Source organism: Ambystoma mexicanum, chromosome 2q (genome assembly GCF_040938575.1).
Source record: "Ambystoma mexicanum isolate Mex_15411 chromosome 2q, UKY_AmexF1_1, whole genome shotgun sequence".
Lineage (NCBI taxonomy): Eukaryota > Metazoa > Chordata > Amphibia > Caudata > Ambystomatidae > Ambystoma > Ambystoma mexicanum.
Window position 1 is genome coordinate 527,634,609 of NC_090924.1, and position 72,089 is coordinate 527,706,697.

The following is a 72,089-nucleotide window of genomic DNA, read 5'->3' on the forward strand; positions in this document are numbered from 1 at the left end:
TTTGGTGTGGGCTGCACACCCTTATTACTACTCTGTTAGTTGCGTACATTTAAATCAAGCAATAACATTAGTAATCTGCTTTTCTTAGTCTAGTTTGTGGATGTGCCACAAGTAAACTTATTCAAGATATTTATGGATTCTTAATCAAATCATTTATTTGCGGATGCCAATAACTGCCAATGCATTTCGGACTATCAGTAGCCCTTCATCAGGGAATTTCTATCTAGTTTGATCAAATGCATGTAATCATGTCCATCAAATATAAGAACAAGATCAATCATATACAACATGTCACCAGATCAGCACCATATTTTCCCGCCAAGGTGCAGTATAATTACGAACATACTGGTATACAGTGTTCATTCCACAAAATAGCAAACAAATGATAAATGATATATTGTACATGCTTGGTAACAGTCAACTAGTCAGATTCAGTGGGTGATGGGGCGGGAATTTTGATTGCAAGAGTGTGACCCACCCACCGCACACCCAAATCACTGCCACAGCCGCCCACCCTGATTACTGTGTAAACGGCGGTGCACAGAGGCATCAGGTTGCTAGTTAACAAAGCCCTGAGGCTGCATGCAATCATTTGTAAGTGGGTGCCATGCTGCCTTTATGTGGGACAGGAACAGCAACAACGTACAGGCCTGGGGGACTCGAAAGTCTCTTTAACATCTCTAAACCTACATCAAAATCTGCTCAATCAGAATGACTCAGTAGGGAATAATGCATTAGTGACTACTAACTTCTGTTTGGGTGAAATAAGAAATCCTTTAATTTAAACAAGCAACAAGTGTTCACAGTTGACAACATTCAAATGTATAAATGCACAGCAAACACCACTTGAACTACTATTGTGAATGCTGGTAATTCAATTCATTCATTATTGGTTTTATTGGCCGATATTATTATAGAAGTGCATGGCCATCGGTGCCTGAAACTGAACAGTCTCATAACTCAGGTACACCTGGAAGTTATATTCAGAGTTCTGCTCTGGCCCTCCTTTTCCATAAGATAAAGATGAGCAAACTGAACTCTGTGACCTGGACTCAGCACATATTGATAAAGGAACATCTCTTTGGGAGATTGATTTATGCGTTGAGTAGCCCACTAACCCTGGCTTTCATGCAAATCAATGTGGTTTGAATACAGGGGGAGATACCACAGTTTAGCAGCCGCTGGTGGAACATGACATATACTCCATGTACACACATCATGCCCCTCCCCCACTGTATGCAGGCCACCAGTTCAATTAACATGTTTCACCCAGTCATATGTATGGTGGCAAATTACTGATGCCATTTCTCAGAAGACCTGGGCCATCCTGGGGGCACGTTTTATAACCCCTCATGGGAAAGGCAGTGCAGACAATGGGTAAGGTCAGTGAAGTGGTCCCACGTCCTGAATAGCTGGTGCCCACTCAATAGGCCCAGAGCTCTGGTCATACTGGGGGCACCAGTATTCACCCTTTGCATTCCTTTCTCAAAGACTAAACTATTGTAAGCAAATAGAGAGGCCAATTTCAAATCCAACGAAGGCCAAGATACAACTCCGGCAAGTCCTTCACTTTTTCCTATTTTTCTTGAGTGCAAATTGTTTCAATTTGTCATCTTTCTTAAGATACCAGAGAGAAACTCACTGGTGGAAAAAGCATGTGAACACTTGGAATGGCAGAACCATCTTTGGTTATAACAATGCTAGATTCCTAAATTGTGGAGCAAGGACAGGCCCCATGTCAATGAAGAAAAATGGTATATGTCTGAATCCATTCTCACATACATTATCTAGAACCACTTTCATGTTTATTTCCCCTAAAATGCTTTGGCAAGATCAAAGTCAACAAGTGCGTGCTGTTGTAGATGGACGACATAGAGTATCAGAAGTCAAGAACATAAGTCATCTCGGAAGGATGGAACCAAGGCAATTGGCAGATCTAACGACATTTCTTTGGCACTTTTTCTTTAACAGAAACATCTCTTTAAAGCTTGGATATCTCACAGTCCTATTTGACATGGTAGTGGATTAAAACTCTTGTCGCCTCACAGAAAGAAGCAACTAAAGGCCACACACCAATATCTTTGAGTCCTTCAAAGATGGGTCACTTAAATGTAGATCCGTTCGCCTCAAAATCACTGGTTCTTCAATTAGAGATCAAATCTGAGGCAGAGGCCTTTGCTGCTCACATTTCTCAACCGTTGCTGGCACTGTACTGTTTTTAAAGCAATGGTCCAACCTTCAATGTTATGTCTTCATTTGCCATGCTTTGGAGAGTTCTCCATACAGTTCACTTTCACATTGCATCCTTAGTCCTACTATACATCTTTCTGGACATCCTAAGTGTGGTTTTCAAACCTTCTTGAACTGTCAGAAAGTTCACTCACCATCCCTTTCTCCCGACAGACTCCACAGGCAACACCTGTGACCTAATATCTCTTGGGCTATTAAGTCCCATCTCTTACAGGACTCTAGATCATTGTGGGCCTTCCCATGACTATCAAATGCAGCTGGCTGCATCATCATAAAGGGCATGTTTAGAATGAGAGGATGCCCTTTAACCCAAGTAAAAGCTCTGGAACGTATTAATGCCTAAAGAACAATTTTAACATGGTATCAATCCATTGTAAAATCATCAATTACTTTATTAATGTATACATCACAAGCAGAAGTACAGTTTTGTATGGTGAAAAACAATTGCAATAAATACAAAGACATATGAATGACAACCCCATATATCGAATCCATATTTCAGTTATAAACATATGTGTGAAAATGTCATCTAATATACAATACATCCATCAAATCCACATTTCTTCAATCAAATAATTCTAATTGTATTCTGTCCATCTACCAGGTACCTCTATTTCAGCACGCACATCTCGTTAATGCATTGATTACTTTTTTTGATTTAATTATTTCTTTTGATATTCATCCCAGATTTCATCCAAACACAATTAGCTATTTGAATTTCACAAATTTGTGACTTATTTTCATCAGCTTTTTCTGCTGAGCCCCTTTCTTACAAGCATCAACCGGTTTCGACATGTGAGGCGGATTAATGCTACATCTTCATCGGGGTGATAAATATATAACAAGATGAGGAATTTCCTAAGTGGCAAATCTACAAAAACAATGTATTTATGTAATAACTTGATAACCACATTCTGCTTTAATAATTCAGCCTAATTATGATTTTAATGGTTTTCTTACTATTGACAGAATGATGACATTTCAGCTTTTTTGGGGAGAAGGGCAACAAACTATTAAGGTACCCTCACCTCGAGCAAGTGACTACTAACACACGTACCAGACACACACACTTTACAGTACTCACATTTCCAATGACAGAAAGGTTTTCAACCGTTCAAGGCTACAAGAAATACTTGAATTTGAATAATTCATGATGCTAGAATTCGTAATTACATATAACTGCCTTAATTTAGAGGATCGATTTTACCACTGGTGTATGCTATGCTTCCTCCAACTTTTATTTATTTAGTACATAATTGAGACAGTACTTTATCACCTTTCTTTGCCTGTACCTACTTCCATCCATTTAAGGAAGAGTTAAACGTAAGCTTTCTAGGCTCACTGCTGGAACATGCCAAGGTTTATCCATGCATCGGTACAACTAACAATACATTAGCAAGCCTTTCGGCAAACATTTGTGCTTTGATTTGTCCTCAATCATAAAGAACAAAACTGGAAAGAAACAAAGGTTGGGCCAAAAGGTGGCAAGATGTCATGTCTATATTGGTGGCCATGTTATAACAGTGTAGAATTGAGTTAGTTTGCTGTTAGAATATTATATTCTAGCAGATTAAAATTAATTGAAAGAATCCACATTTTAAATTACTGAACAATACTTATGTCAGTTACATAACAGCATTTTTGTAAAAAAGGAAAACAAGCTTCTCATATGACAAACATTTCTAAATTCGAAATGGGTGCATCCCACGGTTAATCCTCCCTATAATTTGAGATGATATACCTGTGTAATAATTTAGGAAATATGCTTATGAGCTAGGACTAAATTGTTCAAATGACTAAACTTGAGAGAACATAATTGTATAGTGTCATTTAGTAGGTCTCTAATTATTATAACACCATTTTTGGTTAAATCATCTTCATTGTCAAACTGCTAGGTGTGTTGCAGTGTGAGATTCATTAACACATTGGGCCTCATTACGACCCAGGCGGTAAGGGGTTAACGGCAGCGTTAACAGCGCCGACCCTTACCGCCTGAGTACGAGGTCCCTTAGCGCCATGGCGCTTTTAACACCTGCTTTTAGCAGGTGTTAAAATCCATGGCGCTAAGGGATCATGGAGTTAATTACGCCACCGTAATTTACGGTGGCGTAATTAACGCCTTCCCCACTCCCATTATACCCTATGGGGCAAAAATGGGAATGGGGAAGGGTAAATGGAGATTGGGGACTTACCGCCCCGCCAAGGTCGGAATGGGGCGGTAAGTCCGCCAACCACCATGGCGTAAATGTAGTTTACGCCATGGTGGTAAAGTCACGGCCCAGGCGGTAATTTACCGCCTGGGTCGTAATGAGGCCCATAGTTAATCGTTGCCTCCAGACTGAAACGTGCCTGCACAACATGTACACAATGGATTGCATCTGTTCTTCACACATGAACATCTTAGTTTAACTGTAGAATGGAGACTGAAGCACATGTAATTTCACTGAGAATGGGGTCTATCTTTCCATCCTTGATCATGCATCATTGTCCAATAGGAAATGGAATTGTTGGTTGTGATTGTTCATATTGCTTCCATCATGACCTGGTAGTTGACATTCTTCAATGTAGGTACTAAAGCCCTTCTTGGGGGTGGTAACTGTTCCTAGCTCGTCTGTTTCTTAAATAACATACTCCAGTGTTACTCTGTAAGCTTAGCTATACTGGTCCTGTACTGAAAGACTTAGCAAATTAATGCTTCCAATGTTTCTGGTACATGTTCAGCATTGTTTTGTTCTGTTCCTAGTGAACTATGCAGCAAAAGAGTGTCTTCAGTTGCTGTAGTGAATGCGTCCAGGATAAAAAAGCTCCATTTCCCTGGCAAAGTACCTGTGCAATCATATCCAGATGGGCTATGATAGGCAGGTAATGCAGAAGCCTTCAATGCACCTAGTGATGTGAATATCTCTACAATTGAAATAATGTCTTGTGGAGTGGGTGGACCCAAAGTAAGACTATGTGGGAGTTCAGGGTATCTTCCAATAGCAGGAAGAAAATCCTTTGTATCCTTTGTAAAAATATCAAGTTTTGTAGTGCCTCACTCTGTGGCATTCATGGCATGAAGACGTGCCTTCCCGGCTGCCTCTTCTTCTGTACTACTAAGACCGAACAAATAGCAATGTGTTAGTCATTTGTGCTTACTGAGGCATTTTCCAAGCTCAGTAAGCAGCCACTTAATCTTTAGTGTTAATGTTCTAACGTAGCTTCTTCATAGTAACAGAGATATGTTTGTGCTCGCCATTTTTGTGTCATGGGTTGGTTAAATTCACTGGAGACTCTCTAACCCTATCAGACTCATGGGTTTGCGCTGCATATGTCAAGCACTACGTCTATTTCGTTATACTCCCAGCACTTCTGTTGAATTGTTTTGGTTATTGCTTCAGCCAGATCTTTGGAGGTTTGAATGCATTTTAACTAATCCAAATGTTTTACCTCAGTCATTCATCAACAAGTGCAACAGATAAGATCTTATCATGTGAAGTAATGGTAATTGCTGCTGGTGGAGTTGTTTGTTGCTGTTTATGTTGCTGCGTTGCAATGGTGTTTGGATTGACGTCAAGATTTCAATCATTTAGCTTTTTGGCTGGTAAAGATGCAAAGGTTCACCATGATTTAACAATGATCGTGACAACGCAGAGAATTCATAGAGCCCTAATATTTCACATGAATTACTTGACTCTGTCATATGCTTAAAACAAATAGTTGTGAAAATGGTGATCTGTCTCTTCCAAACCCTGCAAAAGTACCAGCCACTTTCATTTTGATTTACTTCTTGGTGCATGGACACCTATTGAGTTTGTACTTTGTAATAGGATCTAATAAATTCATGGTGCTAGTTTCAGATATGAGTCTCTGCCGATCATTTTAATCGAGCTCGTAATTTGGTGGCAGGGAGCCAATACGTGTTAACATAAATAGAGGCGGCTCCCCAGTGCAAAATATTACTGATTTGAACAGCAGAGTACAAATGGGCAGGGCAAAGGTAACGTGCACGCTTGCAGGCCACATTTTGCCATGCACATTTCCACGTTCTAAACACTCATTTCTGCAAAATAATATGCCGTTGTCTCACAATAATTATGAAATTGTCATGCACAGAAATACCCAATGTTTTCTTTCACTGACACAATGTGTGAATTCCAGTCGCCATAACTCAAAATACCTTACTACTAGCAACAAAGATTCCACCATTGACATCTAAATCTGAATCATTTTAAATTTTGGGTCAGGCACCCCTTGAGAATTGACAAACTCATGTCATTGTTCCAGACATATTGCATTTCTCCAGATCTTGAATATCATATCTCTTGGTACATTTGTTTACAATTCTTCCAATTAATTAAGTATTTCTGCACACAGATGTTTCTTGAAGAACACTTTCACGTTTCTGGTAGAAGGCATGCAGTGCAACAAGTGTGCATATGTGTGGTTCTTGGCCACGTTGAATATGTTTGCCCATTGTGACTTGTTATATAGTGCTCTCAATGTTACAGACATTTCACAGACCATGAATAACGACGGTTACAACAATAAGAGAGCCAATAGCACATAGTAATGACATACATATGTTCAGTACGCACGACTGTACGACAAAGTGATCATGAAAACACTGTTGAGACATTATTAGTTGCTCCAAAGAATGGAAGAGACCCACATTTAATGCCACAACATTTTGAATCTATTACAATACTATGTTTTATTAAATGTTCAAACATAAGCACACAGTGTAGTTTTGAACTCATGTCTGCAAAGATACAAAAACACTGAAATTGGCAGAATTCATGTGTAGACAAGAGCAGAGAAACAGCAACAGTGTTAAGAAAAGCGTCACATGGGCGCTGTGTACCTGAGTTTTCTGGTGATGGACGCTGAGGGGTAGCCAGTCTGTCTTTAAATGCTGAGGCGAAGAAAAGGTAACACGAGGAACCAGCCCAACACCCACCTAATGAAACAATAGGTCAGGAGTGGACCGGATCCCAACTTCATGGAACAGCGCTTCCCTGATTAGCGTGACGTCAGGACAGTGAAAGCACTGGCAGGGAAGGCCAATTGATGTCCAGTAGATGTAGTGCACAGGACTTCGAAGGCAGGGTGCTGGTCTCAGGGGGCGTAGCGTAGAACTCAGTAAGCAGATGTCTATCTTCGGTGGCAAGGTACCCAGGCAGAGACTAGAGACTTGGCAATGACAAAGGCCAAGGTGAATCAAGGAACTGAGAGCCAGCGCAAGGGAACAAGGAACTGAGAACCAGGAAGGAAAGTCAAGAGAAGCCAAAAGAGAGAAACAAGGAGCAGGGAAAAGGGGAAAAGAGAAGCCTGACAGAGAAATTTCCCCAACCCAAGGGAACCCAAAAAAGGGGCCAAGGAGGGGTTCCTAACCCCAAGAACAAGGACCAGGCTGGAGGCAAGGGAACCAGGATCAGGCAAAGACAGGTACTACAACAGAAGGCAAGCAGCAGAGCGCAAGGCATGCAGCAGTCAGGAAACAAACCGCATTAAGATGCAGTTTGTTTCCTTGGGCGAAGCCCTGATTTGGGACCGGGACCCAAGCGAAGCTTGCAATGCAAGCTCAAATGCCAGGCAGACTGCACATGCATGGAAGGCAGAACACGGCAGACCCGCAAAACTGTATACACCCAGGGAGACGGAGGCCGCAAGTAAACATGGCCGCCACATGCCCCAATGAGAATAAACCCCCCACAACCCCGCCTCCTCAACCAGGTTAGCGGCGTTGGCATGACAAACAGAAACAGCACACCCAGCTGCATGCCAAGACCTTGTTTAGGCCTTTCAAGACGGTCGTGCCCCTTTGTGCAAACTTTTCAGGCATATGTTCCTTGCCATCAGACCACACTGCACACATCTGATCAATACCTATCACTACCCCTGTGGGCACCCAATCTCGCAAGAATGAGGTACCTTCCTCCCTAGCCCTATTCAGAACTCTTCTCCTGACACGCAAAGCAGCCAAACTTCCTTATCTCCCTCCCAAACTCAGGTCTTAGGTTGCAACTCCCTACCAAAACCTATTGCTACACCCCTAAAGGGAGCTCTGGTGAATGCAAGACCTATCACTGCCCAACCTGTGGACATCGGCAGCCTGATTACAATAAACAACCTTGATCTACTAGCTATATAGGAATTCTGGCTACACGCTGCCTCTGGCCCATCCTTATCCCTAGCAATACGACCTAAATATACTATCTATCGCAAAGATAGAGTAGATGCTAGAGGAGGAATGGTCACTTCACTACCTTTTCTTCCTTTTCCTTTGTTACCTTGGTTGTTCTTCCTCTTTGTTCACCCTCCTGCTGTAGATGCTTGCATGTACCATTACATTAGCGATTCCCAAACCAACACATGGTGCCCTGTGCAAATCTAGACAGATGATGGTTGATCCATCTGCATTACACTTCCATAACTTCAGTCAAATCATTGTACATGAAACAGATCATAACAATAAGTCATTGAAAAAAAGGAAGAAATGACTATATAACATATATATACTGTAATTTCATATGTAAACTATAGATATTGACATTTCTGAGACACATTGGGCCTCATTATGACTCTGGCAGCAGACATGCCAGTTAAACCGGCACGGCTGCCGCCAGAATCATTTATTTTCCGTCGCCCGGAATTGGGCAATTACCGGGGCATTACAGTGGTAATTGCCCATTCCCGGGCCCCAGAAAATATGACTCTCCATTTCCATTTGAGTCCCATTGGACTGAATGGGAATGGAGAGGTTGGATGCACCGGCACCATTCGTGAATGGTGGCGGTGCATCCGACATGGACTGCTCGCGGGTGCCGGTCCACCCGCCAGGTCAGACCTGGCAGGTGAAAAGGCACCCTCAAGCAGAACTTGTAGTTTGCCGGTCCGATAACGACGGTACCGGCAAGCTTACCGGTGCCATTGTTACTGGACTGGCAAGCTTATAATGAGGCCCATTAACTTTAGAATAAATGATACTATAATAATTTTTTAGGCCTGAACATATCTTACAAATGAGACATTAAACATTCAAATCTGTACATAAATTACAGAGATATTGAAGGTTTCATATACTTCAGTGGGGGCCATCTTGATGACATCATCAATTCTACATGCCACACACCCTAGTGCGAAACAATGGAATTATTTGTCTATAACTAGTCTCTAATGAAACATATCCTCTCACACATTTTACACACCAAAACTACCACATAGCATGTTTTATCTAAATATGTGAGAATCATGAGGTTTGGGGGGAAGCCGGTTTCTGTTATAGCTGAGCAGGCAATGCTATGTTTTCATAGGATGTAAGCATATGTTTGGCAGATCTGGTCTTGATGATACCTAGTTAAACATTCATTGGTTCAAGCTTGAAAGGGAGTTCCAAGAATATGTGGAGTCAGTGGTAAGATCTTTGCTTTTAGATTGGTAGAGACTTCATAGAAAACTGGCTTGGGAGGGTGATGTACTCTGCAACAGTGATTGGCCTGTTTGTGTTGCAGTGGTTGGGAAATGCTTGTTGTATGTTGCATCTAAATTTGTTGGGTTGGGCTTGTGCTGGTAGACTGTGAGCAGGGCCAACCTTGAAAGTTCAGGGTGCAGCAGGCTTTGACATGATAAAGCAGCGCTGCCGGTTTCATTGTCCTTGGTCATAATAATAAGCTATAGGCAAGGCATTGTGACAGTGAACTGACCATCAAATACGTTTAGGGCTGTTTTGTGTGCCCAGAGCATTATTAGGTAATTGCTGTATATGCTAATCATGTAGGAAGGGTTGTAATTAGGCCCCATGAATGCATTTATTGTGCCCCCAGTGATTGTTGTACATTTGGTGGTGATCAGCATTGATGTAGGAATGATGGACCAAGCCGTCATGCCTACTTGCAATCTAAACTACAATCTAGAAGCTTCCTTTAAGGAAACTACTTGAGGAGCCCTCTTAGGGGCTGATTGAAGCTCAGTGAGTAGTGTACATAGATTTTAATCTGTTTTTGGCCTGTTTCATGTGCTCCTGTGGAGGGGTTTGTGTGTTTTTTCAATTGTTTTTTTGACTAGTTTTTGCTATTCTGTATTCTGGTGGGTTTATCTTGTGCTTTATGTGCCTCACACCCCATCTTCTGAGCTGGCATACATCTAGAGGGTGCAGTCCCTGATGTGCAGTCTTTTGTTTGTTTCTAGCTTTATACCTGTCCCTGCACTCCCCCTTGCAATTGGTTTGAACAGTCAGCTGTCTCTCTGCATCTGTTACTGGCAGCCATTTCCACTTGCCTTCTGGAATGCAATCTAGAAGCTTCCTTTAAGAAAACCGCTTGAGGATCAGTCTTAGGGGCTGGTTGATGCTCAGTGAGTAGTTGTACATTGATGTTAATCTGTTTTGGCCTGTTTCATGTGCTGCTGTGGAGGGTTTGTGTGTTTTTTCAATCGTTTTGTGACTAGTTTGTGCTATTATGGGGGTTTATCTTGTGCTTTCTGTGGCCTTCCACCCTGTTTTCTGAGCTAGCCTAGATCTAGAGGGTGCAGTCCCTGGGGTGTAGTCCTTTCTTTGTTTCTGGCTTTCTTCATGTCCCTGCCCTCCCCCTTCCAACTGGTTTGAACAGACAGGTGTCTCTCTGCCTCTGTTCCTGCCAGCCATTTCCACTTGCCTTCTGTACTTTTTTCTATTTTTCTGCCTCACCTGTGTGACCTCTCCCCTGCCCCCTCCCAACCCCCACCCTGTGCCCGTGATAGGCTGTTGCCCTCCAAAAGGTACGCTCTTAACCACACTCGCTATGGCAGCCCACTGCTCGTGCAGCCCCTTTGGCTAAAGGCCCCAAGGCAAAGGGCAGCTCCCAAAGAAACAGCTCCAGACTGTGTTTGCTCATGTTCGCCTGAGAAACCAGTAGCCAGCTGTCAACCAGCAGTGACTGAAAAGATAAGTGTGGTCTGTGTAGGGAGTACAGCAAATCGCTGTACTCCAAAAAGCCCAGCCTTTCTTATAATCAACACAGCATAGCATACCAAAACTGCCAAATAGTAAAGAATACCCCTATCACTGCTGTGAATCAACAGTTCAATGGTATTAATCACTTTTGTGTCCCATACTTAGATGTTCTCCCTCTAGCCAGTTACCTTAAATGTAAGTGTTTTGCACTTACCAAATTCTAGGTGTTGTTGCTTTTGCTACTGTGCCCCATTTTTAGGAATTCAAAATCTATGTGGTGTTACATGTATTACTGTGCCCCATCTTAGGTGTTGCTGCATTTGCTACTCTGCCCACATCGTAGGTGTTTTCCCCACTTTCAAGGGATCACAAATCTAGGTGTTGTTGCATTTACTACTGTACCCACATCTTAGGTGTATTTTGCCACTGTCCAAGTATCTCAAATCTAGGTGTTTTTGTATTTGCTACTGTGTCCCATTTGTAGGAATCCCAAATCTGGGTGTTGTTGCATTTACTACTGTGCCCCCATTTTAGGTGGTTTTTCCCAGTGTTCATGTATCACAAATCTTGGCGTTGTTGCATTCCATTTTAGGTGTCTTTTTCCACTGACCAGGAATCCCAAATCTAGGTGCCGTTGCTTTTACTACTGTGCCCCCATCTTAGATGTTTTCCCACTGTCCAGGTATCACAAGTCTAGGTGTTGTTGCATTCCATTTAGGTGTTTCATCCCACTGTCCAGGTATCACAAATCTAGGTGTTGTTGCATTCCGTTTTAGGTGTCTTTTTCCAATGCACAGGTATTGCAAATCTAGGTGTTGTTGCATTTGCTACTGTGCCCCATTTTTAGGAATCCCAAATCTAGGTGTTGTTGCACTTACTACTGTGCTCCCATCTTAGGTGTTGTTGCATTTGCTACTGTGCCTCCATCTTAGATGTGTTGAGCCACTGTCCAGGTATCACAAATATAGGTGTTGTTGCATTTGCTATTGTGCCCCCAATTTAGGTGTTGTTGCATTTAATATAATAATGTGCCCCCATATCGGGTGTTTGGAGAGCCGACGCAAACAGAGATGGACATGACAGTTTGTAGGTGGGATTGAACCCATGAATGACCTTTTATTATCTAAAGACCACAGTCATTAAGAACTGTTGAACCTAGGATGTGATTGTATGACATCAATTGCCCAGATTTGAAAAAGGCACAGGACGTGCCGAAACACGTGTTATCACAAAGGGCTCTCCCACAGGAGTTGAATGGCCAAGGAATAAAACAATTAAGACAAACCTAAAATCACATGTGTGGCGCTGAGTCTGTGTGAAAGCCAATTCATACCCATCTTTTGTGGTGTTTCATTTATTACTTTGCCCCCATCTTAGGTGTTGTTTCATTTGCTAATATGCCCCCATTTTAGGTGTTTTTTCCCACTGTCCAGGTATCCCAAATCTAGGTGTTGTTGCATTCCATCTTAAGTGTTTTTCCCACTGTCCAGGTATCACACATCTAGTTGTTGTTGCATTCCGATTTTGGTGTTTTTCCCACTGCCCAGGTATCACAAATCTAGGTGTTGTTGCATTTGCTACTGTGCCGCATTTTTAGGAAACCCAAATCTAGGTGTAAGTGTTGTTGCATTTGCTACTGTGCCGCATTTTTAGGAAACCCAAATCTAGGTGTTGTTGCATTTACTATCGTGCTTTAGGTGTTTTTACCCACTGTCCAGGTATCACAAATCTAGCTGTTATCGCACTTACTAGTGTACCCCCATCGTAGGTGTTTTTGCATTTGCTACTGTGCCCCCATCTTAAGTGTTTTTTTGCCACGGTCCAGGTATCGCAAATCTAAGTGTTGTTGCATTCCTTTTTAGGTGTTATTTCCCACTGCCCAGGTATCACAAATCTAGGTGTTGTCGCATTTACTACTGTGCTCCCATCTTAGGTTTTTTTCCCACTGCCCAGGTATCACAAATCTAGGCATTGTTGCATTTACTACTGTGCTCCCATTTTAGGTATTTTTTCCACTGTCCAGGTATTACCAATCTAGGTGTTGCTGCATTTACTACTGAGCCCCATCTTAGGTGTTGTTGAAATTACTACAGTGTCCCCATCTTAGGTGTTTTTCCCACTGTCCTGGTGTCACAGGTCTGGGTGCTGTTGCATTTGCTGCTGTACCCCCGTTTTGGGTGTTTTTTTCTCATTGTCTAGGTGTCCCAAGTCAGGGTGTTGCTGCACCTACTACTGGTGTCCCCATTTTGGGAGTTTTCCCGCTGTCCATGTGTCACAACCTTCAGTGCTCTTTGAGTTTGCTGTTGTGCCCCAATTCTAGGCATCACAAATCCAGAGATTGTTCCATTCACTACTGTCCCCCAGCTTAAGTATTACAAGTCTAGGGGTTGCTGTACTCTCTACCGCACCTTCATCTTAAGTATTCCACTACTGTCCCCCAGCTTAAGTATCTCAAATCTAGGTGTTGTTGCACTCTCTACCGCACCCTCACCCACGCTCCACCAAAATACCCCTGACCATGCTGCTCCCTTCCTCCAGCAACTCACCAACACCTGAACCCCCCACCAACCACAATGCTCCCCATCAAGACCATGACTGACAATTCAAACCTGACAAAAACAGAGCAAGAACCAAGACCACATTTCTGCACCCTCAATTCTAACCCAGCAAGTATACAGTCACTCAGAACAGCAACCCCACACACAGCCTCTCCACCCACACTTCCCAACCAACAAACAAATTAAACACTCTGGCAAACAAACACTGTTCCTGACCTATTGCCGCCATGCTAGTACCTTCATTCTCAAACTCAAAACACCCACCGCCACTCCCCTCCACAAGAATCATCCCACACTCTGCCGCCCTACTTCCTTCACAATCTCACCTCACTGCTTCCATCCCTCAGGCCAGAAGAGCCATCGGCCCACCACTAACCATCCCCTCCCTACCCTTCCACCCACATTTCCCAAACAACAAATGAAAGAAACAAACTGGCATACCTATAAACATTGTACCTCGCAAACTATCCTAGCACCATCATTCTCTAACTCCAGTCACTCTCCACCACTCCTCTCTACCCCCTTCCCCAGAACCACACCACACTCTGATGTCCTCCATTCTACCGCCTGCCACAGAACCACCCCATACTTTAATGCCTACTTCCTTCATGCCCTCAACACACCGCCCCCGCCCCTCTGAGCTGAAGAGCCCCCCTCTGGCCCACCACTAACCAACACCACCCCACTGAGCCCCCTCTCACACCCTGCCCTCATATAACACCTCCACCTGGCCATATGCAGAAAAAGTCTGTTCAACCCACCCACCCACTCACCGCCCTACCTTGAACTCCCAAGCCAGAGAAGCACTCTGGCGCTCCATTCACAATCCCCAAACCACCATGACAACACCTGCAAGTCCCCCTATAAATCCCACGCCCAACACCTCAACCCTCTCAGATCTGCTGCCTCCGTCCCTGCCCACATCGGCAACAACCCCACACCACCCTACATCCAACTCCCAAGCCAGAAGAGAATGCTGGCACTTTATACAGCTCCCTTGTCACCACTGTGTCATCTGCTCCCCCACTCAGAATGTCACCCACAGATCATTACCAAAGCCCATATCCCACCACACCTCAACCAGAACCCTACAGAGCCCCCCTCCGCTCAAACAACACCAATCACTCTTACACCCTCTGACTCCAATCTACCTCGCTTCACCATTTCCACACCTCCCACCACTACCCATCATGTCCTCAGCACGCCCTCCCTGCTCACACCACCCAGCCCCTCAATCTCTCCTCAGCCAACTCATCTTCACTCTCCATCGGCCATGCCCATAGCCTCCACACACACACCCCCAGCATCCACTTGTCCCCCATCTCAAGACTTTCCCCTTCAACTACTTTCCCTTCTCTCAACATGGCACAGCTTGCTCTCTCCAGAACCATCACCTCTTGCCCTTTCCCCTTCCACCCCCCATCGTCTCTTAGACACCCCCTGCGCCAAAATGCTCTAAATTCATGAAAAGTTTACCGCCCCACATTGTCAACTCTTTTTGCTTTGCCTCGCCTACATCAGTTCTCCTTCCCAACCACTCATAGGTCGGTTACTAGGAACTCCCGCTAGAAACTCCCAGATTGTCCCTCTTTGCAGACAACCTCCCTCCTACAACCCCTACACCTATACTTTCATCTAGACCTGCAGCCCATCCACCAACCTGCCAGTACCCATACACCACACCAACACCACCCACCACCCAGCCCCCTCCATCCTTCCACCTACCTTCATCACATGCAAACCTGCTCACTGCACGCTTCCTCTTCTCGATGCAACCAACCCTCACTCCCTCTGCCCCCCACCAAACATCGTCCCTGACTATTCAAACTGTTCCAGCCTCTCCTACCACCCAGTCTGGCACTGCTCATGACCCCTCCCTGTTAAGACGGATGCCTGAACTCCGACCTGGTGGGCAGAGGTTTAGAAGGCCAGCCTAGTTTCTTGGAACAGGGTAACCTTCTCGACAAGCCAGACCAATCAAGGTAGCATTGGCAGAGGTCAATACTAGGTCTCAGGAGGGGTGAGGGTGACTGAAAGACCTCAATGAGCACACAGAGTAAAGGACACTTACAAATCACTGCCAGTCAGGTGTATACATATTAAAAATACAAATACATTTATTTCAAGGCTTTTCCGTTTCAACACACAAATAAAATCACAGTAATACTTCCAAGCCAACACAATCCTATCAATATACATATATACAAGACCAATGAGGTCTAAAGGGTTAATGAACAATGTGGGGCCACAACCTAAAAAGGGAAGGAAGTGGGTAGTGCAAATAGTCTTTAGGCCCTTCTGCATCAAACACAATCCTAACTGAAAGGCAGTCCAATCCCTAAAAAGAGTGGAGCCTATTGCTCGAATGTACTTGCAATGGAGGCGCGCGTGGTAATGCAGATGGGCAAAATGGGGTCTCTTGAAGGGTCTGTAGCAGCTCAGGAAGGTGGGTGCGGTGATGTAGAAGAAGTTCCCACTATTCGTGGAGGGTCTCCCAAACAGGGCAGAGCAGGTTCCAGAGTTTGAGAATAGTTTGATAGTTCGCACTAGCATTGGAAAGGAGAGGGGCCCTCAGGGGCCAATCAAGCGTAAAAATGGATGGATGCAATAGGGGTCATGGTTAAGGGTTGCAATTACTCACCAATTGCCGGCACACTCCGAACCAATCTTCGCCAGTCGAGTCCACTTCGGTTGCAGGTTCAAATGTAGCAGTCTCGCGGTTCTGTGGCTTTCAGCGACGAAGATACAGCGTTGATTCCCACATTAAATAGTGGCGATTTCTCCACTCCTGGTGGATGGCACAGAGGGGCACAGCTGCAATGAACTTGCAAAGTTCATCACCATGGCTGGGTGACATGGTAACCGCATATTCTCTGGTTCGGGCGCACTCACTTTACTCTAGACCTGGGAACGCCAAATGTACGAAATTCGGTGTGAGAGTGCCGTGAACACAGAACTTACGATGTACCAAGTTTCAAGGTCCTCCTCAAAACTGCGGCGGTATCAGGGCAAATGTCCTGTGCAGATTCGTCAGCCCACTGGTTGGTCACCGGTTGGCCCAGGAACACTTCCAAAAAGGCTTACTTGCAGGTGTTGATGAAGTTGCCGAGAATAGTTGGTCCCACTATTCTAATGGGTTGAAGCATATTCGCAGAACTTCTAGGATGACCAGATGCAGCGGGGTCCAGTGGGACGACAGCGGGCTCAGGGTGCCAAACCTCCCACCGGGTCACCAGCGGTTCCTCGACTCGGCTTCTTAGTTTCAGAATACTTGGATCCTATCCTTCGTTCAGTGAGAACTCCAGAGATCAACATGGTATGGGTGTTTGGAGCCTTCTCTTATCCAAAACGAAGAGGACCCAATGGGAGATCTGCTCAGATATGGGCATACCATATGTGGACCAATCATGGACCACGGTGGTCCCAGGCATTCACAGCACACCAGACTCTCTGGCACACAGGATGTGTATTGGATCCTGGGGGCGCAAACTCAAAGCCCGCGAAAGCTTGGCACTTTGTGGGAAAATGCATGACCAAATAAGGACTGACCTGCGTTGGCTCGACCTGGGGAAGATGAAAGGGCAAGATGGCCAAAGGTCAGGACAAAGAACCTTGTGGCATGGCCATTTTGGAGCCAGGCGACCTAACAGTGCCAAACGTGGCAACAGCAGTTTAGCTGGCAGGAAAGGGTTAAAAATACACAAAATGATAAGCTGCTACCAGCCCTGTCCAAGGCACATCTGCACTTCTCCTAAAAAATCCTTTGAGAGTAACTAGGGCCTTTGTAAAAGACAGGAAGACCCAAGTGCACTATACTGGAAGGTACATTGTGCACTTGTAACATGTTGCAGAAAGTTGCAACATTGACATGGACTAAGGGAAACAAAGTCTCCCAGTACTGACTGTCTTTAAGGGCATGTCAGATTCCCCATAACAAAGTGAGCGAAAAGCCCAGAGGAGTGCAGCAGAAGGCAGTGCTCCTCTGGCAAAGTCAGACTATGGTGTTTAAACAAAGCAAAAAGTTGAGGGCTACACAACTGGAGGGGAAAATAACACATGGAAAGGAAATCTTTCCTAACACTCCCCACCAGCCCCCCAGTTCCACCAGGTCATCCGGCCACCAGCCTTGTTGGAACCTCCTCCACTCACCAAGTCACCTGCCTCTTATTCAGTGCCGACTACGTGGCCAGAAACCAACATAGCATCTTTGACCTACTATCCTCCGATAGCCCCAATCTCATTTTTATCACTGAAGTCAAGGACAACTTTAAACCAGTCGCACACAAAGCCTTCCCTCCTGACTACCCCCTCATCACCCACAACAGAACCACCAGAGGTGGCGGAATAGCCAACCTCCACAGGCCCTACATATCCATCTCCCTCAGCGAAACCCAGTCATGCATAGCTAACTGCGAATTCCTACTGGTCAGACTCTCCCGGTTGCCCACTCTCTTGCACACATTCCTTCTCATGTGCAGGCCACCAGGATATGACAAAACATTTTCCAACTATCTCTGCGACTCACTAGTTACCATTCTGATCAACCATCCTTAACTCACCCTACTAGGAGACTTCAATATCTGGTTGGATATACCCAACAAACCCATGACCCAACCTTTGGTTGACAGACTAGAGGTGCTCAACCTGTCCAGGCATACCACAGGCCCCAGCCAATCCAGAGGCCACACCCTCGATGCAATCTTCAGCTCCTCTGACCTTGTCTCAGTGTCTATCTCTAAACCGTTCATCTGGACAGATCACTCAGCCCTACTGTTTTATATCCACACTCCCACCCCACCACCCACAGTCCTCCCGGCCTCCCCTCATGGCCACAAATGCTGGAACAGTGTCAAAGTACTACCTGACGTGGCTGAAGCCTTGCTACGATCACTCAGATCCTCAGACAGACCTCACCTATCAAATCCTTTGACTCCTAGCTCAACAACATACTCCTTGCCTTCACCCTCTCACGCCTCGCTTGTAGACACAAATGACCAATCCCAAATGGTTCACATCCCACCTGAAGACTCTGAAAACCCATAACCGCTCCCTCGAACGCATATGGTGAACCCCTGCTTGCCCAGCATCATTGTAACTACAAATGCGAGATCCGAAAAGCCACAAAACCCTACTATAATAATAGAATACTGAACTGCCTCAACAGTAGTAAAGAGCTCCACAGGATCATCTTGGAATTCCTGAACCCGAGTTGCACCACTGCCCCCACCACCCCAACGCAAGCGCTATGCAACGCCTTCTCCCATCAATTCTACAGAACACCACTAGACAGGAGGACTGCCCTTAATGCCAAACTCTCCATCCTCAGCCCACCCAACCCCCGGCACTCGAGATCACAGACCCCCCCAAAGCACAGACTTTCAATTCCTTCAAGCTGATCTCAAGCAACGAATTCCATAAACTACTGTCCAGCAGCAGAGCCTCCGGGTACCCCCTTAACCCTTGCCCTGCCTCCCTCCTCAAAGAAGTCTTCTCCTCCACATGCGCAGGAGAAAAGGATAGATCCATAATCAATCATTCCTTCACCTCTGGCTCCTTCCCAGAGCCCTTAAAAGTAGCACACCCTTTCTGAAAAAGGTAGCTCCCGACCCGCCTCTAACCTTCCAATTACAGGCCCATCTCGAACACCAGATTCAACCGATCCGTCTACTCTCAACTCAACCTTTTCGCTGAATCCAACAACTTACTAGACCCCACACATTCTGGCTTTCGGCCTCGCCATGGAACTGAAACCACACTGATCTCAATCTGGGACGGCCTCAAAGTCACGGCAGACTCGGAATGCTGCGCCGCTCTGGTTTTTCTTATTCTCACAGCTGCCTTTGACACCATCAACCACTTAATCCTCCTCGACCGGCTCCACTCACCTGGAATCTGGGACTTGGCACTCAACCGGATTGCCTCATTCCTTAACAACAGGAAATACATCAATATCCTCCCCCCTTTTACATAGTCAGCTCAACCAGTGAACACCGGATCACCCCAGGGCGATTGCCTCTCTTCGCTCCTCTTCAACCTCTACATGAGCCCGCTACCAGCGATCATCCACTCACAAAACCTCACCTGTGACAATTATGCTGACGACACCCAAATCATCCTGAAAATCCCCAAGACAAGCTCTGATCACCCCCCTGACCTAGCAGTTTACCTCAATGATATAGACCTATGGATGTCTAGAAACCACCTCCTTCTCAACCCAGGGAAAACTGAGATCATGGCATGTTGCAACACAGCTCTACTCTTCTTCCATGGCCTGCTCTCTGCACCCTCCACTGGCTACCTATTGTACGAATGGCTACCTTCAAAATCTTGCGCATTACCCACTGAGCGGTGCACAAGGGCGGCCCATCAGACCTCCAAGAGAAGACTATGCTCTACCGCCCAACACGCAGCCTAATGTCAAGCACAGCCTTCCTACTCATGATTCCCGCCTCCAATTCTGACAGAATTGAAGGGTCAGCCTACTCTAACCTTGCACCAACTCTATGGAAATCGCTGCCCCCTCATATTCGGCACAACCAGGAATTAAAGGCTTTTCCCAAATCCTTGAAATGGTCCGCCCATGGCCATATACCCATCCCCTTATGGCAATTGTCCTGTGAGAACAAAACATTGTTGTAGAATATCCCAATAAGCACCCAACAACCCAACCCAAAATCGCGACAGCAACCCTGAAAATGGGCTCTCCAAGTACAATAACAAAGCGTCTTGTAAAGGACCGCCTAAGGCCATATGTCCATCTCCTTATGACCATTGTCGTATTAGAATCAGCACTAACCTGAAACAAAACATGACTGCAGAATATCCCAAGAAGCACCCAAAAACCCAACTCAAAATCCCTACAAGGACCCTGAAAATGGGCTCTGCAAGTCCAACCACATAGCGTCTCAAAAACGACTGCCCATCCAAAATAAATGATCATACCCTCACCGGCCAGGAGCCACACACCGATAACCACAGACAGTCATTTATACCATTATGCTCACTCTCCTCTTTACATTAACAAACAATAGAACGCAGCTACAACCCTCGACAAATTCAGCTTAGCTGCACACATACCTATATCGCTCATAAAACACCTCAACAGCTTGGTAGAACTAAGCTTTACGCCATCATAAAAATGGCCTAACGGCACACATATTCTCCCACACATGCCTCACAGCATCTGTTGGAATTGAAATAATATTAAGCCTCCTATCGCAGTAAATTGAATGTGTATTGGCCTACACCAAGTCGTCTAAAATATCATGTGAATAGACTCCGTGGCAAGGTCTTCACCTTAACGAAAAGTAATGTAAGTCGCCATCTTGGATTTAGCCGCCATTTTAGGTCCTCTTGTAAATGTGGAAGTCACCCTGAACATCAAAATGGAGGCTGAATGATATTCTGAGCGAGATTCTGGCCGTTGTGACCTCCGCACACACAAATAATTAATATGCCTGCAGGCCACTTGTCGGGGTCGCAAACTGAGACCTTGTCCTATTGCTGACCTATGTGTAAATGAACAACTGTATCAGCGAAACTGATCAAAACGCATAAATTATAGGATTGACCTGGCAAAGAACTCTAGGCCTGATCCCAAGAATGGTTAACCCGCGAGAGGGTTGGCCAAAGGCTGGACAAAACATATAAAAGACTCAAATATTCCAATGTACGGTCTCTCTACTAATGCATCGAACCTTCGTTGAAGTTCGTTACGTTACTCTGAGAGCCGAATAGCTATCCGTTTGTCAATTGACTTTGGTAACTGTTGTAGCTTTTAAATAAAGCACTTGTATGTTCTTTGTAACCTGTGTTGGTGTGTTTCCTTTGGGCTTCCCGGCCTCATAGCAATTTTTATGTTTTCACAGTTGGCGCCCGAATAGGGACCCTCAAGATTGATGCCGCATCATTGAAGGTTGACGCAGACTATCGAACCGGGATCGGACGGTGTGATTCTGCGGGCCCGACCGAACGAGACGCGATACCTCGGCAGTGCTGCACGATCCGATTCTTGGACGATAGTCGTGTGGTCTGACACGGCATCTTGACGAGGGTCCATTTTTTGAGGCGGGCAGATTTGTCGAAACCACCAAACACAAGGGAAAATTCATTAGGTAAGTTCTTTGATAAACCGTACGGTCCTCCTTAGGTTTGGTCAGGTGCAGTCGTGACCCGGCTCTTAATTTAACCCTGACAATTTGAATTTGGCGTATTGTATCTGCAGACACAATTATTGACCAGGTAACACCAATTTTTTGTGAAATGCCTGGGAAATTGTCTAGCTGCTTTAGGGCTCTGTTCCGCAGCGATTGACAATCTTTGGAATTTAGCAGTCCGGCACCACAGGAGGGGTCGCCGGCATGTACTATGTACTGTAAGTATGGCATTGGTAGTATAGTATTTAATGATATTTGGCACAGACAGACCAGACATGCCTCCGAATTTCAGTGGCCAATCAATGGCAGTTTTGAGATCCCCCGTATTGAATACCTAGAATCGGTCTTGCTAAAAAAGAAGGCTAGACCTGCAGCCTTTGATGTTTTACAGAATTGGAAAAAAGAAGCATTACAGCAGCTTAAAAGTAGGGATAAACATGCACGCCGTCATAAAACAAATGCCGAAAAAGCGTTGTTATATGATAAAGAAAAACATTCAGAATCAGTTAAAAATATGGATAGGGCTTTTTCACTTGGAATCCAGAAGATTTACCCCTCTAAAGATTTTCATGTTTCTGAAGAATTTATTGAAAAATTGTTAAACGAACGCAGGCCTGGTGCCTCTGCGCCACCTCCGTATGATCCCTTTTTGGGCGCTCTGCCCATTCCTGCTGTTGTTCCTGCTGTTATTCCTGTTCCCCCTGCACAACCTATTGTTCGTATTCCTCTAGTTGTTGTTCCTCCACCTATCGCACCGCCCCTTCCTCCTGCGCCGATAGTTGCACCCTTATTAAATTTACCTGCACCTCCGCTCCCGAGTCGTCCCGTATTGACTGAAGTTGATCAAGGTGCAGGGTCAAAGATTGTCACTCGTAATACTGTTTCTGCAGATAAGAAACAGGAATTGTTTGCATGGGCTAAGCACTGTATGGAGAAAGGTGATCAAGTTGATGTTTTTTCCACATTATCTAATTTGAACAGTTTTCCCGAGAAAAATGTTTTTATCGAAGGTTTGGGGACTCATTTATGTGTGATGTGGGGTAGATTACAAAATTCGGATCTTCCACAAGGGGTAAGAGATCTAAATGCTTTGGCACTTTCGAGGGACACAGAGCAGAAAGTATATGGTCATGTTGAAAGATTGTTTGAGTATAGGAAGGACTTTGAAAAGTCACGAGATGAGGATGACGAAGACGATAGTATGTATGTACAGAAACGGTTCCTTCCGTGTCGTAGATCGGCACCTGAGGAAGTACGAATTTGTACCAAATATGCGATTCGATGGGTCTCGGATTCATCGATTCCGCCAGATGAAGTATATGACACGTATAGTCAGTATACAGTAGAAATCCAAAGAAAGGTAATTCAGGTAATGGTACTGTACCTGCAAGAAGAATGTGTAAGAAAAAAGGTTAGTTGCCCCATAGAGTTGTTGGGGATTTGTAAAAGGGCTTTTTCGCCCGACACTTCTTCGGCTGCCTTAGCGCTCGACCTGGCTCTGTTGCTTAGTAAGCGGCCGGAGGTACCTATATCTCAGTTGCCTACGAGAGAGGTTCCTCCGACCTTTGTCCCAAAGGTTGAAATTCCCGCTAACGCTGGGACTGGTATACCCGCTGTGGATATCCCTGCGCATTATGTATCACAATTCTTTCACGTCCCGTTTTCACGACAGGAAGTGAACACTATTAGACAATCAGTTCCCGATATCAGGAAAAACCCGACAGGGTTTTACAAAGAGATAGAGTCCGTCTTGCAGTCCTCTGTGTTCACCTTAAGTGATATTGACTTGCTATTCCCTGTACTCCTACCCGAAGATGTATGGAAGCAGGTTCGGACAATAGACGATGTGCCAGGGTTGGGAGATACGTGGGCTAATATGATTAGGGTTGATGGGGAAAGACCAGCAGGTGAGAAACCACCTCAGGTAATACATACTTTGCCTGATAGAATTGCCGCAAAATTAAAAACTATAATTCCAGAGAAAATAATTATTTGGGACAAGCTTACGGCCTGTGTTCAAGGGAAAACTGAAGGCGCCACCAAATTCTTTAACAGATTCAAGCAGGTATTCTCTGACTTCAGTGGGCAGGACTTGGGTACAGAGTCTGGGAAAAGGTTGTTTGTGGACAAATTTGTACGTGGATTGTTGCCCGACATCCAGTCACAGATTATGTCCTCTGAGAGCGCTTGGCAGGCAAAATCTCAATCTGAGGTTTTGCACATGGCTCAGTATTATGAGAACCGTGTTAATAATGAGAAGGAGAAAATAGAAAAGAGGAAAGGAGATTTGAATACCAAAGTATTATTACAACAAATTGTTAGAAACCCCAGAGGAGGCACGACACAGACCAGAGGTCAGTATCTCCAAAAAGGAAATGCTCCTTGGGGTTCTGTGAATATTAATCAATGTGCTTATTGCCGCCAGGAAGCTCATTGGCGAGCACAGTGCCCCGTCCTTCGACAAAGGTCAAACAGTGCGTTTGGGAGTATGGGTAGATGACCTAGGGGCCGCCCTGGAGCAGGGGGCCCTGATAGAGGTCAGTTTTTGCAAGATCCTCAGCAACCTTTTTCACGGGAAAATCAGACCTCGAGTGTGGACATATTTGATCACCCTTCTGCTGCCTATCTTTCTGAAGAGCTCCCTTCCGACGATACTCTATTTCATTAGGACTGCCCGAAGCAGGGTTTGGAACCTTCACCTATTCCCGTTAATCAGAGAGGCCCCTACGTTGAATTATTAGTAGGGAATAGGAAACACCAGTTTTTGATAGACACTGGAGCACAGAAGTGCTCCATTGATCATTCTCGGGTTCATTCTCGGGTTCCAAACATTCCACTGTCAGGGCAAACGAATGTTTCCATAGGGTTTTCTGGTATACCAATTGTCTGTCCGGTTTCTTCACCGGTGTCTGTTTCTTTGGGTCCCTTTACGGACCATTGCCCTTTTCTTTTGACTTCGAACTGTGGAGAGAATTTGCTGGGGTTGAATTTGTTAAAGAAATTGAATGCAGTAATTCATTGTTCCTCTGATGGAGTACGGCTGACGGTTTCACCACAGCAACTTCCTTATTCTCAGTTTCTGATTCGACCTTTGCCTCCTGAGTTTAGCATTGTCCGGGAATGTTTATGGCCGGTTGACGACAATGATGTCGGGGTACTACAGATTGAGCCCGTTAAAATAGTTTTGAAACATGGAGTTAAACTTCCACGCATTCCGCAGTATAAAATATCAGTTGAGGGCGAGCGTGCTTTGAAATGCATTGTCTCCGATTTTGTGCATCGTGGGGGGATCGAGGAGATTACAGGTAGTTTGTGTAACAGTCCGATCTTGCCTGTATATAAGAAAGGCGATAATACAATCCCATACCGGTTCATAATTGATCTTCGTGCTATTAACAGAGTTGTCGCCCCACAATTTCCAATCGTGCCTGATGTAATGACGATATTGACAATGATCCCTGCTACGGCTACGCACTTCAGCATTGTGGATTTAAAAAATGCTTTCTTTAGCATTCCGATACATAAGGAAAGTAGATATTTGTTTGCGTTTACCTTGGGGGGACGTTCATTTACATTTACTAGGGCACCTCAAGGGTATACTGAACGTCCAAGCATTTATAGTAGAGCTTTGAAAGAGCAGCTCAACACCCTTGAATTGCCACCTACTTGTACACTGCTTCAATATGTCGATGATTTGCTTTTAGCTGCAGACTCTGAAAGTGCTTGTAAAGAAGGCACTGTACTGTTGCTTGTTCATCTAGCTAAAAATGATCATAAAGCTTCGCTCAAAAAATGTCAATATTGTTGTCAGGAGGTCGCCTATTTAGACTACCTCCTGTCAAAGGAGGGGAGAAGATTGACACCTGAAAGAATAAAACACATTTCTGGCATGTCTGTTCCAAATACACAGAAGGAAGTCAGAGCCTTAATAGGTATGGCTTCTTACTGTAGGTTGTGGATCCCGAACTTTTCGCTAGTGATAAAACCGATGTTGGCTTTGATGAAGAAGGGCATTTCTCTGCCACTGCCATGGAAATCGGAACATCAATGATCATTTGAGCTTCTCAAAACCGCGTTATGCTCTGCACCGGTTCTGGGTACTCCAAATTATGACAAGGCCTTTGTGGTGTTTGTACATGAATGTGATGGATGTGCTTTGGCTGTGTTAACAAAGGAACACGGAGGGAAGAATTGGCCGGGCGGCTACTACTCCTCCTCCCTTGATCCTGTCGCATGCGCTTTGCCAAGATGTTTGCGAGCTGTCGCTGCTGCTGCCGCGTCTGTAAAACAGAGTGAGGGAATGGTCCTAGGCCATGATTTGATTTTGATGGTACCTCACTCTGTAGATATCCTATTGAACAAAACCCAAACGCAACACCTCACCTCTGCACGGCTAACAAGGTATGAATTAATTCTGTTTGCCCCTCACATTCAAATTAAGAGGTGTTGTGTTCTTAATCCGGCTGAACTCTTACCTTTCCCGCAAAACACTGTTTGCGGTGACGAAGAATTACATGACTGCCTGTATACCACTGAACAAGAAACGAAGGGCAGGATAGATCTTATAGATACTCCTTTGGACAATGCAGAAGGGGAGCTGTTTTGTGATGGCTCCTGCTTCAAACTTCCAGATGGTACATCTACAGCTGCTTACGCAGTTACTACGTTGAGTAAAGTTGTTGAAACTAAGAGAATTTCGTATAACTCCGCGCAGGCCGCATAGATTATAGCATTGACCCGAGCTTGTGAACTCTCCAAAGGGCTTATAGTAAATATATATACTGATAGCCAGTAAGCCTTTGGGGTGGCTCACAACTTTGGGAGGCTCTGGTCAGAAAGAGGGTTCCTGACCTCACATGGGACCAAGATTCAGCATGGCCCCTTGATAGTGCAATTGCTCTCGGCACTCTCGCTCCATAGGCAGTTAGCGATCATGAAATGTGCAGCACATCGTAAGGTCATAGATGATGTGGGAAAAGGGAACGCTTTTGCGGACCTGATAGCCAGTCAAACGGCCACAGACCTTAGCACGGACATGTATGCTCTGAGGGAAATGAAAGATGCTTATGTAATGGATGAAGGTATTGGGTCTGTGCGAGATATTCAAACTGATGCCACAACAGAAGAATCTAAAAGGTGGGCCGAAGGAATGGGGAAACTAGATGATGATGGGTGTTGGGTGGATACATCTGAAGGAAAATGGTTGCTCCCTGATTCATATGTACTGGCAATGGTTATGATGGCACACGGTCCTACACATGTGTGTGCTCAGCAGATCACGAAAATGTTAGAACAAGTCTGGGTGAATAACAAGATTCCGGAGACTGCAAGACGTCATGTCCGGAACTGTATGATCTGCTTGCAGCACAATGTGGCAAAGGGGACAGTAACTCCAAGGGGAAGCTTTGGGCCCCCTTCTGTTCCCTTCAAGGTCATTCACTTGGATTTTATTGAGATGGAACGGTGTAACAATCTAAAATATGTTCTTGTAATTATTTGTGCTTTTAGTAAATGGGTCGAGGCTTTCCCCGTTAAAGATGCTACTGCCATGACCACTGCAAAGACTATGGAAAAAGAATTCTTTCCTCGATTTGGGCTCCCAAGGGTAATTTGGTCGGACAACGGTCCTCATTTTGTTGCAGCAGTAATTTTGCAGATATGCACAGCGTTACATATTGAGAAACGATTTCACTCAGCCAGACATCCTCAAAGTGCTGGGTTGGTGGAAAGACATAATGGTATCTTAAAGAATAAGCTTGCAAAAGCATGTGCCGATACCAAGCTGAAATGGCCAGATGCCTTACCTATTGTATTATTAGCTATGCGTACCACACCTCAAACTAAGACTGGGCTTTCTCCATTTGAGGTAGTAATGGGGAGGCCTGCTAATATTTGGGGTCTCCCAAAGCCTAAAGCCCTGAGAGAGGTGGAAAATGTATTGCTTGTAGACTACTGTAACCAGTTAACTAAAAACCTGTACTTCATTTATCACCAGGTCTATTCAGCTTTACCTGTACGTTTTACGGGCCCAGGACACGATATTCAGCCTGGAAGTTGGGTCCTAGTGAAGGCCTACGAAAGGTCTTCCTGTCTCGCTCCTCGCTGGAAGGGACCCTACCAGGTGCTGTTGGACACCCGGACAGCAGTGCGGGTGGCTGGGAAGAAACACTGGATCCACGCGACGCATGTCAAGAAACTTCCTCACCCGACGCCACACGTTACAGAAGAAGCAGAACCCCTCGCTGATGCTACAGTCTCTGATCTTGGAGTAGCAAACAGCGCTGTGAGTGCGTCGGAGAATTTCTCTGAGCCCGTGGAGCTTGGGGAACAGTCCATTTCGTCTCCGCACTCTCTGAAAAAATTACTTCCGGAAAACACTGTTTCAAGTTCTGCGACTTCCATCGCCTCTGATACGTCGCTTCCCTCAGGAAGTGACCACACCTTATTTTCGGATCAAACAGTCTTGGGTACCACCAGATACAACCTTAAACGAAGGAAATAGAACTACGGCACAGGTCTTTCCGTGCATTTGGAAAGGAGAAGTGGTTGAAAGTTTTTCTTTTGTATAAGAAAGTTTCTGTTGAACAAAAGGAAAAAAGGGATTCTGCTGGCTAGGGTTGGGAAGGACTAAGAAATCGCAGAACTACAATGCCTGCCACCTCCACTGCTGCTCCCCGCACTGGACTTGTGAATAGGGGGGTGACCAACTTGGACAATGAACAATGCGCCTGGGCCCCGAAAATGTATTGCTGTGTTTTGATAATGATAATTGGTATTTTTGCAATCACTGCTGTAGCACTTTGGTACTTTGAAGAAATTTACCCTCTAAAACCTCTACTACCAATCGAAATTGTACCAACTGCTTTGACTTCCTCTGTACACCTTCACACTCTGTCCCCTAGATACTCCCAACATAGACAAAAGTATCATAATAACACCTTAATGATAGTAATGAATGCAACGCATGCCATTTTTAATAAGAGTAATTGTTGGATTTGCACTCATTTACCGCAACATGGGAACAAGGGGCTAGGGTGGTATATTCACCCTTTACCTTTAACGACTGCTTGCTATGCCTCTCTTAGAGCACTATTCTTTGGCCGTTGGAATGATAGCATCTCGGGGAACTTTGATGGAACTAATTTGAATGATTTTGAGAAACGTGAATTGACTCCCCTGGGATGCTCGCTTTTCGCGAATAGAAGTAAACCTCACGTCGCTTCTATTAGGCCGTCCGATAAACTATCTCTCCCCTTTCAAACTCTAATTTCCTTTAAAATGGCTCCGATAGGCAATAAGGACGCCGTGCCTCCTTCCTACTCTATAAATCATAGCCCTGATTCAGTCCCCTTTTGTGTACAAAGAAATGGCACTCGGCCAATGGGAGATTTTGAAGGTTGTGTGAACATTGTAAATTTGACTGGAGAAAACAGGCCTCTGTATGTAGGGGGGCCTGTTTATTTTGTTTGTGGTAGTTTAGCATTTCCCTGGTTGCCCAAGGATTGGCAGGGAACCTGTTATTTAGGAATCCTGTTACCCGGGGTATTTGTATCTAGTATATTGGAGGTTTCTAAGGCTCGCCCACGGCGGGACAAGAACGGAGATACCCCTGGGCAAGTATTGGGAGATATAGCAAAATCAACTGTGCCCTTTTGGGGACAGATAACAAACTCTGAGAACATTAGGGGATTAGCAAGGGTACTGGAGAGAACGATCAACCGGACCACGGATATACTCTACAATATGACACTAGAACAAAAAGCAATAAGATTGGTAGCACTTCAAAATCGGATGGCATTAGATGTCATTCTGGCAGAACGAGGTGGAGTATGCAAATTGGTGGGGTCCGCTTGCTGTGTTTTCGTACCAGATTCTTCGCCAACAATTTGTAAAGCAATACAGAACTTACATCTCCTTAGTTCTGAAGTACATATCCCTGTAGGAGATTGGAATTTTAGCACCTGGTTTTTGGACTCTTTACGATCTTGGGGCTGGAAGGTGCTTTCTGTCATTCTGGTTATATTGGGGATCCTGCTTTTGCTTTGTTGCTGTTTTCAAAGTCTTCCGCGTATATGTGGAATGCTAGGGGGATGTTGTGCCCAAGCAGTGAGCACAATAGGGCATAGAATTTATGCCCCAGATACAGCATCTAAAGATTTTGTGTTACAAGAGGTTCTGATGAACGACCTAATGGCTGTAGATATTACAGACAATGATTTGGGATGTATGGATGACAATGCATGGAGTTATTTGCAAAAGTATTAGAAATGATATTAGCACTTGGCATAGGCCAAAAGGAGGGTCTGTTGGAATTGAAATAATATTATGCCTCCTATCGCAGTAAATTGAATGTGTATTGGCCTACGCCAAGTCGTCTAAAATATCATGTGAATAGACTCCGCGGCAAGGTCTTGACCTTAACGAAAAGTAATGTAAGATGCCATCTTGGATTTAGCCGCCATTTTAGGTCCTCTTGTAAATGTGGAAGTCACCCTGAACATCAAAATGGAGGCTGAATGATATTCTGAGCGAGATTCTGGCCGTTGTGACCTCCGCACACACAAATAATTAATATGCCTGCAGGCCACTTGTCGGGGTCGCGAACTGACACCTTGTCCTATTGCTGACCTATGTGTAAATGAACAACTGTATCAGCTAAACTGATCAAAACGCATAAATTATAGGATTGACCTGGCAAAGAACTCTAGGCCTGATCCCAAGAATGGTTAACCCGCGAGAGGGTTGGCCAAAGGCTGGACAAAACATATAAAAGACCTAAATATTCCAATGTACGGTCTCTCTACTAATGCATCGAACCTTCGTTGAAGTTTGTTACGTTACTCTGAGAGCCAAATAGCTATCCGTTTGTCAATTGACTTTGGTAACTGTTGTAGCTTTTAAATAAAGCACTTGTATGTTCTTTGTAACCTGTGTTGGTGTGTTTCCTTTGGGCTTCCCGGCCTCATAGCAATTTTTATGTTTTCACACATCGAGAATGCAGACTCGGAAACCACCCTCCTTGCTGTGCACATTACACTGATCTCTCACATCCACCACACCCAGCATTAGAATGCAACCAACCCTCGAAAACCACCCTGGCTGCTCACATACCAAGTGCACCCACGCACTATATGCTACACTATATTTTCAACTGATATGGACCGCAGTCCCAAAGGGAGTTCAACCAACAGCGCTTTGAGATCACAGCAATGGAACATAAAGCGCTATACAAATGCACTATAAAATAATATGATGTGCCAAAGAGACGGTCCAATGTTGTGATGCCAATTTTTAAGTTGTCTTGGAAGTCTGGAAACAATACTTCCTGGTGGTTAGCAGTCGGGTTACTTTTCAATATGATTTTGCATTTTTGCTTGGGGAAGAGGTTGGTTATATGATTTCGAAGCAATGGGGATTAAGGTCTACTCGTTTCATGGTGTCTTGGAGTTGTTAGGAGAGGCAATGCACACAGGAAGGGTGTTGGTCGACGACTCTGTGGAAGGCCGGATCGCCAAACAAAGTCTGGGCTCTTAAATGTTGTTTTTCGAGTCTATGGAAGGGACACAGCAAATCTGTGTAGCATTGCAGAGGGGGTTTGTCAGGCATCGGGGTGATGGGACAACTTGGTGAGAAGATAGAGCTCCTACTGGAGGGCCAGTGATGACCGGGTAGAGCTGTCCACGCCAGGCAGGTTGCTTTCTGGTAAGCAATGCCTGAGGGGCAGCAAATAGAGCTGATAGGGGCAGGTAAATCTAAGTTACTTGCTGCTGCTGGTAAGTGCAGAGGTGGCTGTTGCCAGTGACCGACACCTCATGTGATAATGCTCCAACTCTTACACGACAGATGAAGATTGTAATTCGCAGTCAGTGAATAATAATCAATTCTATGTACTCACAAAGCATGAGGGTGGACATTTCAAATTACATGCACCAGGTATGAGTGGATGACTTTTCCTCTCCTGCTATTGGCCCAGCCAGAGTTCCCTCTACTAATAGTAGACCTGTTAGAGCCTGTGGGAGAGTGATGATTCTAGCTTTCACAACTTTATTTTGTGACAGTAAACTAAAGGACATAAGGGGAATCGACTTTCAGATCATGTGGCCAGAAACAGTCCCCATGCTGCCTTAATTGCACTTCATGTATGACGGTTTTGAACTAACATAATAGGAAGCCTCTGTGAATTCCACAGACTGCATAATCTATCCGACCAGCAGTGTGAGTGGAGGCTTAAATATTCTTGGTGACACAGAGGTGAGTGTTATCCCGACAAACCCTCCTTCAACACGTGTGTCTTCATTGCCATCTGCAGCACACTATGCGTATAATGTATCACTGCGTGAGGCTGTGGTTCTTCGGGATAAAACACTGGTTCCCTTCTTTTGTTCAAACGCTCCAGTTTCTTCAAGTGAGTACAAGGTTTGATAACCATCTACCTAAGAGGAGTGAGGTGGCAGACAGGCTTAGATATACAACATGCATTACCTGCATTTCATGTGGTCCTGACCCCTTCTTGTAAAGATGTTCCCTTTAATGTATTACAAATTAAAATGGATTATATTGTAATAAGGTTTGTTTTTGTTTGCTTCTAACAGAAAAGCAGTAGAACAGTTTAAATCACAATATCCCTGTCTGGCCTGTTAATAGAATCTCAACCTCCACTCACAATACTGGTGCGAGAGATTTAAGCATTCTTCGTTCTTTCCACGTTATGGCGTGATTGATGCTGTTTACATTGAGGTGTAACTTGCACACTATGAGTGCAGTTGGTGTATATTATTTTACATACATGATAACATGAACAACTGCAAGCCGTTCAACTTCCATTATGCTGTAGGCACCGATGCTCTTTACTTGAATACAAACATAAGTAAAACGATGGAAAGATTACACATTTAAATTTTTTGGCGGTCAAACACACGCTATTACCAACCCCGGCGTATAGATTCTTTCTTGGACTGACAAAGCGACAAACAATCTTTCTTGACACATTTTTCATGTGAACGAGCTGTAGGGAAACTGCCAGCGTTTACAATATTGAAATGTGCTTCGACTTCAACAAAGGCAAAGGTGTCAGAATTCCCGCTGCGCTAACTCCCTCCGTCTGCCATTGTATTGCTTTTCCAGCTCGCATAAGAGGATTTTCACTGCTGCGGGAAACGGGTTTACAGCTTGGTTCACATTTCCTTCCTTTTCGTGTAACTGTTTTGTTCTTGAAGCAAAACCGTTTTCTATTGTCACCTTGTTACCGTCCTACTCCAGCACACTTTTCATTGATGGCAAGCATAATGGAATTAATAGCATTGCTATATTTGCGGCCGTTCATCTGCTCTGAGAGGCCAGACGATTTTCTAAAATCGCCGCATTAAAACCACCAGTCACTGGGTTTAGCGTAGAGAGAAAAAAAGTGCCTAAATCGGAGCACAACCAGAAAGGAGTGAAGGCATGATTGTAACCCTCTCCACGAAAATATCAACGTATGGCCGCCATTTTGCAGATTAACTGTAATGTGTCCCTAGAAAAAGTCTCTCAGTGGCAATAAACTAGTGCTGTGCATTCCAACGGAATTCGTCTTACTTCAGTTGCTGGAGAGGGATGGACTTCCGGCCTCTCATGCATGTTTTACGTTACAAATTACAACATGAGCACACCTGTGTCACCTCGTGAAAGATACATATGAATGGCAAGCAAGGAAATATGTACAAAGTAGGGAAAACCCAGGCATTTCTATCATCTCCTTGGTAGTAGTCCTCTCTTTGCTTTTTATTGGCATTCAGAAGAACGAAAGAACAGGTTGAGTGACCTGGTAATAAATAGACACAGTTCCTTCTTGTTCTTTAGTATTTATTTGAAGAACAGGGATGTCATTTCCAATCAGAAATGACTTACAATAACACATTCACAGATGGTGGAAGCATTCCCACAAAGGATGCCTATAAAAAAGCATAAAGATGGGAACAAGTTGTGAGCCAGTTTATGAGGGTGTAAACAAGCTTGGTTTTATGCCAGGGACAAAACTAAATGAATATAAGAAAACAGGTGACTTACAAAGGTAACATTAACTTAAGGGGGCAAGTGCTTCAAACTGAAGAGGAGAATTAATTTACAGGGTAATTCATAGAATTTCGCAGAAAAGTGCCGCAAGCGGCTGGCGCAGAGTGTCCACGTGCGATTGTCTGCGCCAGGCGCGTGCGCCAAAACCGATTTCCGCGCACAGCGTATTCATGGATTTTAGGCTCCCAAACCAGCCGTGGCGCAGAGTATCACAGCAACCCTGCAGCAGCGCCAGTAACGCCCCCAAGAACGCCCTCGCGCAAGGAAAAGCCATCAAAATCGCTAAATCATCGCAAAGGGCTGCGGTAACCCTGGACTAGTTGATAGGGCTGCCAAACAAGGAACGCAAAGCGGGTAACGTGCATATCAGGGGTACGCGGGAAGTTTTACATGCGATTAGCCAGGGTACGTGTATGACAGGGGTACGCGTGAAGTTAAACATGCGATTAGCCAGGGTACGTGTATTACAGGGGTACGCGGGAATTTTCACACGCGATTTGGCTGGGTACGTGTATGACAGGGGTACGCGTGAAGTTTAACACGCGATTAGCCAGGGTACGTGTATTACAGAGGTGCGCAGGAATAATCACACGCGATTTGGCTGGGTATGTGTATTACAGGGGTGCGCGGGAATTATCACACGCGATTTGGCTGGGTACGTGTATTACAGGGGTGCGCGGGAATAATCACACGCGATTAGGCTGGGTGGGTCCTCACAGGTGTACCCTCTACACCCTCCACGGCCCCTGCAGGCAGCCCACAAAACAGGGGACTACCCTGCACACCTGCTCATGTCTCCCACCACCCCCACCCCCCCAGCAGTGTGGGGCACCCTCCACCAGGCCCCCACCCATGTCTCCCACCACCATGGGCAGCCTCCACCAGGCCCCCACTCATGTCTCCCACTACCCCCACCCCGCCAGCAGTGCAGGGGCAGCCTCCACCAGGCCCCCACCCAATGTCTACCACCACCCCCACCCCCCAGCCACCATGGGCATCCCCCACCAGGCCCCCATCCATGTCTCCCACCACCCCCAACCCCCAGCCACCATGGGAAGCCTCCACCAGGCCCCCATTCATGTCTCCCACCCCCCCACCCCTCCAGCAATGCAGGGGCAGCCTCCACCAGGCCCCCACCCATGTCTCCCACCACCCCCACCCCCCAGCCACCATGGGCAGCCTCCACCAGGCCCCCACTCATGTCTCCCACCACCCCCACCCCCCAGCAGTGCAGGGGCAGCACCACCAGGCAACCACTCATGTCCAACTCATGTCTCCCACCACACCCACCCCCCAGCCACCATGGGCATCCCCCACCATGCCCCCACTCATGTCTCCCACCACCCCCACCCCCAGCCACCATGGGCAGCCTCCACCAGGCCCCCACTCATGTCTCCCCCCACCCCCACCCGCCCAGCAGTGCAGGGGCATCCCCCACCAGGCCACCACCCATGTCTCCCACCACCCCCACCCCCCAGCCACCATGGGCAGCCTCCACCAGGCCCCCACTCATGTCTCCCACCACCCCCACACCCCCAGCCACCATGGGCAGCCCCCACCAGGCCCCCACCCATGTCTCCCACCACCCCCACCCTCCAGCCACCATGGGCAGCCTCCACCAGGCCCCCACTCATGTCTCCCACCCCCCACCCCCTCAGCAGTGCAGGGGCATCCTCCACCAGGCCCCCACCCATGTCTCCCACCACCACCACCCCCCAGCCACCATGGGCAGCCTCCACCAGGCCCCCGCTCATGTCTCCCACCACCCCCAAGCAGTGCAGGGGCAGCACCACCAGGCCCCCACTCATGTCCAAGTCATGTCTCCCACCACCCCCACCCCCCCAGCCACCATGGGCATCCCCCACCAGGCCCCCACTCATGTCTCCCACAACCCCCACACCCCAGCCACCATGGGCAGCCTCCACCAGGCCCCCACTCATGTCTCCCACCCCCCCACCCCCCCAGCAGTGCAGAGGCATCCCCCACCAGGCCCCCACCCATGTCTCCCACCACCCCCACCCCCCAGCCACCATGGGCAGACTCCACCAGGCCCCCACTCATGTCTCCCACCACCCCCAACCCCCCAGCAGTGCAGGGGCAGCCTCCACCAGGCCCCCACCCATGTCTCCCACCACCCCTACCCCCAGCCACCATGGGCAGCCTCCACCAGGCCCCCACTCATGTCTCCCACCACCCCCACCCCCCAGCCACCATGGGCATCCCCCACCAGGCCCCCACCCATGTCTCCCACCACCCCCACCCCAGCCACCATGGGCAGCCTCCACCAGGCCGCCAACTCATGTCTCCCACCACCCCCACCCCCCAGCAGTGCAGGGGCAGCACCACCAGGCCCCCACTCATGTCCAACTCATGTCTCCCACCACCCCCACCCCCCCAGCCACCATGGGCATCCCCCACCAGGCCCCCACTCATGTCTCCCACCACCCCCAACCCCCAGCCACCAGGGGCAGCCTCCACCAGGCCCCCACTCATGTCACCCACCACCCCCACCCCCCAGCAGTGCAGGGGCATCCCGCACCAGGCCACCACCCATGTCTCCCACTCCCCCCACCCCCCCAGCAGTGCAGGGGCATCCCCCACCAGGCCACCACCCATGTCTCCCACCACCCCCAACCCCCAGCCATCATGGGCAGCCTCCACCAGGCCCCCACTCATGTCTCCCACCACCCCCACCCCCCCAGCAGTGCAGGGGCATCCCCCACCAGGCCACCACCCATGTCTCCCACCACCCCCACCCCCCAGCCACCATGGGCAGCCCCCACCAGGCCCCCACCCATGTCTCCCACCACCCCCACCCCCCAGCCACCATGGGCATCCCCCACCAGGCCCCCACCCATGTCTCCCACCACCCCCACCCCCCAGCCACCATGGTCCGCCTCCACCAGGCCCCCACTCATGTCTCCCACCACCCCCAGCCCCCAGCAGTGCAGGGGCAGTCTCCACCAGGACCCCACCCATGTCTACCACCACCCCCACCCCCCAGCCACCATGGGCATCCCCCACCAGGCCCCCACCCATGTCTCCCACCACCCCACCCCCCAGCAGTGCAGGGGCAGCACCACCAGGCCCCCACTCATGTCCAACTCATGTCTCCCACCACCCCCACCCCCCAGCCACCATGGGCATCCCCCACCAGGCCCCCACTCATGTCTCCCACCACCCCCAACCCCCAGCCACCAGGGGCAGCCTCCACCAGGCCCCCACTCATGTCACCCACCACCCCCACCCCCCCAGCAGTGCAGGGGCATCCCCCACCAGGCCCCCACCCATGTCTCCCACCACCCCCACCCCCAGCCACCATGGGCAGCCCCCACCAGGCCCCTACTCATGTCTCCCACCACCCCCACCCCCCAGCAGTGCAGGGGCAGCACCACCAGGCCCCCACTCATGTCCAACTCATGTCTCCCACAACCCCCACCCCCCCAGCCACCATGGGCATCCCCCACCAGGCCCCCACCCATGTCACCCACCACCCCCAACCCCCAGCCACCAGGGGCAGCCTCCACCAGGCCCCCACTCATGTCACCCACCACCCCCACCCCCCCAGCAGTGCAGGGGCATCCCCCACCAGGCCACCACCCATGTCTCCCACTCCCCCCACACCCCCAGCAGTGCAGGGGCATCCCCCACCAGGCCACCACCCATGTCTCCCACCACCCCCAACCCCCAGCCACCATGGGCAGCCTCCACCAGGCCCCCACTCATGTCTCCCACCACCCCGACCCCCCCCAGCAGTGCAGGGGCATCCCCCACCAGGCCACCACCCATGTCTCCCACCACCCCCACCCCCCAGCCACCATGGGCAGCCCCCACCAGGCCCCCACCCATGTCTCCCACCACCCCAGCCACCATGGGCATCCCCCACCAGGCCCCCACCCATGTCTCCCACCACCCCCACACCCCAGCCACCATGGGCAGCCTCCACCAGGCCCCCACTCATGTCTCCCACCACCCCCACCACCCAGCAGTGCAGGGGCAGTCTCCACCAGGCCCCCACCCATGTCTACCACCACCCCCAACCCCCAGCCACCATGGGCATCCCCCACCAGGCCCCCACCCATATCTCCCACCACCCCCACCCCCCAGCCACCATGGGCAGCCTCCACCAGGCCCCCACTCATGTCTCCCACCACCCCCACACCCCCAGCCACCATGGGCAGCCCCCACCAGGCCCCCACCCATGTCTCCAACCACCCCCACCCTCCAGCCACCATGGACAGCCTCCACCAGGCCCCCACTCATGTCTCCCACCCGCCCCCACCCCCCCAGCAGTGCAGGGGCATCCTCCACCAGGCCCCCACCCATGTCTCCCACCACCCCCACCCCCCAGCCACCATGGGCAGCCTCCACCAGGCCCCCACTCATGTCTCCCACCACCCCCAAGCAGTGCAGGGGCAGCACCACGAGGCCCCCACTCATGTCCAACTCATGTCTCCCACCACCCCCACCCCCGCAGCCACCATGGGCATCCCCCACCAGGCCCCCACCCATGTCTCCCACCACCCCAACCCCCCAGCCACCATGGGCAGCCTCCACCAGGCCCCCACTCATGTCTCCCACCACCCCCACCCTCCCAGCAGTGCAGGGCATCCCCCACCAGGCCACCACCCATGTCTCCCACCACCCCCACCCCCCAGCCACCATGGGCAGCCTCCACCAGGCCCCCACTCATGTCTCCCACCACCCCCACCCCCCCAGCCACCATGGGCATCCCCCACCAGGCCCCCACCCATGTCTCCCACCACCCCCACCCCCCAGCCACCATGGGCATCCCCCACCAGGCCCCCACCCATGTCTCCCACCACCCCCACCCCCCAGCCACCATGGGCAGCCTCCACCAGGCCCCCACTCATGTCTCCCACCACCCCCAGACCCCAGCAGTGCAGGGGCAGTCTCCACCAGGCCCCCACCCATGTCTACCACCACCCCCACCCCCCAGCCACCATGGGCATCCCCCACCAGGCCCCCACCCATGTCTCCCACCACCCCACCCCCCAGCAGTGCAGGGGCAGCACCACCAGGCGCCCACTCATGTCCAAATCATGTCACCCACCACCCCCACCCCCCCAGCCACCATGGGCATCCCCCACCAGGCCCCCACTCATGTCTCCCACCACCCCCAACCCCCAGCCACCAGGGGCAGCCTCCACCAGGCCCCCACTCATGTCACCCACCACCCCCACCCCCCCAGCAGTGCAGGGGCATCCCCCACCAGGCCCCACCCATGTCTCCCACCACCCCCACCCCCAGCCACCATGGGCAGCCCCCACCAGGCCCCCACTCATGTCACCCACCAACCCCACCCCCCCAGCAGTGCAGGGGCATCCCCCACCAGGCCACCACCCATGTCTCCCACCACCCCCACCCCCCAGCCACCATGGGCATCCTCCACCAGGCCCCGACTCATGTCTCCCACCACCCCCACCCCCCAGCCACCAATTGCATCCCCCACCAAGCCCCCACCCATGTCTCCCACCACCCCCACCCCCCCAGCAGTGCAGGGGCATCCCCCACCAGGCCCCCACTCATGTCTCCCACCAACCCCAACCCCCCAGCAGTGCAGGGGCAGCCTCCACCAGGCCCCCACCCATGTCTCCCACCACCCCCACCCCCCAGCCACCATGGGCAGCCTCCACCAGGCCCCCACTCATGTCTCCCACCACCCCCACCCCCCAGCCACCATGGGCATCCCCCACCAGGCCCCCACCCATGTCACCCACCACCCCCACCCCCCCAGCAGTGCAGGGGCATCCCCCACCAGGCCCCCACTCATGTCTCCCACCACCCCCAACCCCCCAGCAGTGCAGGGGCAGCCTCCACCAGGCCCCCACCCATGTCTCCCACCACCCCCACCCCCCAGCCACCATGGGCAGCCTCCAACAGGCCCCCACTCATGTCTCCCACCACCCCCACCCCCCATCCACCATGGGCATCCCCCACCAGGCCCCCACCCATGTCTCCCACCACCCCCACCCCCAGCCACCATGGGCAGCCTCCACCAGGCCCCCACTCATGTCTCCCACCACCCCCACCCCCCAGCAGTGCAGGGGCAGCACCACCAGGCCCCCACACATGTCCAACTCATGTCTCCCACCACCCCCACCCCCCCAGCCACCATGGGCATCCCCCACCAGGCCCCCACTCATGTCTCCCACCACCCCCAACCCCCAGCCACCAGGGGCAGCCTCCACCAGGACCCCACTCATGTCACCCACCACCCCCACCCCCCCAGCATTGCAGGGGCATCCCGCACCAGGCCACCACCCATGTCTCCCACTCCCCCCACCCCCCCAGCAGTGCAGGGGCATCCCCCACCAGGCCACCACCCGTGTCTCCCCACCACCCCCAACCCCCAGCCACCATGGGCAGCCTCCACCAGGCCCCCACTCATGTCTCCCACCACCCCCACCCCACCAGCAGTGCAGGGGCATCCCCCACAAGGCCACCACCCATGTCTCCCACCACCCCCACCCCCCAGCCACCATGGGCAGCCCCCACCAGGCCCCCACCCATGTCTCCCACCACCCCCACCCCCCAGCCACCATGGGCATCCCCCACCAGGCCCCCACCCATGTCTCCCACCACCCCCACCCCCCAGCCACCATGGGCAGTCTCCACCAGGCCCCCACTCATGTCTCCCACCACCCCCAGCCCCCAGCAGTGCAGGGGCAGTCTCCACCAGGCCCCCACCCATGTCTACCACCACCCCCACCCCCCAGCCACCATGGGCATCCCCCACCAGGCCCCCACCCATGTCTCCCACCACCCCACCCCCCAGCAGTGCAGGGGCAGCACCACCAGGCCCCCACTCATGTCCAACTCATGTCTCCCACCACCCCCACCCCCCCAGCCACCATGGGCATCCCCCATCAGGCCCCCACTCATGTCTCCCACCACCCCCAACCCCCAGCCACCAGGGGCAGCCTCCACCAGGCCCCCACTCATGTCTCCCACCACCCCCAACCCCCAGCCACCAGGGGCAGCCTCCACCAGGCCCCCACTCATGTCACCCACCACCCCCACCCCCCCCAGCAGTGCAGGGGCATCCCCCACCAGGCCACCACCCATGTCTCCCACTCCCCCACCCCCCCAGCAGTGCACGGGCATCCCCCACCAGGCCCCCACTCATGTCTCCCACCACCCCCACCCCCCCCAGCAGTGCAGGGGCATCCCCCACCAGGCCACCACCCATGTCTCCCACCACCCCCACCCCCCAGCCACCATGGGCAGCCCCCACCAGGCCCCAACCCATGTCTCCCACCACCCCCACCCCCCAGCAACCATGGGCATCCCCCACCAGGCCCCCACCCATGTCTCCCACCACCCCCACCCCCCAGCCACCATGGGCAGCCTCCACCAGGCCCCCACTCATGTCTCCCACCACCCCCACCCCCCAGCCACCATGGGCAGCCTCCACCAGGCCCCCACTCATGTCTCCCACCACCCCCACACCCCCAGCCACCATGGGCAGCCCCCACCAGGCCCCCACCCATGTCTCCAACCACCCCCACCCTCCAGCCACCATGGACAGCCTCCACCAGGCCCCCACTCATGTCTCCCACCCGCCCCCACCCCCCCAGCAGTGCAGGGGCATCCTCCACCAGGCCCCCACCCATGTCTCCCACCACCCCCACCCCCCAGCCACCATGGGCAGCCTCCACCAGGCCCCCACTCATGTCTCCTACCACCCCCAAGCAGTGCAGGGACAGCACCACGAGGCCCCCACTCATGTCCAACTCATGTCTCCCACCACCCCACCCCCGCAGCCACCATGGGCATCCCCCACCAGGCCCCCACTCATGTCTCCCACCACCCCCACCCCCCAGCCACCATGGGCAGCCTCCACCAGGCCCCCACTCATGTCTCCCACCACCCCAACCCTCCCAGCAGTGCAGGGCATCCCCCACCAGGCCACCACCCATGTCTCCCACCACCCCCACCCCCCAGCCACTATGGGCAGCCTCCACCAGGCCCCCACTCATGTCTCCCACCACCCCCACCCCCCCAGCCACCATGGGCATCCCCCACCAGGCCCCCACTCATGTCTCTCACCCACCCCCACCCCCCACCCACCATGGGCAGCCCCCACCAGGCCCCCACTCATGTCTCCCACCACCCCCACCCCCCAGCCACCATGGGCATCCCCCACCAGGCCCCACTCATGTCTCCCACCACCCCCACCCCCCAGCCACCATGGGCAGCCCCCACCAGGCCCCCACCCATGTCTCCCACCACCCCCACCCCCCAGCCACCATGGGCAGCATCCACCAGGCCCCCACTCATGTCTCCCACCACCCCCACCCCCCAGCAGTGCAGGGGCATCCCCCACCTGGCCACCACCCATGTCTCCCACCACCCCCACCCCCCAGCCACCATGGGCAGCCTCCACCAGGCCCCCACCCATGTCTCCCACCACCCCCACCCCTCCAGCAGTGCAGGGGCAGCCTCCACCAGGCCCCCACCCATGTCTCCCACCACCCCCACCCCCAGCCACCATGGGCAGCCTCCACCAGGCCCCCACTCATGTCTCCCACCACCCCCACCCCCCAGCCACCATGGGCAGCCCTCACCAGGCCCCCACCCATGTCTCCCACCACCCCCACCCCCCAGCCACCATGGGCAGCCTCCACCAGGCCCCCACTCATGTCTCCCACCCCCCACCCCCCCAGCAGTGCAGGGGCAGTCTCCACCAGGCCCCCACCCATGTCTCCCACCAACCCCACCCCCCAGCCACCATGGGCAGCCTCCACCAGGCCCCCACTCATGTCTCCCACCACCCCCAAGCAGTGCAAGGGCAGCACCACCAGGCCCCCACTCATGTCCAACTCATGTCTCCCACCACCCCCACCCCCGCAGCCACCATGGGCATCCCCCACCATGCCCCAACTCATGTCTCCCACCACCCCCACCCCCCAGCCACCATGGGCAGCCTCCACCAGGCCCCCACTCATGTCTCCCACCACCCCACCCCCCCAGCAGTGCAGGGGCATCCCCCACCAGGCCACCACCCATGTCTCCCACCACCCCCACCCCCCAGCCACCATGGGCAGCCTCCACCAGGCCCCCACTCATGTCTCCCACCACCCCCACCCCCCAGCCACCATAGGCATCCCCCACCAGGCCCCCACTCATGTCTCCCACCCACCCCCACCCCCCAGCCACCATGGGCAGCCCCCACCAGGCCCCCACTCATGTCTCCCCCACCCCCCAGCCACCATGGGCATCCCCCACCAGGCCCCCAATCATGTCTCCCACCACCCCCACCCCCCAGCCACCATGGGCAGCCCCCACCAGGCCCCCACCCATGTCTCCCACCACCCCCACCCCCCAGCCACCATGGGCAGCCTCCACCAGGCCCCCACCCATGTCTCCCACCACCCCCACCCCCCCAGCAGTGCAGGGGCAGCCTCCACCAGGCCCCCACCCATGTCTCCCACCACCCCCACCCCCCAGCCACCATGGGCAGCCTCCACCAGGCCCCCACTCATGTCTCCCACAACCCCCACCCCCCAGCCACCATGGGCAGCCCCCACCAGGCCCCCACCCATGTCTCCCACCACCCCCACCCCCCAGCCACCATTGGCAGCCTCCACCAGGCCCCCACTCATGTCTCCCACACCCCCCGACCCCCCCAGCAGTGCAGGGGCAGCCTCCACCAGGCCCCCACCCATGTCTCCCACCACCCCCACCCCCCAGCCACCATGGGCAGCCTCCACCAGGCCCCCACTCATGTCTCCCACCACCATGCCCACCCCCCCAGCCACCATGGGCATCCCCCACCAGGCCCCCACTCATGTCTCCCACCCACCCCCACCCCCCAGCCATCATGGGCAGCCCCCACCAGGCCCCCACTCATGTCTCCCACCACCCCCACCCCCCAGCCACCATGGGAAGCCCCCACCAGGCCCCCACCCATGTCTCCCACCCACCCCCCAGCCACCATGGGCATCCCCCACCAGGCCCCAACTCATGTCTCGCACCACCCCCACCCCCCAGCCACCATGGGCAGCCCCCACCAGGCCCCCACCCATGTCTCCCACCACCCCCACCCCCCAGCCACCATGGGCAGCCTCCACCAGGCCCCCACTCATGTCTCCCACCACCCCCACCCCCCCCAGCAGTGCAGGGGCATCCCCCACCAGGCCACCACCCATGTCTCCCACCACCCCCACCCCCCAGCCACCATGGGCAGCCTCCACCAGGACCCCACTCATGTCTCCCACCACCCCTACCCCCCCAGCAGTGCAGGGGCAGCCTCCACCAGGCCCCCACCCATGTCTCCCACCACCCCCACCCCCCAGCCACCATGGGCAGCCTCCACCAGGCCCCCACTCATGTCTCCCACCACCCACAAGCAGTGCAGGGGCAGCACCACCAGGCCCCCACTCATGTCCAACTCATGTCTCCCACCACCCCCACCCCCCAGCCACCATGGGCATCCCCCACCAGGCCCCCAATCATGTCTCCCACCACCCCCACCCCCCAGCCACCATGGGCAGCCTCCAACAGGCCCCCACTCATGTCTCCCACCACACCAGCAGTGCAGGGGCATCCCCCACCAGGCCACCACCCATGTCTCCCACCACCCCCACCCCCCAGCCACCATTGGCAGCCTCCACCAGGCCCCCACTCATGTCTGCCACCACCCCCACCCCCCCCAGCACCGCAGGGGCAGTCTCCACCAGGCCCCCACCCATGTCTCCCACCACCCCCACCCCCCAGCCACCATGGGCAGCCTCCACCAGGCCCCCACTCATGTCTCCCACCACCCCCACCCCCCAGCCACCCTGGGCATCCCCCACCAGGCCCCCACCCATGTCCCCCACCACCCCACCCCCCAGCCACCATGGGCAGCCTCCACCAGGCCCCCACTCATGTCTCCCACCACCCCACCCCCCAGCAGTGCAGGGGCATCCCCCACCAGGCCCCCACCTATGTCTCCCACCCCCCACCCCCCCAGCAGGTCAGGGGCAGCCTCCACCAGGCCCCCACCCATGTCTCCCACCACCCCCTCCCCCCAGCCACCATGGGCAGCCTCCACCAGGCCCCCACTCATGTCTCCCACCACCCCCATCCCCCAGCCACCATGGGCATCCCCCACCAGGCCCCCACTCATGTCTCCTACCACCCCCACCCCCCCAGCAGTGCAGGGGCAACCTCCACCAGTCCCCCACCCATGTCTCCCACCACCCACACCCCCCAGCCACCATGGGCATCCCCCACCAGGCCCCCACTCATGTCTCCCACCACCCCCACCCCCCAGCCACCATGGGCATCCCCCACCAGGCCCCCACTCATGTCTCCCACCACCCCCACCCCCCCAGCCACCATGGGCAGCCCCCACCAGGCCCCCACTCATGTCTCCCACCACCCCCACCCCCCAGCCACCATGGGCAGCCTCCACCAGGCCCCCACTCATGTCTCCCACCACCCCAACCCCCAGCCACCATGGGCATCCCCCACCAGGCCCCCACCCGTATCTCCCACCACCCCACTTCCCAGCCACCATGGGAAGCCTCCACCAGGCCTCCACTCATGTCTCCCACAACCCCCACCCCCCCAGCAGTGCAGGGGCATCCCCCACCAGGCCACCACCCATGTCTTCCACCACCCCCACCCCCCAGCCACCACGGGCGCCCCCACCAGGCCCCCACCCATGTCTCCCACCACCCCCACCCCCCAGCCACCATGGGCATCCCCCACCAGGCCCCCACCCATGTCTCCCACCACCCCCACCCCCCAGCCACCATGGGCAGCCTCCACCAGGCCCCCACTCATGTCTCCCACCATCACCACCCCCCCAGCAGTGCAGGGGCAGCCTCCACCAGGCCCACACTCATGTCTCCCACCACCCCCACCCCCCAGCCACCATGGGCATCCCCCACCAGGCACCCACTCATGTCTCCCACCATCCCCACCCCCCCAGAAGTGCAGGGGCATCCCCCACCAGGCCCCCACCCATGTCTCCCACCCCCCACACCCCCAGCAGTGCAGGGGCAGCCTCCACTAGGCCCCCACCCATGTCTCCCACCACCCCCACCCCCCAGCCACCATGGGCAGCCTCCACCAGGCCCCCACTCATGTCTCCCACCACCCCCACCCACCATGGGCATCCCCCACCAGGCCCCCACCCATGTCTCCCACCACCCCCACCCCCCAGCCACCATGGGCAGCCTCCACCAGGCCCCCACTCATGTCTCCCACCACCCCCGCAGCAGTGCAAGGGCAGCCTCCACCAGGCCCCCACCCATGTCTCCCACCACCCCCACCCCCCAGCCACCATGGGCACCCCCCACCAGGCCCCCACTCATGTCTCCCACCACCCCCACCCCCCAGCCACCATGGGCATCCCCCACCAGGCCCCCACTCATGTCTCCCACCACCCCCACCCCCCCAGCCACCATGGGCAGCCCCCACCAGGCCCCCACTCATGTCTCCCACCACCCCCACCCCCAGCAGTGCAGGGGCAGTCTCCACCAGGCCCCCACCCATGTCTCCCACCACCCCACCCCCCAGCCACCATAGGCAGCCTCCACCAGGCCCCCACTCATGTCTCCCACCACCCCCACCCCCCAGCCACCATGGGCAGCATCCACCAGGCCCCCACTCATGTCTCCCACCACCCCCACCCCCCCAGCAGTGCAGGGGCATCCCCCACCAGGCCACCACCCATGTCTCCCACCACCCCCACCCCCCAGCCACCATGGGCAGCCCCCACCAGGCCCCCACCCATGTCTCTCGCCACCCCCACCCCCCAGCCACCATGGGCATCCCCCACCGGGCCCCCACACATGTCTCCCACCACCCCCATCCCCCAGCCACCATGGGCAGCCTCCACCAGGCCCCCACTCATGTCTCCCACCACCCCCACCCCCCCAGCAATAGAGGGGCAGCCTCCACCAGGCCCCCACCCATGTCTACCACCACCCCCACCCCCCAGCCACCATGGGCATCCCCCACCAGGCCCCCACCCATGTCTCCCACCACCCCCACCCCCCAGCCACCATGGTCAGCCTCCACCAGGCCCCCACTCGTGTCTCCCACCACCCCCAACCCCCCAGCAGTGCAGGGGCATCCCCCACCAGGCCCCCACCCATGTCTCCCACCACCCCCACCCCCCAGCCACCATGGGCAGCCTCCACCAGGCCCCAACTCATGTCTCCCACCCACCCACCCCCCAGCAGTGCAGGGGCAGCCTCCACCAGGCCCCCACCCATGTCTCCCACCACCCCACCCCCCAGCCACCATGGGCAGCCTCCACCAGGCCCCCACTCATGTCTCCCACCATCCCCACCCCCCAGCAGTGCAGGGGCAGCACCACCAGGCCCCCACTCATGTCCAACTCATGTCTCCCACCACCCCCACCCCCCAGCCACCATGGGCATCCCCCACCAGGCCCCCACTCATGTCTCCCACCACCCCCACCCCCCAGCCACCATGGGCAGCCTCCACCAGGCCCCCACTCATGTCTCCCATAGCAGTGCAGGGGCATCCCCCACCAGGCCACCACCCATGTCTCCCACACCCCCACCCCCCAGCAGTGCAGGGGCATCCCCCACCAGGCCACCACACATGTCTCCCACCACCCCCACCCCCATCCACCATGGGCAGCCTCCACCAGGCCCCCACTCATGTCTCCCACCCCCCCCACCCCCCCAGCAGTGCAGGGGCATCCCCCACCAGGCCCCCACCCATGTCTCCCACCACCCCCACCCCCCAGCCACCATGGGCAGCCCCCACCAGGCCCCCACCCATGTCTCCCACCACCCCCACCCCCCCAGCAGTGCAGGGACAGCCTCCACCAGGCCCCCACCCATGTCTCCCACCACCCCCACCCCCCAGCCACCATGGGCATCCCCCACCAGGCCCCCACTCATGTCTCCCACCACCCCCACCCCCCCAGCCACCATGGGCATCCCCCACCAGCCCCCACTCATGTCTCCCACCACCCCCACCCCCCCAGCCACCATGGGCAGCCCCCACCAGGCCGCCACTCATGTCTCCCACCACCCCCACCCCCCAGCAGTGCAGGGGCAGCCTCCACCAGGCCCCCACCCATGTCTCCCACCACCCCCACCCCCCAGCCACCATGGGCAGCCTCCACCAGGCCCCCACTCATGTCTCCCACCACCCCCACCCCCCAGCCACCATGGGCATCTCCCACCAGGCCCCCACCCATGTCTCCCACCACCCCCAGCCACCATGGGCAGCATCCACCAGGCCCCCACTCATGTCTCCCACCACCCCCACCCCCCCAGCAGTGCAGGGGCATCCCCCACCAGGCCACAACCATGTCTCCCACCACCCCCACCCCCCAGCCACCATGGGCAGCCCCCACCAGGCCCCCACCCATGTCTCCCGCCACCCCCACCCCCCAGCCACCATGGGCATCCCCCACCGGGCCCCCACCCATGTCTCCCACCACCCCCACCCCCCAGCCACCATGGGCAGCCTCCACCAGGCCCCCACTCATGTCTCCCACCACCCCCACCCCCCCAGCAGTACAGGGGCAGCCTCCACCAGGCCCCCACCCATGTCTACCACCACCCCCACCCCCCAGCCACCATGGGCATCCCCCACCAGGCCCCCACCCATGTCTCCCACCACCCCCACCCCCCAGCCACCATGGTCAGCCTCCACCAGGCCCCCACTCATGTCTCCCACCACCCCCACCCCCCCAGCAGTGCAGGGGCATCCCCCACCAGGCCCCCACCCATGTCTCCCACCACCCCCACCCCCCAGCCACCATGGGCAGCCTCCACCAGGCCCCCACTCATGTCTCCCACCCCCCCAACCCCCAGCAGTGCAGGGGCAGCCTCCACCAGGCCCCCACCCATGTCTCCCACCACCCCCACCCCCCAGCCACCATGGGCAGCCTCCACCAGGCCCCCACTCATGTCTCCTACCACCCCCACCCCCCAGCAGTGCAGGGGCAGCACCACCAGGCCCCCACTCATGTCCAACTCATGTCTGCCACCACCCCCACCCCCCAGCCACCATGGGCATCCCCCACCAGGCCCCCACTCATGTCTCCCACCACCCCCACCCCCCAGCCACCATGGGCAGCCTCCACCAGGCCCCCACTCATGTCTCCCACCACCCCCACCCCCCCAGCAGTGCAGGGGCATCCCCCACCAGGCCACCACCCATGTCTCACACGCCCCCCACCCCCCCAGCAGTGCAGGGGCATCCCCCACCAGGCCACCACCCATGTCTCCCGCCACCCCCACCCCCCAGCCACCATGGGCATCCCCCACCGGGCCCCCACCCATGTCTCCCGCCACCCCCACCCCCCAGCCACCATGGGCATCCCCCACCGGGCCCCCACCCATGTCTCCCACCACCCCCACCCCCCAGCCACCATGGGCAGCTTCCACCAGGCCCCCACTCATGTCTCCCACCACCCCCACCCCCCCAGCAGTACAGGGGCAGCCTCCACCAGGCCCCCACCCATGTCTACCACCACCCCCACCCCCCAGCCACCATGGGCATCCCCCACCAGGCCCCCACCCATGTCTCCCACCACCCCCACCCCCCAGCCACCATGGTCAGCCTCCACCAGGCCCCCACTCATGTCTCCCACCACCCCCACCCCCCCAGCAGTGCAGGGGCATCCCCCACCAGGCCCCCACCCATGTCTCCCACCACCCCCACCCCCCAGCCACCATGGGCAGCCTCCACCAGGCCCCCACTCATGTCTCCCACCCCCCCAACCCCCAGCAGTGCAGGGGCACCCTCCACCAGGCCCCCACCCATGTCTCCCACCACCCCCACCCCCCAGCCACCATGGGCAGCCTCCACCAGGCCCCCACTCATGTCTCCTACCACCCCCACCCCCCAGCAGTGCAGGGGCAGCACCACCAGGCCCCCACTCATGTCCAACTCATGTCTGCCACCACCCCCACCCCCCAGCCACCATGGGCATCCCCCACCAGGCCCCCACTCATGTCTCCCACCACCCCCACCCCCCAGCCACCATGGGCAGCCTCCACCAGGCCCCCACTCATGTCTCCCACCACCCCCACCCCCCCAGCAGTGCAGGGGCATCCCCCACCAGGCCACCACCCATGTCTCACACGCCCCCCACCCCCCCAGCAGTGCAGGGGCATCCCCCACCAGGCCACCACCCATGTCTCCCACCACCCCCACCCCCCAGCCACCATGGGCAGCCTCCACCAGGCCCCCACTCATGTCTCCCACCACCCCCACCCCCCCAGCAGTGCAGGGGCATCCCCCACCAGGCCACCACCCATGTCTCCCACCACCCCCACCCCCCAGCCACCATGGGCAGCCCCCACCAGGCCCCCACCCATGTCTCCCACCACCCCCACCCCCAGCCACCATGGGCATCCCCCACCAGGCCCCCACCCACGTCTCCCACCACCCCCACCCCCCAGCCACCATGGGCAGACTCCACCAGGCCCCCACTCATGTCTCCCACCACCCCCACCCCCCCAGCAGTGCAGGGGCAGCCTCCACCAGGCCCCCACCCATGTCTACCACCACCCCCACCCCCCAGACACCATGGGCATCCCCCACCAGGCCCCCACTCATGTCCCCCACCACCCCCACCCCCCAGCCACCATGGGCAGCCTCCACCAGGCCCCCACTCATGTCTCTCACCACCCCCACCCCCCCAGCCACCATGGGCAGCCCCCACCCATGTCTCCCACCACCCCCACCCCCCAACCACCATGGGCAGCCTCCACCAGGCCCCCACTCATGTCTCCCACCACCCCCACCCCCCAGCCAACATGGGCATCCCCCACCAGGCCCCCACCCATGTCTCCCACCACCCCCACCCCCCAGCCACCATGGGCAACCTCCACCAGGCCCCCACTCATGTCTCCCACCACCCCCACCCCCCCAGCAGTGCAGGGGCAACCCCCACCAGGCCCCCACCCATGTCTCCCACCCCCCACCCCCCCAGCAGTGCAGGGGCAGCCTCCACCAGGCCCCCACCCATGTCTCCCACCACCCCCACCCCCCAGCCACCATGGGCAGCCTCCACCAGGCCCCCACTCATGTCTCCCACCACCCCCACCCCCCCAGCAGTGCAGCGGCATCCCCCACCAGGCCACCACACATGTCTCCCACCACCCCCACCCCCCAGCCACTATGGGCAGCCCCCACCAGGCCCCCACCCATGTCTCCCACCACCCCCACCCCCCAGCCACCATGGGCATCCCCCACCAGGCCCCCACTCATGTCTCCCACCACCCCCACCCCCCAGCCACCAAGGGCAACCCCCACCAGGCCCCCACCCATGTCTCCCACCACCCCCACCCCCCAGCCACCATGGGCAGCCTCCACCAGGCCCCCACTCATGTCTCCCACCCCCCCACCCCCCCGGCAGTGCAGGGGCAGCCTCCACCAGGCCCCCACCCATGTGTCCCACCACCCCCACCCCCCAGCCACCATGGGCAGCCTCCACCAGGCCCCCACTCATGTCTCCCACCACCCCCACCCCCCCAGCCACCATGGGCAGCCTCCACCAGGCCCCCACTCATGTCTCCCACCACCCCCACCCCCCCAGCCACCATGGGAAGCCCCCACCAGGTTCCCACCCATGTCCCCCTGCCCACAGGCCCTGACAATCCTCAAGCATGGGCCTCATGGCCAGCCACCACAGCCCAAAGACACAACCAAGTATTACATGCACCCATGATACTACTCCAATGGAAACAATGTAAATCAACACATGTGTCTCACACACACACAATGGTTGCAAGTGAACCTGAAAACCCATATCATGACATGCATGAAAACAATGAGATGAAACCACACATTGAAGAATTAAAAAATCCAAATAATGTATTAATAACAACAGTAATGGCAATCAAAATGAAACAAAATACACAAGTAAAAAAAAGAAAATTAAGCTGGCTGTCCCTTTTCAAATTAAAATCAATAAATGATAATCCTAAAAAATTAGTCCATAAAAAGGAAATGAAGGGAAAAAAGAAAATGAAAACCATTGCTCCATGGAAAAAAATATCCATAGTAAAAAAAATATCCAAATCCAAAGTCCAACTATGTACAAAGTATTCAGGGTCCATCATCCCAACAGAAGAAATGAAACCTACCAAAAAACCTATCTAAAATGGAAATATATACAAAAGGTGGAGCAGTGTCCGTCGACTCCAAATAAAAATAAAGTATAAAGGAAACCTATCACTAAATAACTATATACAATGGCGGCGGGCCAGTCCAGCGGCTCACTTAGTGGTGTTCCGGGCCAGGGCATCATCGAACTCCTCGTCTTTGTCCCGGAGGCGGTCCTGTTCCATGGCCCCAAGGGTCCGCAGGGACGCCGACATGTTCACCTCCAACTCCCTGCGGATTGCCTCGAGGCACTCGGCCCGCCTCAGGACCCTCCGCATGGAGTTCTCCGCCCTGACCATCGTGAGCCGCGCCTCTTCCGCCCGCTGCCGCTCCGCATCTATGGCGTGGCCCAACCGCTGCCACACGGAAGACACTTCCCTTCCAGGGTCCTCCTGCCCTCCGGCCGATGCCTGCCCCTCCGATGTTGAAGGCCCCGAGCTATCGTGGCTCCCACCTACAGCCTCCTGCTGCTGCAGCTGCTGCTGTCCATGTGCCCTGTCCGATGGTGCCTGCACATCCTCCTCCAGCTGGGGTGCAGTTGTTGATGTGGCCACCCCTGCTGGACGTCCGACTCCCGACTGTGGCAGGGAGCTGTTGTCCACCAGCCTGGCCGCATGGTCGGAGGCAGCTCCACAGGGCACCCAGGTGACACATGGGTGGGAAGATGGCATGGAGGACGACTGGGGCATAGGGGGTTCCGTGGAGGAGGGGGTCGGAACAAGGTCCAGGAAACGGAGGAATCCAGCCCTGGTGAGCTGTCCCAGTGGGTCAACGCAGCCAACGAGCCATGCAAGAAGACGTGCAGACTCATCATGAAAAGACTGCAGGTCAGCTCGCATGGCCCGTTGACGCAACGCCACCCCACCCTGGACAGGCTCAACCTGGTGCAGGATAGCCACATCCGCACGGAGAGGAAGGCCAGGTGTTGTAAGCCAATCCCCTCCCTGAGAACGGGTCTGGAGGTAGGCATCCCCGCTGGTGCAAGATGATGCAGTGACAGGAGCAGGGACAGGATTGCACACAGGCACCTCCGCGGCGGCCTGTGCTGCCTCCTGTCCCAGATCCTGCACTGCACCACTAGCCCCAGTGGAATCCCCACCTCCAGACCCCACCTCTGTCGCTTGCACGGCCTCCTCCTCCTCCAAACCCCCCACCAACCTGGTTGACTCCGTGCCATCTTCCTCCGTTGGGCCCTGTGGGGTCCCAGCTGCCCCTTCTGCTGCCGAGGAGTCCAACTCCAACCTCCACCTCTTGGACCTCCCCTCGGCAGCTGCGGCCTGGGACACGGCACCGGACTCCTCACTCCCCGACGAGATCAGAACCTGGGAGGGGATCCGGGCCTTGCGTCTCCGGCTGGTGGCTCCACAGCACCTTCTCCGCCCTCTTCATCAGTTGACGCTGCAGACAGGGAGAAAGAAAACACAGGCATCAGGGCACTGTCCAATGGACTCATACACACATGACAGTCATACATGAGTGGCATCGGTAAACCTCAGACATGGCATCACAATCCCCAACACACATGTCATTTCAACTTGCACACATGAGCCATACCACAGCCATATTGCAACAGCCAGCACCATCCATTCACATACAACAGCATGAGCAGCCAAAGGTCATCCACACATCACATGCAACATAGGGAGTACACTACACATGCACACACACCACCAAACTTGCATGCATGTGTACACCTCCGCCAACTGTCACAGTGTTCCGATCGACATCCATGTCACACCTGACAATCATTCCTCCACATCCTGTGCCATGCAAGCCCACACACACAAGCACCATCCATGTGTCACACATGAGACCCCTCGCATGTGTCACCCTCACGGCCCTGTACACCCCCCCCTACTTGCCCACATAAAAATACATGTTCAACCTGCACACTCCTGGCACACCACACGCACAGCTTACAATCAGTATGCATGTACACTTACCGCTCGACTCCAGACGGGTCTGCCTCTCAAGGACCTGGACGTGGAGCGCTGGGGATATGCATTCCAGGACCCTCATCTGATCTTCCGCTGCCTTCAGGAGGCGCCGGGCCTTGTTGAGGGTCCTGGACCTGAAGTCCTCCCAGCGCTTCCTGACACGTTCGTAGTCGCGGACTGCCACCTCCTCCGCGTTGATGGCAGTCAAGATGTCCATCCAGATCCGAGTCCGTCCTTCCTTGTCGGCGCGCAACCTTCCAAAGAGGGCAACATACTGCCCCAGGACATGCTCCACCAGGACACCAACTTCGGTGGCAGTGAAGCTGGTGCCCCTCTGCCTCCCTGGCCGGGGGTTGCCACTGGTGCCAGATGTTGCAGTGCCTGACATGGCAACCCCAGATGCAGGAGTGGGTGGGCAACTGGGTCCTGGCGCTGGGCTGTGGGGCGATGGAAAAGCAGTCGGGAGTCTTCGGTTCCAGCAGGGGTGGTCACACCAACAGCACCCCTGGCTGATGTGCAGGCAGCAAATGGCAGAGCACGTGGGCAGCAGGCAATCAGGCAGCAGCAGATGGCAGGTGGGAGCGTGCTCAGGGCTCTGGGGGGCAGTAATTCGGCCTTCTGGGCAGGAGCGTGGTCTTCCGTGTGTGAACGCGTGGCCAGCTTGATACGGAGTGATTTTGCACGTGAAAATCCAGCACGTCTGCGTGTAATTCGAGGAAAGGCCCTTAGCGCGTAAGCGGGTCAGCACACGTCTGTACATTCATTGGCCCAAAGGCCACCAGCGCATGCGGGTCTATGAAGTCACGTGCATGTTGAATATGGCACAAGTTTGAAGTGTTGCGTGTTAAAAAAATGAAAGACACGTCCGAGTGTCAAAGCGTGTAATTGGTGGAAATAGCGCGTACACGCGGAAGTGATAAAGCGTGTAACTGGTGGAAAGAGCGCGTACACGTGGAAGTGACAAAGCGTGTAAATGGTGGAAATAGCGTGTTCACGCGGAAGTGACAAAGCGTGTAATTGGTGGAAATAGCGCGTACACGCGGAAGTGACAAAGCGTGTAATTGGTGGAAAGAGCGCGTACACGCGGAAGTGACAAAGCGTGTAAATGGTGGAAATAGCGCATACACGCAGAAGTGACAAAGCGTGTAATTGGTGGAAATAGCACGTACACGCGGAAGTGACAAAGCGTGTAATTGGTGGAAATGGCCCTAGCGCGTACACGCGGAAGTGATGCTGGACATGTGGGCCTGCATAAAAGGTACGTGTAGAACACCATTTCCTTGTACATGCTTTTCGTGGAGAGCGAGTGGGTGAAATCTGTACTTCTTGTCGGTTCACACGCGATTTACTTCACTGCGTTTCAAGTTCGTACTCCCTGTTACCTCTGACAGCTTTTTCTCTTTTTTCTCTTTTTCTGGTTTTCCTGGGCCTGTTCCCTCAAACAGTGTTCCCTTCTACTGTTGTCCTGTCTCCTCAGACAGCGTACAATTCTTCTTTTGGCGGGGGTGTTGTCAACCAAACGCGCTTCTTTTTCACGCTCTTTTTCCTGGCAGACGGTGAGTCACGCACATATCTAACATCTGTGCTTGCCCCGTGTGTAGCCTACCCCTTCAGAGGTCATTCTAGGCTGCGTGTGACATGCATACGTTCATTCTTGTGTTACTGGGTGCCACAGCGTAGTGCAGTTTTTTTTTTCCGCACACGTGGTCTAGGAGGGGTTGCGTGCACGTCATGTCCCTTTTTTGGGCTTCCTGTGCGTTGCGTGACCCGCCATCTTTCCCCAGGGGTCACATTCAGCCTTGCTAGAGCACTAGGGTACAATTACCATCTCTCACCCAACCCCTTTGACCCCCAATTGCCCAGGACAATAGTTTACAGCCACTCCCATACGCACATTAACATCAGTGCCATTGTTGGGAGGCGAGGAATCCGTAAGGGTGGCAAAGGTGGACGAGCCACAAGTGGTGGCCGTGGTGGATCCGGTAGGGGACGTGGTTGTTACTTGCAGGGTGACCCTGTCCCCCATGTGTGGAGGACCAGTCAAGGGCACCCATAATCCCCCCCCCCCGGTTGAGGCTGCTGTGGCTGACACCATCCATGCTCAGCCCTTGTTGGACCAGCCCATTGTGGCACCAGACCTGGCTGACTCCATGGCTGACTTCCAGGTCAGCAGGCCTATGACACATGCGCTGGTGCACGTTGATGTCATCAGGCCACGTGGATCAGGGGCAGCAAGGTCATCTGCTGCCCCAAGTAGGCAGGGTGGAGAGGCTGCATGGGCAGCTGCGGCTCCATCAACCCCAACTCTCACACACCCAGCCAGGACAGTGTCGGTCCTAGTCCATCCTGCTGACATTCCCCCTGACACCATTACACTTGAGAAAATGCCTGCACCAACTCCCATGCTGAGTGTGCAATCCCACACTCCTGATACAAAGTCCACCAGGGCTCCTGCACCTAGTGTCCAGAACGGCCACCGTTCCAAGCGGAAGAGGAAGAGTCACCACCACCTTCCAAGTGGAAGAGGAAGAGTGCTCGTCCGGCACAGGCTGATGCCCCAGACACGGCTACACAGTCCGGCCCGTCGAGGAAGCCCAGCTTCACGGATGCCGAACTGAATGCATTTGTCGAGTATGTGTCCGCACATGATAACGAGATGGTCATTGTTGCAGGATCCAAGACCACACCTGCACAACGCCAGGCACACTGGCAGACCGTTGCGGACATCGTAAGTGCCCTTGGAATCGTGAGGCACACAGCCAATGATTGCTATAAGCGCTGGAATGACCTAAAGCGCAGGGCAAAGAATAAGCTGGCCTCAAGTCATGCCGCAACTCTAGTGACTGGAGGTGGGTCTCCAGTAGAAGACATGGAACTCACTCCACATGAGTCAGTCGCTGGGACCTACGTCACGGAGGAACAGATCCAAGGCGTGGGAGATCTGCCTGATTATGAGGCATTGTCCGTTGAGTGCACATGCATGTGTGTGTCATCCATGTGCATGGTGTGTGTCTGAGGGCTTCTGTTTGTGTGCCAGGTGAGGGTGTGTGCGCCTGAGTCGTTTGGGTCACCCATGTGCTTCATGCAATACATTCTGCGCAGCAGCATTTGGCCATAGCAGTATCCCTTCTGCCAACAGTAGACATCTAGCCCAACAGCACGCCAGTTGCCCTTGAAGTGTCACCTTGCCACAACATTGTTGCTTATTTTTCTCTGTTCATTCAGGCAGATTGTTTGTATTCCACCACTTTTACTAGGCATTTCTCAGTCCTCTAGTCACATGTCTGACATGGCTATGGTAAAGTGGAGTGACTTTGTTACCTGGATATCATTTGTTCACACATGTCCCTGTGCAATCGGACCATTTTGGACTGGCAGCTCCAGGTGAAAAATCAGACCTGTTTGAATTAGAAAAGCTATTACATGAGGGAACTGGACTGAATGAATAAGTGCTGCCCTCCTCTCCATCTTCACTCAATAGCAATGGTACATGCCATCTGTGTGATGGCATGTGTATTTCACCTGTCAATCACAGGCCAATGTGTGATGCCACTGTCAGGCAGCATGCAGAAAATGTGTTCATCTTCCATCTTGGTGTCATCAGTGCGTGCCATTTGCCTGCCCTTCATACGCAGTGAGGGTGCATGCATGGGAGGGTTTTAGTCATGTGGGACATGTGTCAATCAAGTACTGGTTCTGTTGCTTCTCAGCCCTCATTGTGTGCCATGGTGCTAATGCCTGTTTCCATTTGTTTGCTTTTATGTCTTTGCAGGGGAAGACGCACCTGATACTTCTGGGGTTGTGGAGATGGTGCAGACCCAGGAGGGGTCCGAGGGCTGACCGACCACCAGTGAGGGACGTGGTGTGGTGGTGGGTGAGAACCCACAACTGCTGCAGGTCATGCTCTCAAGGGGTGTCTCTGGCTGCACCTCCCCCGAGATGTACTCAGGTGTTGATTTGGATGATGAGACCTACTTGCCGTCGCAGGTGAGTGTTCCTGGGAGGGATTCTGTTCTGTCCCACCCACCTGCACCAGGGTCAGAACCCTCAAAGGGGATGTCAGTGTTGGCAGCTACGCCTTTGGTGGTTACGGATGCAGGGTCACACTCCGCGACATCTGATCCTGTTCCTGGGCCAGCAGATCAGAGGGGGAATGCAGTCCTGCAGCCTCAGGCAGTGCCGGCACAGCAAGGCGCAGTTCGCCTTGCCCCAGACAGGTGTGGTGCCCGCCAACGTGGTGGCCGTACGCCACCTGGCAATACCGCATGGGAGCAATCCATTTACGGTATGGCAACCCAACAGGCAGCATCATCAGAGATGATGGCTCAGGCCATGGATAGGGTGGCCACTTCCATTGTCCCCCCCGAAAGGCTGATGGAGCGACTACAGCAGGAAACCGACTCCATCTGCCAGTCACACAGGGAGGACATGTTGGCGTCCAACAGGGACAGGCGGGCGGCACTGGCGACTCTGCAGGAAGCCATCTCCATAGAGTCCCAGGGCCACAGGGAAGCCCTGTGGCTGGAGCTCCTTCACCTCAGGACGACTCTTGTTGAGCTTGAGGCTTCAACAAACCGAAGGACAGAACAGCAGCTGGAGCGTCTCACCCGTACGCTCTCAGCTGAGATGCAGGCAACTAGGGCGGAGGTCCGGGCATCCCGTGAGTTGTTGCATGGGGACCTCCGCACACTTATCCTCCAGAACGAGACCTACCACACCTGCATGCTTGCAGCCATGGAGGAACAGACTAGGGCCTTGCGTGGGCTGCCTCCCATAGTGCAACCACCTCCTGCAGCTGCACAGGGTGATAATAGCGACAGCAGTGATACTCCCACAATAGGGTAGCCGTGTGGGCCATGAGCCCATGGAGGTGTTTTTTTTTCGCAAGATCCACACAGGTGGGTTTTGGTGTGCACCCTGTCCTCGGACCTCCTGGGTGGCCTCCCCAACCCCCCCGGGCCCATTAATGGCCATTTTTTTTTTTTTTTTTTATCTTTATTTTTTTTTTTTTGGGACAATGTGTTGCCTTCTGTGGCTCCTGTGGGCATACGCTGCATTGTGGCTGGGCACATGCAGGTTTGTCATGTATTTGGTTCAGATTCTTGGGTTTTTGTCACACACACCCCTCCTGCTTCCCGTTTCCATGGGCTTGCAAAGGGTGTGCCCAAGTGACATTGACATACATGGTGACATTGGACTCCCACTACATGTGTGGGTAGTCTAGTCAATACTGTGTAGACATTCCTAGTGCATATTGCTGTTGTGTTGTACACTGCATGTTGCATTGATGTGTAACTCATCATCCGTGTCTACCTTCTAATTTGCAGGCCCTTTCCTCATGTCTACACAAGGCCCTCTACTTTGGAGATGGGGTCCATGTTGGCAGCAGCGCACCTACAACTCTACATGGCGGCAACACTGTACAGTTGGAAGTGGTGGGAGTGCAGGCATTTCCAGGTGGTGAGACTACTAATTCCTTACATTCGTAATGTCATGTTAATGGTAGTTTTGAGGGTCAGTAGCTGATAAGTGTTATTGCTAAATACCTGCTCAAGTGTGTTGTTGGTCCTGCATTACTGTGAGCATTTCAGGTGTTGCAAGTTTCAATTAGGGACACTGTACATTGTGACACTTGTGTCATGTTGTGGGGATTACTTTGTTTACCTGCACATAGCATGACATGGCACAGTGTGTCGTGTGGTGGTGCTGGGGATGGGTTGGGTGACATGGCACTGTCCTCATGTTGCATTTTGCAAGTGGGTATTCATTTTAGCTGCATGAATGTGTTTTTTCACGAAACTGCATTGGTGGTGTCTGTGTAGGTAGGGATGCACACATTGTAACACTTCCAGGTGAACAATCTCAGGCTGATATGGTTTTGACGGTTGATTCTCCAGACATTCAGGATCAGTGTCAGGTTGAGTCATCATTGATTGTCAGATGGTATGTGCCAGGGCAGTGTGCACTCCACAGGGGTGTGATTTCTATGTGAAGTAATTAGCCACTAGCTGTGTACGGGCTGCCTCCCCCGTGCCCTTTCCCCTCCCATGCGCAGCGGCCGTGCATGTGGTTGGGGATGTGGGGCCACCACCATGTCCACTTCCAGGCCCCGGCTGTTGCAACGTTGTGCAGGACACATGCTGCCACTATGATCCTGCACACTACTGGGGGAGCGTATAACAGCTGCCCGCCAGAACGGTCAAGGGAGCGAAAGCGTGACTTAAGCACTCCGAATGTGCGCTCCACTATGCCCCGGGTTGCAATGTGGGCTGTGTTATATCTTACCTCGGGTGGCGTGGTGGGGTTCCGAATTGGCGTCATCATGTGGGGGCTGAGAGGGTAGGCACTGTCTCCTGTGGAGGTGGTGATTGGTATCATTGGTGGGGTTGTGACCTTGCTCAGTATCTGACATGCATGCATGTGCAGTGGCATTCATACTCACCAAGCAGCCATGTATCGCCATGCCGCCCAGCTTCTAGGTCCCGGCTTAGGGTGGACATTCGGTAAATGAAGCTGTCGTGGGTGGACCCGGGATAGTTGGCATATACTGAGGTTATGATTCCCTTGGCATTACATACTACCTGCACGTTGATGGAATGCCAGTGCTTGCGGTTCCTATAGATGTGCTCAGATGCCCTGGGGGGACGTAGAGCCACATGGGTGCAGTCGATGGCACCTAGCACTTTGGGGAATCGTGCCACACCGTAAAAATCCAGGGCGGCAGCATGCCTTTATGCAGGTGTTCTGGGCAGGTATATGTGCCTGCGGACTGATGGGCGTGCAGTGATGATGTTCAAGACCTGGTGTAGGCAGCGTGACTGCGTGGCCTGTGACACCCCACCCACTATGGCACTTGTCCGCTGAAATGATCCAGTGGCTAAGAAGTGCAGTACATTGAGGGCCTTCTCCAGGGGGCTGAGTGCTTGGGAGCACAGGGTGGGTGATGTGAGGTCATCCTCCCACTCACTCACCAGGTCCAGTATTATGTGTGGTGGAAACCTGTACCTCCCATACACCTGGTCATCAGGCATCCCGAAAAGGCTGGTTCTGGGTGTGAATATTCTGGCCCTGACTATCCTCCTCCTCCTCCTTTGGTAGCCCACGGCCACTGCTGCTAGGAACGGTATATTCATCCTGGCGTCTGAGCTTTTTATTTTTTTTGTGCGCAAATTTATGCGTCGCAGGTCGACGTATGCCTGCTTCCTACTGGCGTACGTGTTTCTTTGCGCGTGTTGTAGGCGAGCGTGTGAAACTTCACGCGCACCCCTGAAATCCAGTACCCAGGCCAATAGCGTGTGGAAATTCCCGCGCACCCCGGTATACACGTGCGCTGATGTACTCGCGTGTGAAACTTCCCGCGCACCCCTGAAAACCAGTACCAGGCCAATAGCGCGTGGAAATTCCCGCGCACCCCGGTATACACGTGTGCTGATGTACTCGCGTGTGAAACTTCCCGCGCACCCCTGAAATCCAGTACCTAGGCCAATAGCGTGTGGAAATTCCCGCGCACCCCGGTATACACGTGCGCTGATGTACTCACGTGTGTAAGTGCCTGCGCACCCCTGAAATACACGGAAATACACGTACATAGGCCAATCGCGTGTACGCGCACTTTTGTCCAATTACACGCGATGACACTCTGACGTGCAGTCTTTCCACGTGTGCTTCGTCATCACGTGCTATGAGGGAAACACCCGTGCGGGTCACGTCACAGACGCGCTTATGCACTGAGGGCCTTTGGTCCAATAGAATCGCGTATGCGTGCTGACGCACTTACGCGCTAAGGGCCTTTCCTCGAATTTCACGTGCAGGATTTTCACGTGCCAAATCACTCCGTATCAAGCTGGCCACGCGAAAACACACGGAAGACCACGCTCCTGCCCAGAAGGCCGAATTACTGCCCCCCAGTTCCCCGAGCAGCCTCCCACGTGCCATCTGCTGCAGCTGCCTGCCTGCCTGCCTGCCTGCCTGCTGCCACCGTGCCCTGCCATTTGGTGCCTGCACATCAGCCATCTGCAGGGGTCCAGTTGCTGTGTCCACCCCTGCTGGAACAGAAGACTCCCGACTGGGATAACATCGCTCCACAGCCCAGCCCCAGGACCCAGTTGCCCACCCACTCCTGCCTCTGGGGTTGCCATGTCGGGCACTTCCACATCTGGCACCAGTGGCAATCCCAGGCCAGAGGGGCAGAGGGGCACCAGCTTCACTGCCACCGAAATTGGTGTCCTGGTGGAGCATGTCCTGGGGCAGTATGATGCCCTCTTTGGATCATCCCGCGCCAGCAAGGAAGGACGGGAGAGGATCTGGGCCGACTGTGTGGTTGCCATCAACGCGGAGGGGGTGGCAACCCGCGACGTCCAGAAGATCAAGAAGCGCTGGGAGGACTTGAGGTCCAGGACTCTCGTGAAGGCCCGGTGCCTCGTGGAGGGGGGCCGGGGCTGCATGAGTTCCATCCAGATGAGGGTCCTGGAACACGTACGCCCAGCGCTCCACGCCCAGATCCTTAAGAGGGAGACCCGTCTGAAGTTGAGCGGTAAGTGTCCAAGCATTGCTGTGTGAGACAGGGCATGTTGCGGTGTGCTGGTTGTCTGATACTTGCCTGTATGTGTGACATAGGCCATGTATGCATGTATGTGTGCAGGGACATTATGGTAATGCATGTGCGACCAGTGATGTGTGAACCACATGGTTGTTGCATGTGTTTAAATGCGAAATGGGGAGCCCTATGCAGATTTTACACATGAGAGCATGCCAGTCTCTGTTCCTGGACATGGGTGGGGGTGAGGGATGGGTGCTGATGCCAGGTACATATATGGTAACCATGTCTGTGTGCCTGACCTGCGTGTCTGTGACTTGTGAATGCCATGGATGCATGACACATGTGTGTGACAATGCACAGATTCACTGATGTAGCCTAGTTACCCTTGTATCCGCTGTGTTTGGGGTGTATGAGGCCAGATGGATGTGACTGAGGTGAAGTGTGTGCATGTGATAGGCATGACCCATGATGCATGTGAGTCCCATTACATTGTATGTTTCAAGAGTCCATTGGACATGTATGGAAATGTCCATGGCATGCACCATGCCTGTTACTGTGTGTGTTTTGCCTGGACTGACCCATGTGTTGTGGAGGGACATGATGGAAGTGTACTTTGACAGTGGTACTCATCTGCTATTGCTTCCTGTCTAGGGGACCATTGAACAGTACCCTGATGCTTGTGTTCTATGTCTCCCTCTACTCAGCGGCTAGTGAAGAAGAGGGCGGAGACGGCGCTGTGGAGCAAGGCAGCGGGGATGCGCCCAGGGCTGCAGCAGAAGGGGTGGGTGAGCCCCCACAGGGGCCTGCTACGGCGGAAGACGGTGAGGAGCCATCCAGGTTGGTGGTTTCCACAGAGGAGGAGGAGGCCGCCAATGAGGCACACATGGGGCCTGGTGGGGGCATCCCTGATGGTGCAAGTGGTGCAGTCCAGGGGCAGGGGCAGGAGGCAGCACAGGTCACCGTGGAGGGGCCAGTGCATGTTGCTGTCCATGACCCTGTGAGTGCACCACCATGCACCAGCAGGGATGCCCCATCCCAGGCCCGTCGGCAGGTAGAGGGGATGTCCATGTCACCTGACTCCCCTCCACCTGCGGACGAGGGGACCCGTGTCCGTATGGAGAAGGTCCTGATTGGGGTCACGATGCGCGCAGGTGCAATTCGTGATGACGTGCGTGATTCCCGGGGGGAGCACGCACATCATCACGAAGAGCACCGTGCCGACGTGGCCCAATTGGGATCTTCCATGTTCGGGGGTTTCCTGCATGTGTCGGCCAATCTGGCGGCCCTCTCCTCCTCTGTGGAGGCTATACGCCGGTCGTTCTCCTTGCCGTATTCCGGCCCAGATGCCACCAGGGCCCCCTGTGGACCTGCCCTGACCAATGCAGCCAGCTCGGTGGGGATCCCATCCCTGCCACAGTCGGGAGTCGGAGGTCCAGCAGGGGTGGACACCACAGCAACTGTACCCCAGCAGATGGAGGATGTGCCGGCATCATCAGGCAGGGCACGTGCACGACGGCGTCGGTGGATTCCATCAGCCTGGATGCCGTCGTGCTGGCAGAGGCAGTTGCGTCGGAGGCAGCAGCAGAGTCAACGTGGGAGGCATCATGGCTCGGGGCCATCAACATCGGAGGGGCAGGCATCGGCCGGAGGGCAGAAGGACCCAGGACAGGAAGTGTCTTCCGTGTTGCTGCGGTTGGGCCAGCAGATAGGTGCGGAGCGGCGGCGGGCGGAAGAGACGCGGCTCACGATGGTCAGGGCAGAGAACTCCATGCGGAGGGCCCTGAGGCGGGCCGAGTGCCTCGAGGCAATCCGCAGGGGGTTGAAGGAGCAGATGGCGTCGTCCCTGCGGACCCTCGGGGCCATGGAACAGGACCGCCTCCGGGACATAGACGGGGAGTTTGATGATGCCCTGGCCCGGAACACCACGGAGTGAGCCGCTGGACTTGCCCGCCGCCTTTGTATATAGTTCTTTAGTTTTAGGTTTCCTTTGTTTCTTCTTATGATTTGGAGTCGACGGACACTGCTCCACTTTTTGAATATAGTTGGATTTTAGTTAGGGTATTTTGTAGGTTTCCATTGTTCAGTTGTGCTCATGGACCCTTGGATGTTTTGTACATAGTTCTTCATTGGATTATTTTATTTTTGATTTATTCTCCATGGAGCAATGGTCTTTGCATTTATTTTTCTCTCTCGGATTGATTTTATTTTTAATGTGACTTTGAACAACATTTTTTTGGATTTGGATTTGTAGTTTTGATTTTTTTGGACGGACATGCAGCTTATCTTTTTTTCATTACCATTGTAGTTTGTTTCATTTCATTTGCATTCAATTTTTTTTAATACAATTTTGTTTTCATACTTCACTGTGTGGTATCATCTCATTGGTTTCATGCATGTCATGTTGGGTGTTTTCCCCTTCATTTGCAACCATTGTGTGTGACGGACATGGGTTCATTTGCTTTATGAACATGGGGGGTTTAACATGTAATTTCCATTTCCATGTGGGTGAATGGGTTACTTGGTAGGGCCTTTTGGCTGTGGAGGCTGACCATAACGCACATGATTGGGGATTGTGAGGACCTGGGTGCAGGGGGACATGAGTGGGGGCCTGGTGGAGGGTGCCCCTGGATGCTGGGGGGTGGGGGTGGTGGGAGACATGAGTGGGGGCCTGGTGGGGGCTGCCCATGGTGGCTGGGGGTGGGGGTGGGTGGGAGACATGAGTGGGGGCCTGGTGGGGGATGCCCATGGTGGCTGGGGGGTGGGGGTGGTGGTAGACATGGGTGGGGGCCTGGTGGTGCTGCCCCTGCACTGCTGGGGGGTGGGGGTGGTGGGAGACATGAGTGGGGGCCTGGTGGGGGCTGCCCATGGTGGCTGGGGGGGTGGGGGTGGTGGGAGACATGGGTGCTGGCCTGGTGGGGGCTGCCCATGGTGGCTGGGGGGTGGGGGTGGGTGGGAGACATGAGTGGGGGCCTGGTGGGGGATGCCCATGGTGGCTGGGGGGTGGGGGTGGTGGTAGACATGGGTGGGGGCCTGGTGGTGCTGCCCCTGCACTGCTGGGGGGTGGGGGTGGTGGGAGACATGAGTGGGGGCCTGGTGGGGGCTGCCCATGGTGGCTGGGGGGGTGGGGGTGGTGGGAGACATGGGTGGTGGCCTGGTGGGGGATGCCCATCGTGGCTGGGGGTGGGGGTGGTGGGAGACATGAGTGGGGGCCTGGTGGAGGGTGCCCCTGGATGCTGGGGGGTGGGGGTGGTGGGAGACATGAGTGGGGGCCTGGTGGAGGGTGCCCCTGGATGCTGGGGGGTGGGGTGGTGGGAGACATGAGTGGGGGCCTGGTGGGGGATGCCCATGGTGGCTGGGGGGGTGGGGGTGGTGGGAGACATGGGTGGTGGCCTGGTGGGGGATGCCCATGGTGGCTGGGGGGTGGGGGTGGTGGGAGACATGAGTGGGGGCCTGGTGGAGGGTGCCCCTGGATGCTGGGGGATGGGGGTGGTGGGAGACATGAGTGGGGGCCTGGTGGGGGCTGCCCATGGTGGCTGGGGGGGTGGGGGTGGTGGGAGACATGAGTGGGGGCCTGGTGGGGGATGCCCATGGTTGCTGGGGGGTGGGGGTGGTGGGAGACATGAGTGGGGGCCTGGTGGGGGATGCCCATGGTGGCTGGGGGGTGGGGGTGGTGGGAGACATGAGTGGGGGCCTGGTGGAGGGTGCCCCTGGATGCTGGGGGGTGGGGGGTGGGAGACATGAGTGGGGGCCTGGTGGGGGCTGCCCATGGTGGTTGGGGGGTGGGGGTGGGTGGGAGACATGAGTGGGGGCCTGGTGGGGGCTGCCCATGGTGGCTGGGGGGTGGGGGTGGGTGGGAGACATGAGTGGGGGCCTTGTGGGGGATGCCCATGGTGGCTGGGGGGGTGGGGGTGGTGGGAGACATGAGTTGGACATGAGTGGGGGCCTAGTGGTGCTGCCCCTGCACTGCTGGGGGGGTGGGGGTGGTGGGAGACATGAGTGGGGGCCTGGTGGGGGATGCCCATGGTGACTGGGGGGGTGGGGGTGGTGGGAGACATGAGTTGGACATGAGTGGGGGCCTGGTAGTGCTGCCCCTGCACTGCTGGGGGGTGGGGGTGGTGGGAGACATGAGTGGGGGCCTGGTGGGGGCTGCCCATGATGGCCGGGGGGTGGGGGTGGTGGGAGACATGGGTGGGGGCCTGGTGGTGCTGCCCCTGCACTGCTGGGGGGTGGGGGTGGTGGGAGACATGAGTGGGGGCCTGGTGGGGGATGCCCATGGTGGCTGGGGGGGTGGGGGTGGTGGGAGACATGAGTTGGACATGAGTTGGGGCCTGGTGGTGCTGCCCCTGCACTGCTGGGGGGTGGGGGTGGTGGGAGACATGAGTGGGGGCCTGGTGGGGGATGCCCATGGTGGCTGGGGGGTGGGGGTGGTGGGAGACATGAGTGGGGGCCTGGTGGAGGGTGCCCATGGTGGCTGGGGGGGTGGGGGTGGTGGGAGACATGGGTGGTGGCCTGGTGGTTGATGCCCATGGTGGCTGGGGGGTGGGAGACATGAGTGGGGGCCTGGTGGGGGATGCCCATGGTGGCTGGGGGGGTGGGGGTGGTGGGACTCATGAGTTGGACATGAGTGGGGGCCTGGTGGTGCTGCCCCTGCACTGCTGGGGGGTGGGGGTGGTGGGAGACATGAGTGGGGGCCTGGTGGGGGATGCCCATGGTGGCTGGGGGGTGGGGGTGTAGGGGCCATAAGTGGGGGCCTGGTGGTGCTGCCCCTGCACTGCTGGGGGGTGGGAGACATGAGTGGGGGCCTGGTGGGGGATGCCCATGGTGGCTGGGGGGGTGGGGGTGGTGAGAGACATGAGTTGGACATGAGTGGGGGCCTGGTGGTGCTGCCCCTGCACTGCTGGGGGGTGGGGGTGGTGGGAGACATGAGTGGGGGCCTGGTGGGGGATGCCCATGGTGGCTGGGGGGGTGGGGGTGGTGGGAGACATGAGTTGGACATGAGTGGGGGCCTGGTGGTGCTGCCCCTGCACAGCTGGGGGGTGGGGTGGTGGGAGACATGAGTGGGGGCCTGGTGGGGGCTGCCCATGGTGGCTGGGGGGGTGGGGGTGGTGGGAGACATGGGTGGTGGCCTGGTGGAGGGTGCCCCACACTGCTGGGGGGGTGGCGGTGGTGGGAGACATGAGTGGGGGCCTGGTGGGGGCAGCCCATGGTGGCTGGGGGGTGGGGGTGGGTGGGAGACATGAGTGGGGGCCTGGTGGGGGATGCCCATAGTGGCTGGGGGGGTGGGGGTGGTGGGAGACATGAGTTGGACATGAGTGGGGGCCTGATGGTGCTGCCCCTGCACTGCTGTGGGGTGGGGGTGGTGGGAGACATGAGTGGGGGACTGGTGGGGGCTGCCCATGGTGGCTGGGGGGGTGGGGGTGGTGAGGGACATGGGTGGTGGCCTGGTGGGGGATGCCCATGGTGGCTGGGGGGTGGGGGTGGTGGGAGACATGAGTGGGGGCCTGGTGGAGGGTGCCCCTGGATGCTGGGGGGTGGGAGTGGTGGGAGACATGAGTGGGGGCCTGGTGGGGGCTGCCCATGGTGGCTGGGGGGGTGGGGGTGGTGGGAGGCATGAGTGGGGGCCTGGTGGGGGATGCCCATGGTGGCTGGGGGGGGTGGGGGTGGTGGGAGACATGAGTGGGGGCCTGGTGGGGGCTGCCCATTGTGGCTGGGGGGTGGGGGTGGTGGGAGACATGGGTGGTGGCCTGGTGGAGGGTGTCCCACACTGCTGTGGGGGTGGGGGTGGTGGGAGACATGAGTGGGGGCCTGGTGGGGGCTGCCCATGGTGGGGGGGGTGGGGGTGGGTGGGAGAAATGAGTGGGGGCCTGGTGGGGGATGCCCATGGTGGCTGGGGGGGTGGGGGTGGTGGGAGACATGAGTTGGACATGAGTGGGGGCTTGATGGTGCTTCCCCTGCACTGCTGGAGGGTGGGGGTGGTGGGAGACATGAGTGGGGGCCTGGTGGGGACTGCCCATGGTGGCTAGGGGTGTGGGGGTGGTGGGAGACATGGGTGGTGGCCTGGTGGGGGATGCCCATGGTGGCTGGGGGGTGGGGGTGGTGGGAGACATGAGTGGGGGCCTGGTGGAGGGTGCCCCTGGATGCTGGGGGGTGGGGGTGGTGGGAGACATGAGTGGGGGCCTGGTGGGGGCTGCCCATGGTGGCTGGGGGGGTGGGGGGGGTGGGTGACATGGGTGGTGGCCTAATGGGGGATGCCCATGGTGGCTGGGGGGTGGGGGTGGTGGGAGACATGAGTGGGGGCCTGGTGGAGGGTGCCCCTGGATGCTGGGGGTGGGGGTGGTGGGAGACATGAGTGGGGGCCTGGTGGGGACTGCCCATGGTGGCTGGGGGGGTGGGGGTGGTGGGAGACATGAGTGGGGGCCTGGTGGAGGATGCCCATGGTGGCTGGGGGGTGGGAGTGGTGGGAGACATGAGTGGGGGCCTGGTGGAGGGTGCCCCTGGATGCTGGGGGGTGGGGGTGGGTGGGAGACATGAGTTCGGGCCTGGTGGGGGCTGCCCATGGTGGCTGGGGGGTGGGGGTGGGTGGGAGACATGAGTGGGGGCCTGGTGGGGGTTGCCTATGGAGGCTGGGGGGTGGGGGTGGGTGGGGGACATGAGTGGGGGCCTTGTGGGGGATGCCCATGGTGGCTGGGGGGGTGGGGGTGGTGGGAGACATGAGTTGGACATGAGTGGGGGCCTGGTGGTGCTGCCCCTGCACTGCTGGGGGGTGGGGTGGTAGGAGACATGAGTGGGGGCCTGGTGGCGGATGCCCATGGTGGCTGGGGGGTGGGGGTGATAGGGGCCATAAGTGGGGGCCTGGTGGAGGCTGCGCCTGCACTGCTGGGGGGTGGGGGTGGTGGGAGACATGAGTGGGGGCCTGGTGGGGGATGCCCATGGTGGCTGGGGGGTGGGGGTGGTGGGAGACATGAGTGGGGGCCTGGTGGTGCTGCCCCTGCACTGCTGGGGGGTGGGGGTGGTGGGAGACATGAGTGGGGGCCTGGTGGGGGATGCCCATGGTGGCTGGGGGGTGGGTGTGGTGGGAGACATGGGTGGGGGCCTGGTGGAGGCTGCCCCTGGATGCTGGGGGGTGGGGGTGCTGGGTGACATGAGCAGGTGTGCAGGGTAGTCCCCTGTGGTGTCGGCTGCCTGCAGGGGCCGTGGAGGGTGTACAGGGAATACCTGGGAGCACACAGCCAAATCGCGTGTAGAATTACCCGCGTACCCCTGAAATACACGTACCCAACCAAATCGCGTGTGTAAATTCCCGCGCACGTACCCGGCCAAATCGCGTGTGGAACTTCCCGCGCACCCCTGAAATCCATGTACCCTGCCAGATCGCGTGTGGGACTTCCCGTGCACCCCTGAGATCCACGTACCCAGCCAAATCGCGTGTGTAAATTCCCGCACACGTACACGGCCAAATCGCGTGTGGAACTTCCCGCGCACCCCTGAAATCCACGTACCCTGCCAAATCGCGTGTGAGACTTCCCGCGCACCCCTGAGATCCACGTACCCAGCCAAGTCGCGTGTGTAAATTCCCGCGCACGTACCCGGCCAAATCGCGTGTGGAACTTCCCGCGCACCCCTGAAATTCACGTACCCTGCCAAATCGCGTGTGAGACTTCCCGCGCACCCCTGAGATCCACGTACCCAGCCAAGTCGCATGTGTAAATTCCCGTGCACGTACCCGGACAAATCGCGTGTGGAACTTCCTGCGCAACCCTGAAATCCACGTACCCTGCCAAATCGCGTGTGGGACTTCCCGCGCACCCCTGAGATCCACGTACCCAGCCAAATCGCGTGTGGGACTTCCCGCGCACCCCTGAGATCCACGTACCCAGCCAAATCGGGTGTGAAAGTTCCAGCGCACCCCGGAATACACGCACACATTATTTTTCAGTCAGCGGGTGTCCGTGTTTGTGGGTACCCCTTTGCACGTCATTTGTCCTGGAGGGCCACAGTATAGGACATTCATCATGGCTGTATATAGGTGCTATTTGTTGGCGCACCTTTTGGCGCACATTTATTACAGGCGCTGAGACTCTACCACCTGCTTTCTTGTGGCGGTCGTGTTTGTGCCTGTGCGCTGGTTTGACCGTGCGCTTTTTTAGCGCACATCCGATGGTTTTCTCGCGCACGGCCTTCCATGAATCGATGTGCGTTGCTTTTCGTGCGATTTTCGCACTTGCACTGCGATTTTCGCTATTCCACTGCGAATCACACGTTTTTGGCCACTTGAGCCGCGCTAATTATTCCATGAATTGGCCTGTGAATGTACAGTTTGTATTTCACCAGCTGTAGACAGTTGTTTGGCAAATAGTCAAATGTGTATTGGTGAGAATGCAAAGCCCTGATGTGCATAGGCTATTACTGCATGCGCCTTAAAGTATATACTTACAGTGTGATAACTGATTTTGGATGTTAATGCATTGTTGCCATCGATGACCAGGTGTGACAAAATCCTATTCTATTCAGAAGACATACATAGTGGAGCAAAGTCGCCTCTGTTCTATACCCATAAACCATAAACCATAACTTGTTCAGAGGTGCTTCAGACAAAACAAAAAATAAACACAAAAAAAGGCTTTACTCTCTAGAGATGTGTATCTGCAGTGGAAGCTTTCAAACATCAGAGTGCACAAAGTATCAAAATAAAACAAGCTAGAATCTATAAAAATACAGTTTTTACTAACTACACAAAAACCACTAACCCCTTAACTTCCAAAAACGTGTATGGCATGTTCCAGGTACCATGTTCCCAATGCAAAATCATGAAATACATGTTCAGTTGCCTGTGAACCTGTTGCTAACTGAAAAGTAGTAAGTAGAAAAATAGTGTTGAAATTACTGTGGAATTGATGGTGTCCGTTTATGGTTAGGGTTCAAGAGGGGGTTTGAAAGGCTAGGAACTAGTGTTAGAGCAATGGCTCAGGTTAGAGTTAATGTAGGTGTTGGGGTAAGAGTTAGGGAGATTGTGGAGGGCTAGTGATTACCTAGTATAGGGATAGGTTAACTGTTAGGGTAGGGGTTAGGATATGCATTTTGGGAAGAGATAGGATAGGTTTTAGGGTTAGTGTTAGGTAGGGTGTTGTTGCAGGAAGTAATGTTGAGGTTAGGGTACGTTTAATGATAGGGGTTAGGGTTACAGTACGAATTCCGGTAAGAGTTAGGATAGGTCTTAGGGTTAGTGTTAAGTAGGGCGTGGGGGGATAGTACTGTTGAGGTTAGGGTAAGTGTTAGGGTTAAGGTAGGGTTAGGTTTATCATAATCCTAGGGACTAGCGTTTTAGTAGGAGTTTGGATTAGAGTTAGGATACGGCAGGGTTAGATGGTTTTTCACAGATGGAGATTGCCTGGTTTTAGTAGGTGTATGGAGATTGCCTGGTTTTAGTAGGTGTTTGGGTTACATCCTTGTAATTGTTTAGTGTTGAAAAATTGTTTTTTGTAACCTTATCAATAACAATATTTTCGTCCACCTTTCAACTGCAGAGCATATGTAGAAAGTGTGTCTTGTTCAGCAGAGCAC